General features: G+C 36.2%; 2 pseudogenes; one reads left to right on the plus strand and one right to left on the minus strand.

Annotated features, from left to right (window-relative positions):
- The first annotated feature begins 6656 nt into the window (after positions 1 to 6656).
- Positions 6657 to 8954, plus strand: LOC126668442 (cytochrome c biogenesis CcmF C-terminal-like mitochondrial protein; annotated as a pseudogene).
- A 22318-nt stretch (positions 8955 to 31272) lies between these two features.
- LOC126668443 (protein Ycf2-like) lies at positions 31273 to 51713 on the minus strand (annotated as a pseudogene).
- Positions 51714 to 72089: the final 20376 nt, after the last annotated feature.

A 72089-nucleotide genomic window follows, 5' to 3' on the forward strand; every position in this document is an offset into this window, starting at 1 on the left:
CTTTTGTTCGAATGGTGGTTTCAGCTTCCTTCCCCATACCATAGAAAAAGGGATTTCCGGCCCTCTAGGTCGAGGAGCAGATAAGGTCTTTCTCCATTTGATGCTGGAGGAGTGCGTGCGAGACTTTCGGATGCAGAAATCCCACGATAGCTGCTTCTTTCATTTCTTGTAAAGAGCATTTTTTTGTAGTAGGTGCGTGTCGGGCCAGAGTGTCGTTGATAAGTTCTAACGCTGGAGCGATGGCATGAGTCGGACTGTAGGTGCGGGTTGGACCATGGGCGTAGACTAGTTTGCAGGCATGGGCCGAACCGCGTGCATGGACTGGATCATGGACGTGAGTCAGGAATGCTCTTTTTTTTATCTGCCGCGACCACATACGAGGGCATATTGTTGCACTAAAATCTCCCATCTAATTTTTCTTGTTATTTTCCCGATCCTCGAATGCGAGATTGGAAGGAGTAGCAATTTGAATCACGCCGCATCGCAAAAGTTTGAGAGGAGACCCGGGTACGTAGTCGCTTTAGCGAAGCTTAAGGAGGCAGCGAGCGCAGTTTACGGAACGAGTGGAGAGATTAAAGCGAGTTAGTAGCGAGTGAACTTTGCCCCTCCCTTTCTTTAGACTTGCAATAAAGCTGAACAAGTTTACTCAGCCAAAAAACGGAAGAACCATTGATCATCTTCATCTTTGGGCTGCACTTGGTTTCGGTAATTTCAGCATATCATTGCCTATATCCTATATAAATCGAAAGGGCTCATTTGACTTTGAGCTCTTCTTGATGTCAAAGTGCAAACCCTTACGATGACCTTCTTTCTTCCCTTTGTCTTTGCTACCTTTAGGAGGTCTCCGACTTGTATATGCGACATTAGCATATGTGTGTCGTTCAATCAGGTTTGCCCTGCTTCAATTAGCACGTTGAGAGATTTCATCGAAAATAGTAGGGCCTCCAACAATAATCAAGCCCGAGCGCAATTCAATACGGATTCCCACAATACAAAATTTTCCCCATTTCTCTTCTGGGATAAATTCTGCTAACTAATTTTGTGGCAGAAAGGCTTGCTAATAAACGGAATCGTTCCATAGCTCAACTGACTACTCGGGTTCCTTTTTACTAGGCCGTAAATATTCCGACGTGATAGATTTCCTCAAAGAATGGGAGCATAATAACTCAAACAACTTGTCTTAGGACCTAATAGATCTCGCTTTCAGTCTGGAGAACCAGCAGAAAGCGTTCTTTGGAGCGCGCTAGGGAACTGCTTGATAAGCAGCTTTTTATGTTGAGCGATATCAACGCATTGTGTTTGAAATTTGGATAAATGCTCGAAATGAGCGATTTGTTCTTTTGGATCACCAGTCTCGTCAAATGCATCAAATATCGAAGGGACGTAGTATTGCGGGAACGCTTTCTTGGCCACGCTGTCATCATATGGCCTCTTATAGCTCCTATGATCCTCATTTATAGACTGCATTGTGGTGGCCCTTAACTGCATCTTTCCACTTTTGATCTACAACGGCCATCACGGACGAAGAAGAGATCGGCTTTCGATAGGGTAGTGGCATATCAATGATTGCCTTGGCCTTGCTGTTCTTCTTCTTGTAATGCACTAGTCACAGAGAGTCCTAGTTTGGAAAACCTAAGCAGATAGGAACAGTAATGGTATGATTCCACCATGCGAGAAGACCACCAAAACATATCTATACCCGTGTCGGTTATATTGAGTCCTTAGCCAAAGACGAATACCGGCTGTAGCCAGCCTCTTTAAACCTCAAAGAGACCTGAAGGGTAGAATATCCAATTGATTTTAACACAGACAGCCATGTTGAATTGAGTGGACCGAACCATTATTATTTTCAACAAGCGGGGCGATCAGTGGGATCCCGTTTTCTTTGCCCGTTAAGCCTCACAGCTATGCTTTTTATTCTTTTGTCGAATCCGAGTTCTTCATGCCATGAAGACCAGTTAAGCCAAACTAAAGCACAACCCTTCTCTTCTCGTCTTTACTTTGCTTTCAATGGACCCCATTTGTATCCTTCCCAGTGACCCTTCTTGTGTCGACCAGCCAAGCAAATGTGATTATGTCTCTTCCCTTCCTGTTATCATTGACATTAAGATTGACTCTCTCTCCTTGCTCGTTTCACTCCTTTCCGTGAAGAGCACACTAGGCACCAAGTTGCAGTGACAACGCCTTTCAGCGGTAGTCCTCTGGTAATCAAGCAAGAACAAACAAACAATCATTCATTGGAGGGAGCGTGAATTGTTTTCAAGTCAGGCAGATAGGTGCTCCTTTAAGACCTTTTTTTTCGAGCAGAGACGAACACACAATTCCAACGGCAATAGGAGAAAGAGAGACTTTCAAACCCGATACATCCATTACAAGATCCGATGTGCTGAACTACTGAACGAAAAAGTGAGACTATTCCTCACTCGACTTCCATCCGCCTGGCTAGTCGCATCCAAGGCATTCACTCCAGAGTTTGTAGAGAGGGAAGAAGGGCAAGCAGGTCCCCAGAACGGTCTCAGAGTACGCAAGTCTGACTTCGATTGGAGAAAGAGGTCGGATTAGGCAAGGAAGGCTAAAGCTGCTAATGAAATTTGTAAATGCGCTGAGGTTACCCCTAACCAGCTCTCTGACGGCGATAGGATGAGGCACCTCTTTATCTAGATGGAATTTACAATGCTGTTCAAGAGAAGATGGCTCTTCGCAAAGTCTCGGGACGCTTCCCCTTTTCTTTTAGATGCTTTACCCAGTTCTCGCCAAGACATATCAACACATTCTCGAAAGCTAGGCTCTATGAAGTCAAGGCGAGCCAGATTCTGAGGAGGAAGCATCCGTTGAAGAAGTCACATTAAAGATTCATATCTATATTCTAAGCTTCGTGATCGAGTCGACCTAAGTTTAGTGATCGATCTGAGATGTCGGTGGAGAGTCCAGCACGTGGACCTACTGGCTATTATTCCCACCCAACAAAGAATGTAACTATTCCCATCCTCCCGAAGCAGGTGCAAAAAGCTCCAACTCAAACTTATAATAGCTACTTCTTTTTCTCGCTCTTTCGGGAGTTTTTGTTCCCATGTTTCCACCATCGGGGAAACGATTCATTAAGTGCTACGCTCCTTCGGTCGTGTTTGGAGTTTTTTTATCACAGGTGGAGTGATTGCTCGATCCATTAGGGTGCTCGCATCAGTTCTCGGACGGGTCTAGCACTCAACATCTTAGTTTCCATAGCGGATTTGGGTTTGACGCCCGAACCCGAAGTTGCCAAATGAACGCATTATCCATTAGTTGCTCGTCACTAATCAGTTTCTAGTGATTCAACGTTTATAGTTCTTCCATTTTTCCGGTCTTGGGCGGGCGGTCGAAGGAAGAAAGGACAAAAATAGAAGCAAGGAACGAGAATAAAGGGAGGTGGGTCGGTGAAGGAAGCGAGCACTCATACTAAGACAAGAAAGCAAGCCAGATGTAGATCAGAGGAGGAGGGATACCCGGGTTAAAGGTAGCCCAAGTCAGTCGATCAGTTAGTGGCTGGCACTTGGCTTCGTGCAGGCCTTTGCCTTCTTGCCTCAGCATCTTGACTAATACTCTCATATGACCCAACTTAGCACTGTCGCTTACCTCGTCATCCCAGCCTGACGACTAGAAGCCATACTAGCATTTCCGAAGTCTCCCGCACCAACGTTCATGCTAGAAACCAAGTCTCTGCTCCAACTAGCCAACAGTCAGACGAAAAGGGGTGTGGCACGCCTCCCCCACTCAACTCCTCGACGCCTCGGTTAAGGTAGGAAAAGAAAGATCTTCAACTGGTTTACTACTGAGTTCGTTATTTTGATCTGTTGAAATCTGACCCCAGTAGTTTCCCATTTTGTTGGACCAGGCACCACTCTGAGACTTTGTTAGCGAAGCTGGCGAGCGAAGCTTGTTTGCCCTCCATAAGGCGCGGTTTTGGGGCAATCTAAGCCTGAGTTCTCCCCCTAGTTCCCAGGCTTAACCCCACCTACTTTTAGTTTTGTATCGATCACTTCCAAAAAAAAAAGAGCTTTACTCTTTCGAGAATAGTCTGTATATCTAGCTCTCATGCATCCTAGGGTAAGCTATGTACTAAGACACCTATTGTATTTGCTTAACACAGTCCCCCCCAATTTTCCAGCTATATATCAGGTTCGAACAGGTCGTCTTCAGGGCAAGTCCTGGCTCGGCCATAAGGTCAACCAAGACAGACAACCCGCCAAGCCGAGGAGGCAGTTAGATTAGAAAGCCTGAATACGGAAGGTGACTTAGTCTTAATCATCTTTTTTTGTTTGGTCAGAACAAGGAAAAAGCCTATTTGGTGGGTTCGACTCCCACAGATGCGCACATTAATTACCAATCAGCTGCTTTTTTTTCTTCATTCAATTCAAGGAAGGGCATGATTAAATAACTATGAGATTCTTTCGTGGTCCTGATTGAATGAATCAACTATGAAATTTCATTGTTATATCATTGGCTATATGGCATCTTTTTTTCAAGTGCGAGAGATTTCTGCGGCTTGTAACACATGGTTATCAAACCGTGAAGGCCCCTACTATAAATTTACTGATTTACAAACTTACCGTAGGCTCTATGGGGAAGTTAAATAGCAAAAGAAAATTGAAAATTTCTAAGATTGGAGGTCCTAAAACCGGAGGAGCGAGCGCTAACAACCTGTTCCGTTGATCTTAAAGAGCCAACCGAACCGAGGTCGGTGGAAAAAGATTAGGTAAGCATCCAAACCAACATCAGCCGAACTAACATATCCAGTTAATCTCGCAACATATCTAGTTTATCCTGAAGCAGAATTTCTCGAAATAGCATTCCCATAAGCAAGCAGAGAATGAAACCCTTGCTTGTTTATCCCGATGAAGGTTTATTAATCACTCAAACGAGCCTTTGTAGCCGCATCTGAATGGGAATCCCTATCCACATCTTTATGCGCAGGGGCACCCAGATTCGAATCTGTAGAATCAATTGGAGAATCCCCATCCGCACCCGAATTGGCTAAATCTAGTATAGTAAGCAGGTGTTGTTCCGATGCGGGAATCCATTTTTTTTAATTAATGAGATAAGGCTGCAAGAAGAACCTAGAGAGGAGGTTTAAACGAAAGAAGAAGAAAGAAAAAAAACTCGAGTTTCTGGAAATGTTTTAAGACGGAGGTTCGGGATGATTCAATCTTTTTCTTTTTTTTCTCTTTTTTTGAATTATCCCGAACCTGCCTCCGCAGCTGTCGCACGAAGTATTTATGATGGCCGCGTCTAGGTGGATTGTGGTGCTTCCATTCCTTTAGGATACCTTTCGGCTTTAGTAAAAACTCTTCCCTCTTCGTTTTTATAGATATTGAGTTTGTACGGTAACTCAACTTTGAGTATGGAATTTACTTTGTTGGTTGATTAGAGTTACGGTAGCTCAATCTATAAAGGAAGGACAATCGACCGCACTTGGCGCAGAACCACCTAAGGGTGGCTCTTTATTCCCTCAAGACTTGCTTCTTCTTTTTCTTTCACCCCTTATCCTATCCCCTTTTACATATATCAATAGGGAGCTACGAGCAAGGATGCTCTGCTCCATATAGAAGCCAGTAGGTCTTTTTCCGCCTTATCGCTAACTCATGGGCGAAGCCGTCTTTTGCCGCCCCTCATGCATGAGAAGATCTTCACTAAAACCGGCTCTATTGGCGGATGGATAACACCCCTCACTCTGTCATGAGAACAAAGAAAGCCACACTATCTCCTTGAAACTTTGCTCGCCGCCCTTCGGTAGTATATTAGGATAGATAGCAAAGCCGCCTTCGGCCCTTCACTTAATAAGTCCCTTTTCGAGCCTCTACTGAATTCCGCTCGCCCCGGTCCTTAGTAGCGTTAACAAAGTTAACGACACAAGCAAGAAGTTGACAAAGGAGAACAGCCCCCTGTTGTTGATAGAGAGCCTACTGCCCCGCCCTTTATAGTCGCGACTGTTGTCATGGAAAAATAGTTTGTTTTTTGTCAAAAAAGCATGCTTAACACAGCCTATAGCGTAAAGGCATTCGAGCTGCGTCTAAAAAATTAAGGGTAAGGGCCTGTACACTCTCTTCTGTAGATACGCTATCCCTTATTCTATGGTTTGGGGGTGAGATCTACCAATTGATTTGATATTATATGGGCGGCCGTACTATGGTCGTTCGGGAGACCGGCCCATTCAAATCAAAATAGAACGAGCACTTACGACTAAGGGGAATAGAATGTTGACCACAAGGTGAGATGATCTTCTAATACGAGGGTGAGTGACTGGTCCAGTCATGAAACTTAGTCATTTTGATCAACATGGCTGCAAGTGGACTGGGTTTATATGTTTGAACTGACTACGACAAAAGTCGGGGCTGCTTCAAACCAAAAAAGGGCAACCCCTATTCAAACCGAAAAAAGTACCTCACCTCACTAACGAAGAAGTAGTAGTTAGAGTTGGGCTCCGAACTATGCGAGTTTGCTTTTCTTTCATCTTTCTAAGAGTGGTCTGATCCCTTATTTGATTAGACAGACCGCTCCTGGTGTTTGAACTAGTCATTAATGGTTGGCTTCATTGGTATCCTTTCTGCATGCGTTGCGAACACTTTCATTTTTAGCATCTCACCTTCTCTAGAGAAGCAAAACTCGAATGGATAGAGCAGATGGTCCAACTAAATAACTTTTTCTTTTTCATTACTTTCATTGTCGTGCCTCGTGGCACGGCAACACCCGTACTATTGAAATGGTTTGTCAGTAGAGATGTTCCCATAGGCGCCCCTTCTTCCAATGGTACTCTAATTCCTATACCTATCTCTTCATTCCCTCTTTTGGTCTATCTAAATTTCAGAAAATTCATACGCTCCATGGACGGAGCAAAAATTGGAGTCTTGGTCAGAGCAAGCCGCCCTATTCTATTACCAGACATAATTTTGAGAATCTCACCCGAAACTGGAGCTAGAAGCGCCTTATTTATTTTCGTTCCCCTTCTTCATTTTCTTCTTCTTGAATCCAAGGGGGACTTCTCATATTTAGAATCTTTCTGCGGTGTGCTCTGTTTACTATTCTTTCGTACTTTCTTCTCTTTACCACGCGATAGGTCAGCGAAGCGTGAGCGGGCGCGGAGAAGGAAACGCCAAACACTTCGGCCTAACAGGATTGAACAACGACGAAATGACAAGATGAGGTTTTCTTCTTTCCTCCAATTAGAAAGAAGGGTCAAAGGTTTTGGGTCTGTAGCTTTCCCCTTCCCCCCTGCGTCGGGCGGTGTTTGTGTGTGGGGTGTGCCACCAGAAATCGGGCTTGAAGTTCTCGCCTTACCAACGATCCGACAGCTTATGGCTCTTGGTCACGACTACTACCAAAAAGCTCCAATGAAGACGAATATTTCACATGGAGGAGTGTGCATCTGTATGTTGGGTGTTCTTCTGTTGTGCGACCCGGCGGCTTATTGAGACCTGTGGCCCACGCCTCCTCTTTGTTCAGGGCGGGTGGTGTGAACTCTGATTCGATCCGTGTATTCAATCCCGCCGCTGAGATGCTCAGTTGACTCCTTAACCTTGATAGGAAGATGGCTTCTTCAATAATTCGTGCATAAGGGTAAGGAACTTTGGATGAACTAATGCGAATGGGTGTAAGCATCACTGCTCGGAAACACCCAATGCTGACAACACTGAGAGACACGAAAGCACATCTAACGTCAGTTGGCGAAGTGGTGTTAAGCATCCCTAGCATTACGAAAAGAGAGGTCGTGATGATATCATCTACGTCGGTACCGCTCCTTGTGGAGTAGATCCCACATCCAACCAAGTCTTTGACCAAGGAACGGGAGAATTCCCACTACCGCTTGCAGCCCAGCTGGGCCGAGAGCGCGGTGGGAATGGACTTCCCGAAAAGCCAGTCCCCGGCCGGGGTCAACATAGAATGAAGGGGACAGCCCTAACTAATCTAATATTGTGTTGGCTTTGCCAACTTCTTGGGCTACGGGAGGAGAAAGAGCGAAAGTGGGCGCTCGGGTCGGGGCGCAGTCTAACCAAGAGAGCCATTCCATTTAGGGTGAGACAGAATGGGCGGGCACGAGCGGTCTGGTGTCCGAGCCAATTGGTCAGACGATGACTACTTCACTTATTAGATTAGTATTAGCCGCCTATCCTGGAATGTAATGTGATGGAATAGAAAGAACGCGAAGCACTAGTGCTGTATATAGGATTGGTTTGGGGGCTTCTTCACAAGTTTATCCCCGCCCCGACCGGCAGCTGCTGGGTCTCCCCATCTCTCCTAAACTGCCCCCGGTCTTCGGCCCGAGCTGTATGAGGCAAAAACCCGTCTCACGTACGGTTTGGAGGCCGAGCCCCACCCCAGTAGTAATGGTGCAACTTAGGTCAAATAAAACAAAGAAGACACAGTTCACTCAACGATTGTCGTTACGTTCCGAACTCCATATGGGGAAGGAGCGTTGTTGTTTGCGAGGTTTCAATCATTTACATGGACCCACTTCTCATTCCATTTGTAGGAATTTGATGATCTATAAACCGTCCCTATTGGACGATCGGCTCATGTTTGAGCATGATGAATCACTTCATGCCTGCCTATTGCTAATAAACTTTCTGGCCTCATATGAGAATGGAAAACTGGAGCATTTTCTGCATCGGTGGATGAAGAATCGTGAACAATAATAATTTATGGTTAACTATGTTCCCAGAAAAAAGATACTTTCGAGAAACGACGAGCACGACTGAAGTGGCTATACATACAAATCTATTTACGGATCTATATGATTTGATTGGAACTAGAAGTTCCAGAACAGGCGGCTGGTATACCACCATAATGAAACTGCCTTTTATTTTTTTATTCGGATAGGATTTATGTTGGCTTTGTTAAGAGGCTCGCGTAGTTTGTTACGTCAGCTCCAAAAGGATAAGTTGCGTTGGCATCGAGAAAGTTCTGTGGCATGGAGTTTATAATTGCATAAAAGGAGTCAAAGTAGTGGCTGCGGCCCGTCTAGGCACTTCGGAGCGGGCCGGCAGGCGAGACAGAATGGGCGGGCACTACTGACCCAGCCAAGCCTAGTTCTCGCGGATAGGCGCTGGTAGCTTGCGTCCAAGCCTTGCCAACTATAATACTTATGGCCATGTCCCGAAGGAGCCTTAAGCACATGTACAATGTTCAAGTCAAGGCTCCATCCTACTGGTTGCCCAGAGCCTTGACTTATTATTATATATTAGTCAAGCGTGCCTAAATATGGACTTCAGGTTTAATTTTCTTAACCTTGCCCGATGGTAGAGGTCGATCTCTTATCACCTTCAGTGCCTCCTTGTGGTCCTTCTCTTTAGCTTTTCCTCGACCTTTAGAGCTAGTTGATAGGCCACTTTCCACATCCGATGCATCGAGATTTCATCTTGGATTTCTAACCTCAAGCCCTATCAAGCAAGGGATTTTTCGTTGGATTTGTTCAAGCCATTACGAATAAACAATTGGTAGAACTCCGCAACTGTTAGGAGTAGGGGCTTTCTTGTACGCTTTTCTCCCCTCTATCTATAATTTAAAGCGAAGTGAAATCTTTGGAACAAGCTTTGGGTCTAATCAGATGGTAGAAATTTATCCCGCAACCTGGATCGCATCTTGTCCCATGTATTTCCCTTTGCCTTTCCGCTCACTTGGACTTTATCTGATCCCACCAAATTAAGGCATGACCGGTGCTCATGAATTTCATCTTCGCACACCTCGGATAGTACTTTCCAATCAAAGAATTTCTCTATGCTACTTAGCCAATCAAGAAAGTCCTCAGGAGGAATTCGGCATGTATGAGGTAGTGTCTCTAAAATCGGAGGGCTTGAACAACGGCATAAAGCTCTAGATCATAAGTTGAGTACTTCTTCTTTGCTTCATTTAACTTTTCACTGAAAAAGTAATGGGTTTCTTCTCTTGAGATAACACTCCTCCAATTCCCACGTGAGATGCGTCACATTCAACTTGGAAAAGGCTTAGTGAAATCCGGAAGGGCTAGAATATAGGCTTCGGTGAGCTTCTTCTTCAATTCAACAATTTGAAACTATCATTTGCTTTGTCACAGCACTGGAAGGTCTTCGACTTAGAATGATGGTACTGTTTATCATGGATCCCATCATCAAACAATTGTTTAAATAAATGTGCTTGCTGTCACCTTTGAAAGTCTAGATCGATGAACTCATTTCCGTCTGTCTAAAATCAACATGTTCGTTTGAGAATCATGGTACCACTTCTCACGTATTCCATCAAAAATCTAGCATAACGTCGGACTTGTTTAGCATCCTTCCTAGTACAGGTTGGGTTGAATCTGCTTTGAGTGTGCCTACCGTGAATTTATATACCCCCTTCTTTTAAAATTATGTGAACATACCTTCATCGAGGGCTAGTCCTACTTGTTTTGTGAGATTTCCACCCCTAAAGGTTGTGCTGGTTATGACTATAAGGAATAAAGCAATGGTATATGAATCCGTTGAGCAAGAGAGACTCAGGAGAGGTATGAAGTAGAAGGAAAAGAGTGGGTCTGCAGGGTCCCAAATGAATCGGCTTATTCAAAAAAAGCCTTGTTCTTTGGAAGATCTATCTCGTATCTGGTACTGCATGGCTCCACTCTGCAAGAATTCCGAATCATTCTCTTGAATCTCTTCCTCTTCATTATAAATGATCCGCTTGCTATTTTTCCTTTTAATTCCAAGTTTGGGACTTTTCTTGATATTTTTCCTTTTAATTCCAATTCCTACCTTAGAATTGAAATATAATATTAAATTCCGCATAATTACTTTCCTCGAAACCGACCTACTTAGATTTATTTATAAAAATTCTCGGAAATTCTTCCGATATCGCCACCCCGGCTACTAAAATCTGGACACGTGGTCCAATTAAATGCTTAAATATTTTGGGGTATTAAAGTTCCAATGTACGAGATCTTGTAGCACTTACCAATGAGGCCCTATCAATTAGCATTACACAGAAGAAATCCATTATAGACACTAATATAATTTGATCTGCTCTTCATAGACAAACTTGGGATCTGCGATTCCAGGTAAGATCAGTTTAGGATCATGGGATCCTTTTCCATCAGATAGGACGGGCTGTTTCACAAAATGTATTTCTAAGTAATTGCCCCATAGATCCTATATCTATTTAAATGAAGAAGAAATCCTGTGACGAAGGGGATTTTACTTTTGCGTATTATTATTATAAAAGTTATTTTCATATATTATGAATATTATTAATACATCGCATTATATATGATTCGCTCGTATAAGACGTTGTGTTTGGTGAATTAGATCACATGAATGTTGTTATATTCATTGTTTTCAATATGAATATCTAGTGTGCGATCCGAAGAAACCAACTACCTATTGGGTGTCAATAGGCTGTGTGATCACCAGTATTTGAGTCAGTATAGCGTGTCTAGATTGTCTATGAGGTTATGAAATGCGCATACGATATGAATATGATACGAGTGAGAACTCGGTTACGGTGTAACATGAGCCCCGTATCTAGTGGGTTGGACCCACCAGTGAGTTGGACTCATACTTTGAGATTAAGAGATTGGTCGCGGGTGACGTGGTTGAGTGTGAACTGTCACGACCCAAAATATTGAGCCGCAACCGGCGCTAGGGAACGGGAGTGGTAGCTCCGGAACCCGTAGCAAGCCTCAAACCACAATTAATTTTTCGCACATAATAAACAAATAATAACAAGCAACAGAAGCAAATATACATATGTAACATGTAACCAAATATATACACTAACTGTTTCAAAACCTCGCGGGCTCTAGTTACCGTACCCTGTACGAACTGGCCTCGCGGTACTATATACATCAGTTAGTATCTCAAATATCTCACCGGTATCTGGGGCGGTAGATTATATACAACGTACGTAGCCTATCAAAAAACATATAAACAAAGACAGCAGTCGATATATACAATCAAAATAAACTGCTGACTAGGCTACTATTCTGTTGACACAGGACCACTACTGCAGCATTAACAGAAGTCATAAACTAACATATACAGATGACTTCTGCATTCCAAAATTGGCCTCTAGCTAAGTCCACAAGCTAAGCACCTGAAAGACATCAAAGGTGAGGGGTCAGTATTTGGGGAAATACTGAGTGAGTTGACATTTACTAACAGTATTAATATAAAAACATAGCATCGCATCTCAAGAAAATATTAATATAAAACATATAAACAGGTATTTGATCCGTACGAAACTAATATCCTAGCATGCGACACATCTCTCAAATAATCATATATCATTCAACCCAATCGTAAATATCAATTGCGAGTCCAACTCGCTGGTGGCCCAGCCACTAGATACGGGGACTTCCAGGCTACACCGTAGCCGAGTTCACTCTGCGTATCGAAATCATATACCCAATCGTAAGTTTCATATTCATCAACAGCTCCCAGCTGTGTCAAGTCATTTCTCAATGCAATCATACTAGACTGACTCGATACTGGTGATCACGCAGCCTATTGACACCCAATAGGTAGCTAGTTTCTTCGGATCGCATACTAGTTCTTATATACAGAAATTAAATAAACGTATAACATTCAATCAATTATATATAATGCGATGCGTGTAAACAGTATATATATATAAAATAGTTTTAATACATTAAAGTAAAAGTACAACTCACAGTGACCGCAATCCAAGAAATGATATGATCGATCTGATGGTATACCCTCGCTAGTCCGCTTCTACTGACTCCACTATTCGCTGACACGTCTGATAAATTGTTTATGATTAGACGTGCACTTTATACTTTAATACGCATAATACTTTCATAATTTAAATATTGGTTTCATTTCTGGTGTTATTCTCGTATTTAGAAACCCTTAGTCGTATCCACGACTTACCAAATATTACTCCTTGTATCCGAGAGTTATATAATTCTCTTAATACTTTACATTATCGTTACTTGCGTAAAACGTCGAGCTAAGTCTATTTTAGTCCCTCGGACAAAAGTCCGTTTTAGTCCCTCATGGAATACGCGTCTGCACAAGGTGGTGTGCGTTCGCACACCATGGGTGTGCGTTCGCACACTGTGGGTGTGCGTTCGCACACCTTCACTGGTGTGCGTTCGCACACAACTGGTGTGCGTTCGCACACCACGGGTGTGCGATCGCACACCACGTGCGATCTGCACGCAGTCCCCGGAAACATCGTTTCCGGGCTTTTCGTCGTGCTATCACTTGCCATACACACCAACCACTTCGTTTCCGATAAAACCCGTAACTTTGTTTCTCCAAAAACGTTAAAAATCGAGTTTAAATCAATCATTCCAATTCCTAAACTAAAACAGCCTATAACTTGCTTTTAGCACCAAAAATTCGAAACTTTACCTTGAAATGAAGCTCAAGATCAGTAGAGGATTGAATTCCGAAGAGATTGCCGCGAAAATCACGTGAATTGGACGTCGTACGGAGAAACGGCGGCGAAACGACGGAAATCGACGATAATCTCTCAATTCTCTGGATGGTTCTCTCTGCTTCCTTCATTTCATATTTCCTTTCTTATATTGTTTGGCTAAAAGCCCACTTGAGTCCTTGTTCTTTTTGTTTCTTATCATTTATCTTTTAAACTTTTCAATCGTACGATTTAGTCCATAGCTAAATCGTTAAACTCTTTTATTACGACTTATAGGTATTATTTATATCCTATAAATAATACAAAGCCCGATAATAACACTTTCCCGTCAAAATCCAATATTTCTATTTTCGTCACAAAGTGGCTAAATTACCACTTTGGTCCCTGTACTTCATTTTAGACTTTTCTTGACATTTTTCCTATTAATTCCAATTCTAACTTTAGAATTGAAATATAACCTTAATTTTCTCATAGTTAATTTCTCAAAACCGACCTACTTGAAACTTATTTATCGGAAAACTTTCCAATATCGCCACTTCCGCGACTCAAAACTGGACACGTGGTCCAATTAGCTAATTAATTATTTTGGGGTATTACATTCTTCCCCCCTTATAAAAATTCGTCCTCGAATTTTCATAAAATTTGTTGGGATCTTAGAATCGTCCTTAAACTTTCCTTGACGTCCATTACTACGTGTCAGACGTAGTTTCTTCTTTTACTTTAAATCTTAGCTCTTACTAATAGTTATGACTTTGCACTTAATGTTAATCGATTATCTATCTTGTTCATAGTAGCTTCTTGCTGTTGCATAGTTGAGAATCTTCTCATTGCTACTTTCGTTTCATTTGTTGTCTTCTTCGAAATAGAATAGCCTTGGACGTATCCTTGATGTCGTAGTCCTTGCGTCATTGCTATCTGATTGTTACTAATCATTGTCTAGCATTTTCTCGTCCCATCATTTCATTCCCAGTAGCCATGGGGTTGTTACTCATCTTCTTTATACATGAATGGTCACAACGTGTTGACTCCATCTTTAATAACGTACTTACTTTATTTATACTCCTATGAGTATTTTCCTTTCGTAATCACAATCTACGACTTTTAGTCTTACTATCATCTAACGATATCATCCTTCTTCCTTACTGATTATCGTCGTTGCTTACTTCTTTCTACCGTTATCTGACATCTCACTCCTGATTAACTAATTTCTTTCAACTTGTACCCTGTCTAGCACAGTTACTATCTCTTAACATAGCTAAACTTGATACATCCTTCATTATCTCCCACTTCTTATTCTTTCGCTTCCTTAAGCTATCGTAAACTTTACGTCGTTCTATTGGTCGTGATCCTTTGTTCTTTACCATTGTCTTAGATACGTAATTTACGTTACTTCTGATCGTATAGCTTGTATAGTCTCCCTTATGCACTAATATTACTTATATTCTTATCCCCTTCACTTTCACCTAATTGCTCTTTGAAAGTTTACCTTGAATCTCTTATTGACTTTTCATTCAATAATGTTTTTCCTTTACGTCATAGTTCCTTATTCAAGATGACCTCATAATAATCCTACATGCTTCTTTAGCATTTAACTATTTCGAGAACTTTTCTCGTTAATCAGCTTTCGCTTAACTTCTTTCTTATCTTTAACCATTAACTAACTTTATCTTTAACTTTCATCCTCAACAGATTCATTAGATCCTTAATAACTTATTTATTTTCTTAATCATCATTCTTTCTTATTGTATAATCAGCTTTCTTTCTATTTTACACTTCTACTTCTTACTGTCAATTCTTTATTTTCACTTTTTACAATACAATCTTAATACTGATTGTAATCGTTCCTTAACTTATTCTTATTCTATCTCTCGTCTTCTTTTGAAGGGTTTTCCGATTGTTCTTAACATTTATATTGTACTTACTTTGTAATTCCCAAAGTCAGGGAACAATTTCATTTCACTGTCGTCCTATTCACTTTATGCTTCCTTAGCACTTATATCTTGATTCTAATTGTCTTTAAATAACTTTATCTCTTTGTACTAGTATCGACTCTTGTCTTGTCTTTTACTTGTTATATTTGTTACATCTTTCCTTCGTTTATAGCAGTTCTATTGCTATTACTCTATTCTGACAATTCTTATGACGTATTTCTAGAACTTTCACTTCTCTAGTCATCTTACTAAATTTTGAGGGTATTTGAGTTTTACCCTTACACTTTTCTTCATATCATCCACCATTCTTACATTTACTGATACGTATGTCTATACGTGTACCTTTCTCCTTTCTGTTAACGCAACTTATAATTCTTAATGCTGATATTAGTAACTTTACTTAATATCAGTCATATAGCATCATCATCTCTTTCGATCCATCAAGTTTTCAGCTTCCATGTCTTACAAAATCGTCTCCTTCGTCATTTCATCCTTTATTCTGTTATAAGGATAAATACTATATCCTTAAAATATTCCTTAATGTTCATTGTTCATATTACCATCTTCTCGTCCTTCATACTTTTAATCTTATTCCTCCAATTATAACTTTCAATTGCTACTTCGTTTATCTTAATCATAAGAGTAATCACACATCATTCTTATGTATATGTTTACGTTTCTTTCGTCTTGCACGACTCCCTGTCGTTCCATCCTTTACTCTTGTATAAAGATAAATTCTGTATCCTTAAACATTGCCAGTGCATCGCAGCTTATCTGCGTATGCTTCCCGATGATCACTCCTTATCTTCCTTAGGCTAACTGCAATAATTGTTAACATGGCTTTATTCTTTTATTGGAGTTTCTTTTACAATTTTATTCTTATTTAATAAGAATCTTTTATTCTTTGTCGCAGGGCTTTATATCCGAGTTTACTTACTGAATAATACGATTTTAAAACTTCTTTTGGCTGCGCAGCTCTTTGTAAACCACTTTTCATAAATCATTTAAAATCGTTAGTACAATTGTTGCTCAGAGTGATGACATCTCTCATCACCAAGGAGTTGCTCAAAATTGCATTTTCTTTATCATTGTAAAGATATGATGCATGATCTACATTTTAAAAATCAATTTCTTATGCATTCCTGTCGTGATTATGCAATGTTATATGCGATGTCTGAGCACAACAGTACTTTGAAAAATCATAAAAACTTTCAAAATTTTCATAAAATCGTAAGTCTTACTCTAGATCATACGCTCTGCGACTATTAATGGCTTTCTTTATACTTATTGGGTACATTTCAATTTTTTTTTATATTGCTGTCAAATTTTTGTATTGCTGTCATTTACAGACTGTTCTTCTGTTATATTTCTTCTCTATCCATATCTCCGACAACTCAATTTAATTCAAAATTTTCTACTGATTTAATCACCACATCCACTTCTGCAACACTCTAAACTACGTCATATACAGACGCAGATACCGATATTTCACATCGATTTCCTGTAAGTAATCCATCTCTTTTTCTTCAATTCAAAAACGTAATATAGGAATTACGTTTGCGATAATTATATGGTGTGATGTTTGTCATGTTATTGTTTCTGTAAGTTATATTTATATATATTTTCTTAGGCACGTATTTAATAACAGCGCTTCCTATAGGTTCTCACTTTCTGAGGTATTATCCTAAAGGCAATACCTATTACTGATATTCTACTATGCAATGCAGCAATTATATAAACACAATAATGCAAACACATAAACACAATTACTTAAAGCACATAAATCACTAATACCTGGAGGTGCCTGGTGTGGAACGTTAGGTTCCCTAATAACTACGCCAGTATGTCGGCCCCTAACTGTTCTACCTGAGTTTCGTCCACCTCTTTGCACAAAAAAAGGGTTGGTTGTAGTTCTGGAGGACGTACTGACGTAATCCGGGTGGTACTCACGTCTAAAGTAATAAGGTCGTATTGGATCACCCGACCATTCATGCTCTATTTCAATCCTACGGGCCATTGTAGTAAGCGTGCTGAAATGTTCGTCCACATGCTCATACAGCTCATCAAACTGAGGTCCTAAACCCCTGACATATCTGCGATTAATGGTTCTATTGCTTTCGTTCAGATTAGGGACTCCCTCTGCCATCCGCAGAAAATCAGTAGAGTACGCTCCTACAGTTAACATCCCTCTAGAAAAAGAACGCATCTGCCTCCTAACCTGATTTAGGGCTATCTGCGCCTGACCGTTAGCTATGTCCGCATCTTCCCTCAAATTGCGATACCTCCGCACACTTGACCAGAAATAGTCACCTCTGTATTCCTCAACATCTAACTCATCTAACTCCTCTTCTTCATACTCTTCTTCCTGAGGATTTTCCTCTTCTGCTTCTTCCTCTAATTCTTCTTTTGGATCCTCCTCAGGATCCTCCTCAGGGTCTTCTTCAAGATCTTCTTCCGGATCTTCCTCCGGTTCCTCTTCCTCTCCTTCACTGTACTCTATCTCCGCTGAATGCATTCTAACTCGGTTTCTAGAAGAACTACCTATTTCCGATACAGACATATAGCCATTTTGATATATCTCTGGCGATGCTCCATGATTTGCGTGGAATCCATTCTGATGGACCCCAGATGGTTCGCCCACTTCATTATGAAACCCGTTTTGAAATATAGGAGGCGCTTCCTCCCGTTCTTCCGCAGCATGCGACTGAGCTCCGTTTTGCCCAGACATGCTGAAAAGAAACAATTTCGAGCGTATGCGACCATCTGAGCCCATTTCACACGCAATTCCAAAATCAGCTTATATAATGCTGTAAACATTTAGCATTTAATCCAACTGCACGTAATTCGCAAGCAGATAATCACTTAACAATTTCAGCGCGAGTAGCAAATACTTAACCCTCTCCATTATTCATAATTTGCAAACATGTAACCACCTTCTATATCTTAGCACAAGCAACACATACTTAATTGCCTTAATCGTCCGTATGAACAGATACTATTCACTTACTAACTTAATAGTCCTGGTTCGCGCGCGTAATGCCACGTACTACTAATGCACACATAACACAATTACAGACAACCACGGTCTGACTCTTGCTGCAGTAGTTCCTAGGTATACTTACTGACAAATACTCCCTGTCAAACAAACAATCAGACAACTCTAGCAGTGGTAACTGGACCAAACTGCTCTGATACCAACATTGTCACGACCCAAAATATTGAGCCGCAACCGGCGCTAGGGAACGGGAGTGGTAGCTCCGGAACCCGTAGCAAGCCTCAAACCACAATTAATTTTTCGCACATAATAAACAAATAATAACAAGCAACAGAAGCAAATATACATATGTAACATGTAACCAAATATATACACTAACTGTTTCAAAACCTCGCGGGCTCTAGTTACCGTACCCTGTACGAACTGGCCTCGCGGTACTATATACATCAGTTAGTATCTCAAATATCTCACCGGCATCTGGGGCCGTAGATTATATACAACGTACGTAGCCTATCAAAAAACATATAAACAAAGACAGCAGTCGATATATACAATCAAAATAAACTGCTGACTAGGCTACTATTCTGTTGACACAGGACCACTACTGCAGCATTAACAGAAGTCATAAACTAACATATACAGATGACTTCTGCATTCCAAAATTGGCCTCTAGCTAAGTCCACAAGCTAAGCGCCTGAAAGACATCAAAGGTGAGGGGTCAGTATTTGGGGAAATACTGAGTGAGTTGACATTTACTAACAGTATTAATATAAAAACATAGCATCGCATCTCAAGAAAATATTAATATAAAACATATAAACAGGTATTTGATCCGTACGAAACTAATATCCTAGCATGCGACACATCTCTCAAATAATCATATATCATTCAACCCAATCGTAAATATCAATTGCGAGTCCAACTCGCTGGTGGCCCAGCCACTAGATACGGGGACTTCCAGGCTACACCGTAGCCGAGTTCACTCTGCGTATCGAAACCATATACCCAATCGTAAGTTTCATATTCATCAACAGCTCCCAGCTGTGTCAAGTCATTTCTCAATGCAATCATACTAGACTGACTCGATACTGGTGATCACGCAGCCTATTGACACCCAATAGGTAGCTAGTTTCTTCGGATCGCATACTAGTTCTTATATACAGAAATTAAATAAACGTATAACATTCAATCAATTATATATAATGCGATGCGTGTAAACAGTATATATATATATAAAATAGTTTTAATACATTAAAGTAAAAGTACAACTCACAGTGACCGCAATCCAAGAAATGATATGATCGATCTGATGGTATACCCTCGCTAGTCCGCTTCTACTGACTCCACTATTCGCTGACACGTCTGATAAATTGTTTATGATTAGACGTGCACTTTATACTTTAATACGCATAATACTTTCATAATTTAAATATTGGTTTCATTTCTGGTGTTATTCTCGTATTTAGAAACCCTTAGTCGTATCCACGACTTACCAAATATTACTCCTTGTATCCGAGAGTTATATAATTCTCTTAATACTTTACATTATCGTTACTTGCGTAAAACGTCGAGCTAAGTCTATTTTAGTCCCTCGGACAAAAGTCCGTTTTAGTCCCTCATGGAATACGCGTCTGCACAAGGTGGTGTGCGTTCGCACACCATGGGTGTGCGTTCGCACACTGTGGGTGTGCGTTCGCACACCTTCACTGGTGTGCGTTCGCACACCATCACAGGTGTGCGTTCGCACACCACGGGTGTGCGATCGCACACCACGTGCGATATGCACGCAGTCCCCGGAAACATCGTTTCCAGGCTTTCCGTCGTGCTATCACTTGCCATACACACCAACCACTTCGTTTCCGATAAAACCCGTAACTTTGTTTCTCCAAAAACGTTAAAAATCGAGTTTAAATCAATCATTCCAATTCCTAAACCAAAACAGCCTATAACTTGCTTTTAGCACCAAAAATTCGAAACTTTACCTTGAAATGAAGCTCAAGATCAGTAGAGGATTGAATTCCGAAGAGATTGCCGCGAAAATCACGTGAATCGGACGTCGTACGGAGAAACGGCGGCGAAACGACGGAAATCGACGATAATCTCTCAATTCTCTGGATGGTTCTCTCTGCTTCCTTCATTTCATATTTCCTTTCTTATATTGTTTGGCTAAGAGCCCACTTGAGTCCTTGTTCTTTTTGTTTCTTATCATTTATCTTTTAAACTTTTCAATCGTACGATTTAGTCCATAGCTAAATCGTTAAACTCTTTTATTACGACTTATAGGTATTATTTATATCCTATAAATAATACAAAGCCCGATAATAACACTTTCCCGTCAAAATCCAATATTTCTATTTTCGTCACAAAGTGGCTAAATTACCACTTTGGTCCCTGTACTTCATTTTAGACTTTTCTTGACATTTTTCCTATTAATTCCAATTCTAACTTTAGAATTGAAATATAACCTTAATTTTCTCATAGTTAATTTCTCAAAACCGACCTACTTGAAACTTATTTATCGGAAAACTTTCCAATATCGCCACTTCCGCGACTCAAAACTGGACACGTGGTCCAATTAGCTAATTAATTATTTTGGGGTATTACTTCCGGGTCGGAACATTTGGATCAGTTTGATTCGAATATTCAGAATAAGATAAGTTAACAGTTTAAGATTAGGGTTTCAGTCGGATCTGCTATTTGTGAATATTATGTTATTTTCATATTATATTGAGACAAATTTATATATGTTGAGTATGCGATGTGTATTTTGATAATACCGATAATAAGTTGCATACTCACTCAGTATTTTCCCAAATACTGACCCCTCACTCTGATGTTTGCAGGTATTAGAAGTCGGATCAGACAAACCATCTCCATTGTGCCAGAAGTCATTGGACTTGCACAAGTATGAGTTCCTAGAGTTGCAGTAATCAGTAGGTGTCAGGCTAAGATTGGTGATTTGATTTCCAATAGTTGTTTTTGAATGTAAACTCTCACATAATATTTCAATATCGATAAGTATATTATTCAAAAGGGTTTTTCCGAAAATGTTTTATAAATTATATTATGTTTTAATTGCGAAAAATTATTAGTGGTTTTAGACTTGCTACGGGTTTTGGAGCTACCACTCCCATTCCCTAGCGCCAGTCTCGGCTCAATAATTTGGGTCGTGACAATTGTGGTATCCGAGCAGTTGGTCCAGTTACTTCTGCTAAGATGCGTTTGTCGGTCAAGTAACATAGGAACTACTGCAGCTATGGAGTTGAGGTTTGTTTGATCCAAGTCGTTAGTGTGATTTGCTTTGAGATAAGTATGATAAGATGATTTGTGAAATACTTATTTGTTTCTTGTTACACGTATATACGAGATATATACGTATATGTTGTTTCTATGAGACATGCATACATAATATGCTTTTTTTTGAGATAAAGCTTCTAGGAGAGGTATTGCCTCCTATGAATAGAATATAATTGATATGATTTTGATTTGATGTCATATATATGTGTGCTTAGCATCAGATAACGTGATAGATGCTATAGAATTCGATCGATCGAAATTTCAAAAAGAGTGTGAAGGAGGAATGCAAAGTTATAGAAGTGGGAGAAACTTGCCGGAGACAGAGTTTTAAGGTCTAGAGAACTTACAAAACGTAAAGTTTATAACTTGTTAAAGTTATTTGTTCAACGATTCTAAAAGCATAATTGTGCCTAGACCCGATACAAAAATACATGATTACCACGACATTGATAGAAATGCATCACTACATACATCAATACATGCATTAATAGGACATGCATCGTATGCATTATGTTCAGACGGAGAGGTGAGATATGGCAACTCTTTGGGGATGAGAGACGTCATCACCCTAGTGTACAATTTTGCTAAGATTTAAATGAAATTTTCAAATGAGTCGTTTTATTTCAAGAAGTTTTGTTTTTATGTAAGTATACCTAGACCAGAACTCTGTGACGGAAGTAAAGTGCTCGCGAGCAAGCTGTGATCAATGATATGAGGTGAATGAATATGTATAATTGCAAGAATATAGAAGTTATACTTCTAGAATATGAATTTAGCATTGATTAAGTAGACTAGAATACGATTAGATAGTAGATATATTAGGATAGTAGAGCATATTCGATTAATAATGTATAGAACATGTATGATATGTTTTGATGTTCATGATGTTTGATTAAGTCCATGTAAGCGGAGTGCTCGCAAGACTTAAGATGCTTATTGCTACGATAGTAATATGCGTTTAACATATACGACGCAAGTATATGTTTTGATAATTTGGTAAGTCTACAATGAGTCAGAGCACTCAGAAGACTTGCAATAAGAGACATCATTCTAGAAAGCCTAAGGGAAGAAGACGTTCCTAAAGTCCAATTTACGTGGACAGCGGTTAGTTGCGATGACTAGTAGGTGTTATATTTTAAGGAATTCATTAGGATTCCTTTATATATCCGCTATACTATGAATAAAGAACTGCGTGAACGCGCACTGTCGCGTAGCAAGTGTGCGAGGCACGAGAAGAAGATCGTGGTGACAAAAGGGAATGCAACCCAGTCCAATTGGCCAACAAAGGCCAGAAACGAGATGAAGGTCAATGGGAACCTAGTAAGACAAAGTGAGAATGTACAGGCATCGGGAGTGCCACAGTAACCCAACGTCGTTATGAATCAGTTAGCCGTAAAAGCAACTGATATAAGGAATTGAGTATCAATAATAGGACGGTGGATACAAAGACAGTATTAACGTGAAGAAAGGAGCACCTATAGAGGGTTGATAGTGGTATACATAAGTTAAGACTAAAAGAGTTTAACGGATTAAGCGATATGCTAGATCCTCTAGGATAAATAAAGTAAGATGTTCGTATACATCGAGCGAAAGAAGGACAAATAGTATTGTTGAATAAGATGTGATGAAAGTTTTAAACCCATGATTAGTTTGAAAAGCAATTAGAGCAGTGATAGATCAAATAATATGAACTAAGTTTGTGACCCAATTTGGGAAATTCTTTTGACTATTCGCTCCGATTAAGGATAGTCGGAAAGATCAAAGTAATTACATCAGAAGATACGATGAGAATGAATAATTGAAGTATACGATAAGAAAGATCGAGAGATAAACAACAAGAACTGTAATCGATGGATTAAGAGTTGACATTTCCACCTCAAAGTTCTGATTATGAAGCGGAATGGTAGGCTGTGAAAGATATAAATGTAATGGACGCTTGTGAAGTTCTAAACCTTAAACTTCGAATTAGATCAAATAAGAAGTAATGTGATTAATATAGAAGATTGATTATGATCCTTAAAGGATTAAAATGTGTTAGATACGATCAAACTTGTTTGATATAGTCCCAGAAGAAGATCCTCAGGGAAAGAACTTTGGGGAAAAGAGTTATCGGACGAGTCCGATATCGAAGAGTACCAGAGTAACCATTGCTAATCTAGTGTACGGAAATATCGCAATCTGAGGGAGGATGCAGAGATAGCCAGCGGTCAGGCACAAGTGGCTCTGGATTAGGTTGGGAGGCAAATGCGCTCCTTTTCACGAGGAATGCTACCAGTGGAACTGTATTCCACTGACTTTCTGCGTATGGTCAAGAGAGTGCCAAAGGTACATGACGTGTATGATAAAGTATAAGGATGCAAAAGTAAATTATGGATAATAAGAAATTGGTTAAAGTAATCAGAGTTAAGGAAAGTATGGATAACCTGCGTATGACGCAAGGAATTCGATAAGAATGATCGAGGAAAAGAAAAAGAGAAAAGTCACGTGAAGAGTTGATAAAGAGATTAGAGAAATGAAAATCTATGTAGTCACGAACACATAGAAACAAAGAAAGATAAAAATAACAGATATATAGGATCGGATTCACTGACAGTTAAGATGTCAGTAAAAGTATAATAGTACTATATGCAAGCAATCGAGAGCGCACTACGTCGATGATTCAGGCAAAAGGAAATGCGACCCAAAATTTAAGTAGTGATCGCCGTTCAGGATGCTGAAACAAGAAATATCAGAAATGCGAGAGGTAATAGAGGTGATATCAGCATATGATCGGCCTTATGGATGGCCATGATGATAGTACAATTACGATAAGACGATGCGTATACAATTAAGAACGCACTACATCGAGAAATTCAGATAAAGAAGGCCACAACTCTCTATTAATGATCGATGTTGTGGATATTAAGAGCATGTAGTGCACGACGTACAAGATGCACTGAGGAGGAAAGAAAAGAATGCAATGGAAGATAATTACGAAACCCGATAAAAGCGTGAATAAAGAACGCAAGAAGAATACCATAGGATCATAGCATTTAGACTATTGATCCTATTGGATAACTAAGGACAAGAAGTCAAAGAAAAATTACGAAGAAGTACATTTACGATATGGATAAAGGTGGAAATAACAAGTGGAATAGCAAGATTACGGATAGCAATGAGAAGTAAGCTTAACGCTACGTGATAGTAAAGAGAAATGATTTGGAAGCTAAGAGTCAAACTAAGTTTGAGAATTGGAAAGACGAATAATGTCAAGAAGACATCAGAGAAAAAGAAAAGCGTAAATGAAATGAGAAAGGATGATGAATAAAAAGATTAAACATAAGGCAAGTAACGACAATATCAGAGGACATTCTGATATAAGTATATAGTTTGAAGAAGATTAAGATCCTCATGTAAGGTTTATAAGCAAAGAAAGTTTACCTAAGTATTGGTCACGCACTGTCTTATTAAAATAAGAAGTCAGTGACCAACATGAGAATCCTATCTGATTGAAAACAAGATTGATAAAACAAATTGATGTAAAGTAAGAAGGAACAAGAAGTTTCAAGAATAGCGCGTTACGCTAAAGGAAAGGAAGTATTGATACAAGAAGAAAAATAAATAAGCTTTACAAGGAAAGTAAATAAAGACCTCATAAGGATATGTCATGAGGATTCACCTCATGAATAACCAAGATAAGCGACAATAAGAAAAGTAGCAGTAATACAAAAGAGGATAACGGTTAAAGGGATAAGTTCCTAGCACTACGATGAATAACAATGGGATGACAGCAACAACAATATAAACGAAACTACGTAAGTAAAGAAGCATGAGCTAATTGAGTATTCGTATTACTCAACAAGGAATAATGATAAGATCAGACGTAGTGAACAAAAGTAAAGAATCAAGAACAAAGAATCGTAAGTACAGATGAATACGGCTAATGTCGTCAAAAAAAGGGAGATGTCGAGTGACAAGGATTATTGTCCTTAGTGATAAAGAATCGTTAGAACGAATTATCATGGGACATCGGTATTAAACTAAGAATTCATAGTATTGAATGTCAGATAAAGGACAAACGCAAAGATTGTGTTATAGAATAAAGAGAAGAGATCCAAGGTAAAGTTGTCAGTGATAACTGACATCAAAATATAAGAAGTGCAGAAAATGGAATGACGATTCCATGCGCCGACAAGTGTTGTAAAAGAGACACGATATTCCTACGATGAAGAAAGTTCAAAATGTTAAGGGGATTAAAGTAAGAAAAGAATATGAAAATTCGAGGACGAATTTTTATAAAGGGGGAAGAATGCAATACCCCAAGATATTTAAGCATTTAATTGGACCACGTGTCCAGATTTTAGTAGCCGGGGTGGCGATATCGGAAGAATTTCGGACAATTTTTATAAATCAATCCAAGTAGGTCGGTTTCGAGGAAAGTCAAGAAGACATCAGAGAAAAAGAAAAGCGTAAATGAAATGAGAAAGGATGATGAATAAAAAGATTAAACATAAGGCAAGTAACGACAATATCAGAGGACATTCTGATATAAGTATATAGTTTGAAGAGGATTAAGATCCTCATGTAAGGTTTATAAGCAAAGAAAGTTTACCTAAGTATTGGTCACGCACTGTCTTATTAAAATAAGAAGTCAGTGACCAACATGAGAATCCTATCTGATTGAAAACAAGATTGATAAAACAAATTGATGTAAAGTAATCCAAGTAAGACGAATAATGTCAAGAAGACATCAGAGAAAAAGAAAAGCGTAAATGAAATGAGAAAGGATGATGAATAAAAAGATTAAACATAAGGCAAGTAACGACAATATCAGAGGACATTCTGATATAAGTATATAGTTTGAAGAGGATTAAGATCCTCATGTAAGGTTTATAAGCAAAGAAAGTTTACCTAACTATTGGTCACGCACTGTCTTATTAAAATAAGAAGTCAGTGACCAACATGAGAATCCTATCTGATTGAAAACAAGATTGATAAAACAAATTGATGTAAAGTAAGAAGCAACAAGAAGTTTCAAGAATAGCGCGTTACGCTAAAGGAAAGGAAGTATTGATACAAGAAGAAAAATAATTAAGCTTTACAAGGAAAGTAAATAAAGACCTTATAAGGATATGTCATGAGGATTCACCTCATGAATAACCAAGATAAGCGACAATAAGAAAAGTAACAATAATACAAAAGAGGATAACGGTTAAAGGGATAAGTTCCTAGCACTACGATGAATAACAATGGGATGACAGCAACAACAATATAAACGAAACTACGTAAGTAAAGAAGCATGAGCTAATTGAGTATTCGTATTACTCAACAAGGAATAATGATAAGATCAGACGTAGTGAACAAAAGTAAAGAATCAAGAACAAAAAATCGTAAGTACAGATGAATACGGCTAATGTCGTCAAAAAAGGGAGATGTCGAGTGACAAGGATTATTGTCCTTAGTGATAAAGAATCGTTAGAACGAATAATCATGGGACATCGGTATTAAACTAAGAACTCATAGTATTGAATGTCAGATAAAGGACAAACGCAAAGATTGTGTTATAGAATAAAGAGAAGAGATCCAAGGTAAAGTTGTCAGTGATAACTGACATCAAAATATAAGAAGTGCAGAAAATGGAATGACGATTCCATGCGCCGACAAGTGTTGTAAAAGAGACACGATATTCCTACGATGAAGAAAGTTCAAAATGTTAAGGGGATTAAAGTAAGAAAAGAATATGAAAATTCGAGGACGAATTTTTATAAAGGGGGAAGAATGCAATACCCCAAAATATTTAAGCATTTAATTGGACCACGTGTCCAGATTTTAGTAGCCGGGGTGGCGATATCGGAAGAATTTCGGACAATTTTTATAAATAAATCCAAGTAGGTCGGTTTCGAGGAAAGTCAAGAAGACATCAGAGAAAAAGAAAAGCGTAAATGAAATGAGAAAGGATGATGAATAAAAAGATTAAACATAAGGCAAGTAACGACAATATCAGAGGACATTCTGATATAAGTATATAGTTTGAAGAGGATTAAGATCCTCATGTAAGGTTTATAAGCAAAGAAAAATTACCTAAGTATTGGTCACGCACTGTCTTATTAAAATAAGAAGTCAGTGACCAACATGAGAATCCTATCTGATTGAAAACAAGATTGATAAAACAAATTGATGTAAAGTAATCCAAGTAAGACGAATAATGTCAAGAAGACATGAGAGAAAAAGAAAAGCGTAAATGAAATGAGAAAGGATGATGAATAAAAAGATTAAACATAAGGCAAGTAACGACAATATCAGAGGACATTCTGATATAAGTATATAGTTTGAAGAGGATTAAGATCCTCATGTAAGGTTTATAAGCAAAGAAAGTTTACCTAAGTATTGGTCACGCACTGTCTTATTAAAATAAGAAGTCAGTGACCAACATGAGAATCCTATCTGATTGAAAACAAGATTGATAAAACAAATTGATGTAAAGTAAGAAGGAACAAGAAGTTTCAAGAATAGCGCGTTACGCTAAAGGAAAGGAAGTATTGATACAAGAAGAAAAATAAATAAGCTTTACAAGGAAAGTAAATAAAGACCTTATAAGGATATGTCATGAGGATTCACCTCATGAATAACCAAGATAAGCGACAATAAGAAAAGTAACAATAATACAAAAGAGGATAACGGTTAAAGGGATAAGTTCCTAGCACTACGATGAATAACAATGGGATGACAGCAACAACAATATAAACGAAACTACGTAAGTAAAGAAGCATGAGCTAATTGAGTATTCGTATTACTCAACAAGGAATAATGATAAGATCAGACGTAGTGAACAAAAGTAAAGAATCAAGAACAAAGAATCGTAAGTACAGATGAATACGGCTAATGTCGTCAAAAAAAGGGAGATGTCGAGTGACAAGGATTATTGTCCTTAGTGATAAAGAATCGTTAGAACGAATAATCATGGGACATCGGTATTAAACTAAGAACTCATAGTATTGAATGTCAGATAAAGGACAAACGCAAAGATTGTGTTATAGAATAAAGAGAAGAGATCCAAGGTAAAGTTGTCAGTGATAACTGACATCAAAATATAAGAAGTGCAGAAAATGGAATGACGATTCCATGCGCCGACAAGTGTTGTAAAAGAGACACGATATTCCTACGATGAAGAAAGTTCAAAATGTTAAGGGGATTAAAGTAAGAAAAGAATATGAAAATTCGAGGACGATTTTTTATAAAGGGGGAAGAATGCAATACCCCAAAATATTTAAGCATTTAATTGGACCACGTGTCCAGATTTTAGTAGCCGGGGTGGCGATATCGGAAGAATTTCGGACAATTTTTATAAATAAATCCAAGTAGGTCGGTTTCGAGGAAAGTAATTATGCGGAATTTAATATTATATTTCAATTCTAAGGTAGGAATTGGAATTAAAAGGAAAAATATCAAGAAAAGTCCCAAACTAGAGTTCAGGGACTAAAGTGATAATTTAACCATATAAAATCTCGAAATGAAAATTATTTCGCCAAGGTCCGCAAAATGTTTTATAGTATTTGTGGTAAAAGTTTCAGGTCAATCGGAGACCTTTTAAAAATTTGGGCGCGGATGCGTTTTGGACAAAAATGCAACTTTTGAGAAGTTTAAGGGCTAAAGTGTAAATTAGCCAATTAAACTTCGAGAATAGTAATTTGAAGATTAATGATGGAAAATAAAAATATTGGATTAGTATTATTTATTGGATATAAATAATACATAAGTAATTGAGTTAAAGAAAACAATTAACCGTTTGGTTAAATTAGAAAGTTTAAAAGAGAAACGGTTTAAGTTAAAAAAATGAAGGATTAAAAGAGTACATTGACCAATTATATATATAAGGATTGAATGAAATGAAGGATCGAGAAAGAGGAAGAAGGTATCAGAGAAGGAAATGAGAAAAGTAACGAACAATTACGATCCGCCGCCGTTTCTTCGTCCGACGTCCGATTCAAGCGATTCAAGCGGCGATCTCTTCGGATTTGGAAGCTCTATCATCTCCGAGCATTGAACTGAGGTAAGAGGTTGATTATTGGTGAGGAAATGATGAAATAGGTGGCTATTATAAGGGATTAGGGAATTAAGCTTAAATTTGATGTTTTTGAAGTTACTATAGCGTTTTTATGAAAACCGAGGAACGGATTTTGAGCGGGGATGTCTTAAGCAAGTCGGAATGGGTTTTTGATCGATTTTGTGAAGGTTTAAGCTTGCTGTCGATGGCCGCACGACTGCCGCACGACGCGCTAAAAATTGGCACGACGTGCAGCTTGGCACGACGCGCCAATGGTTGGCACGACGCGCCAATGGTTGGCACAACGTGCCAACGCCAAGGCAAGGCTGCCTTGGTCGTTTTCGGCCCATTGGGTGCATGGGAGTTTGACGTATTATATCTTGAGTCCATAAGAGCTTACGGACTCTGAAAATATGCAATTCGGACATAGAACATGGAAAATACGATTAGGGTTTTGTAATAAATATAACGCATAATTGGAAATCGATAAGAATGAATTGGGAAAACCTAAATCTATAACCTAGGACGTTAGGTTTATGAGGTTCACGTTTATAATCTAAACGTGTATTTGGTTTGTATATGTACCAGACATACCGACAAGCTACGAGATAGACGTTTTGGGATTAGCAGTGTTTGACCAGCATATAGTGTGCATTATAGATTGGATAGCGGTCACAGTGAGTGGCAATTTACTTTTGCGTATTATTATTATAAAAGTTATTTTCATATATTATGAATATAATTAATACATCGCATTATATATGATTCGCTCGTATAAGACGTTGTGTTTGGTGAATTAGATCACATGAATGCTGTTATATTCATTGTTTTCAATATGAATATCTAGTGTGCGATCCGAAGAAACCAACTACCTATTGGGTGTCAATAGGCTGTGTGATCACCAGTATTTGAGTCATTCTAGCGTGTCTAGATTGTCTATGAGGTTATGAAATGCGCATATGAATATGATACGAGTGAGAACTCGGTTACGGTATAACCTGAGCCCCGTATCTAGTGGGTTGGACCCACCAGTGAGTTGGACTCACACTTTGAGATTAAGAGATTGGTCGCGGCTGACGTGGTTGAGTGTGAACACTCTCGGGTCGGACCATTTGGATCAGTTTGATTCGAATATTCGGAATAAGATAAATTAAGAGTTTAAGATTAGGGTTTCGGTCGGATCTACTATATGTGAATACTATGTTATTTTCATATTATATTGAGACAAATTTATATATGTTGAGTATGCGATGTGTATTTTGATAATACCAATAATAAGTTGCATATTCACTCAGTATTTTCCCAAATACTGACCCCTCACTCTGATGTTTGCAGGTATTAGAAGTCGGATCAGACAAACCATCTCCATTGTGCCAGAAGTCATTGGACTTGCATAAGTATGAGTTCCTAGAGCTGCCGTAGTCAGTAGGTGTTAGGCTAAGATTGGTGATTTGATTTCCAATAGTTGTTTTTGAATGTAAACTCTAACATAATATTTCAATATCTATAAGTATATTATTCAAAAGGGTTTTTCCGAAAATGTTTTATATATTATATTATGTTTTAATTGCGAAAAATTATTAGTGGTTTTAGGCTTGCTACGGGTTTTGGAGCTACCACTCCCATTCCCTAGCGCCGGTTTCGGCTCAATAATTTGGGTCGTGACAGGAACCCATGGTTATGGACCCGAATCCATTAGTATGGAACATTTTCTTTTCCAAGTAAAATCCCCTAGTATATGAAAGAGTCAAAAAGTGCTTTCGTTGTTGTGGAATAAGAAGCCTTCGTATCTTCATGTATGTATTTAATTTATTCGAAGCTATTAGAACGGGATACACTTTTTGGGGAATATGAGTCGAAGCAATAACAAGAATATTTCTAGTGGAACATCTTTCACAATCCCTGGAGAGATAGTTCACTAATTGACCGAGGGATAAGTAATTCGACTCATTCACATCCAGATCATGAATGTTTGTAATCCATATTATGCAAAGAGACATTGCTTTTGCTAATTCGAATTGAAAGGTGATATATAATCGATTTATTTCTGGTATCATATCCATAGTTCGCGTATTCATCCTAGTTAGAAACTCCAGCTCCGTATCAAAGTCGCGGTCGATATCGTCACTCACATCAATATCGTCACTATCATCAATATCGTCACTTTCATCAATATCGTCACTATCATCAATATCGTCACTATCATCAATAAGAAAACTCTTAGGCTTATTATCCAGGAACTTGTTCAGAAATACTGTAATGTAGGGAAGATAGGAGTTTGTCGCTAGGTATTTGACCAAATAGGATCGTCCAGTTCCTATAGAACCTATCACTAAAATACCCCTAGAGGGGGGTAAGGCTAAGCGGAGCGAAAATGGTTTTCCATGAGATGGAAAATGAAAACTATTCACCCCACGCGAGGTTTGTGAATAAGTGGTTGTCTGATAATAAGTAAGGAATATCCGTCTTTCTGCTAAACTGTGTGTATTGAACTCATAATTCATTAGATACTTTTTATTAATGTCAACTAAGTATCATAAATAAATTTCTCCCAGCTCTTCAATCACTTGATAACTAGAGTCATTCTTTGATATATGATCACTATGAGCCAGACTCAATAGAATTTTATCAATCCTTTTCTGTCGATAAGGTGGAGAACTGAACTAAGAATTCTCTTTCTTTATCATAAATTGAATCACTGTTCGCGACCAAGGATTCTATTTTATCATCAATTTAATCACCGTTCGCGTTTTTTCTTTTTCTTATCAATGAATAAATATGTTTACTTGTATGATTTAGATGTCTCGTATTTCTCGACAAAGTGATTCACTTGATGGGATTTGGTATGATACTTATGAGATCGATGAGATTGATATTCAAAAATGGCTTCTTAGAACATATTGATTTAACCCCATAAGCGGAACCACCACCCCATAGCATGTTGCTGCCAGAAGGAGAACCACGAATTTCTTATAGAAAATCTCTTAATTGTTTCAGAGCAATTAGAAAGAGATTGTTTAACCATAAAGAATTCAGTTCAGACGTAGGATACTTATCTAGAAGTTTTCGCAACTCCATCATGTAGGATGTAATCATCAAAGATTTGACCTTTTCTGTAATAACCCGGAATTTTAAAGAATAAAATATTGCCACGTGTCTAATATTTTATTAGACGGGAATTGGTAAATTAAATTTAAAGGTAAATTTAGTTTACAAATGTCCCTAAAAGTATATTGTGACAATAGGATTTCAAATTTGAATTTTAGAAATTTAAATTTGGTTATTTATATAGTTAACGGGGATAATATAGACTTATGAATTCGGTGCAGAATAATCCATAATTTCCGTGCGAATATTTTTGGTGTCAATATTCGCAGAATATTTTAAAAAGGTTATCGTGAAAATTTGATAAAATTTGGGAGTAGAAATTTTATCAAGCGCGGCCAATATAGGCGTAATAAATCGAAAATGATTTATCAAAAAATAAAATATAAGTCGGATGAGAATAAAAATTATATTTTTATTCTTTTTATATTTTATTTGATTTTTGGTAAAAGTTTCACGAAATTTGTAAGTCGTTTCTGTTTGAGCTACGGACGACTAATTAAGAATTTGAGTTAAAGTGGTATATTAACCAATTAGTCTATATATATGGTGCCATATGAAAGGAAATGGACACAGAATTCATTTCTTTCAATTTAAGAAAGAAGATGGAGCTGCTTTGCTCCCAGAGAGTTGGCGAGCTAGGGTTTCAATTTTTTGATCGTCCGTTTCTCGATTCTAACTCCGTTTCTTCGACGATTACTCGAGTAATCGAGGTATTAATCCCGTATTAAACATTTATTTCAATATATTTCGATATAATTCGAATATATATTTGTTTATAAACGGTTACCGTATCGAACGATCGATTTAAACGTCTGATTTATAATTGGGTTGTGTATATGTGTTATAGGATGTTAAATTTGCATTTTTGGACGTTTCAAATTAAAAGAAGCACGTCGGAACGGCCCGTGAATAGATTTTCCCGGGGCGGCGTGCGGCGTGCGCCCGCACAACTGTGCGACGCGCCCGCACAGTGCGTGCGGCGTGCGCCCGCACAACTGTGCGACGCGCCCGCACAGTGCGTGCGGCGTGCGCCCGCACAACTGTGCGACGCGCCCGCACAGTTTGTGCGGCGTGCGCCCGCACAAGCGGCGACGCGCCCGCACAGTTTGTGCGACGCGCCCGCACAACTGTGCGATGCGCCCGCACAGTTTGTGCGACGCGCCCGCACAGGCTGGCGGCTCGCCCGCATTGATAGTTCCTCGAACGCATACGTGGGGACTTTGTCGGACTTTGACGGGGGGCTATTCCGAGGGGTTTTCGCCTAATAACCCGAGATGTTTTCCGACCTAATCTAAAACGTTTTAAAGAAATGTTTTTAAACCTAAGATAAAGACTTTTAAAATGACATTTTAAAAGTAAAGTTAAACGTTTAAAAGGACTTTGAAAAAGTTAAAGTCGACGTTTAACCAGTTTAAAAGATTTAGCAATCGGCTTTGCTAAATAATTAGTATACGACTGTGAATTGTTTTGACAATCAAGTATATACTATTAAATGATTTTAATTATACCTAAAATGACTTCTAGAGAGAAGTCTAAACGTTTTCTCGAGGTGAAAACGGTTTATATGGTTTTTAAGAAATAAAAGACCATAAGTGTTATGTGTTATATGTTTATATGATTTGTCTGGACCTAGGTTTCAGGACTTAGATGTTTAAAGCAGAACAAATATTGATGTGTTGTCTTGTGTGTTTTGTATGTTTGATCCGACTAGCTATCCAGCAGTCAGACAAGGACTCCAAGGAGTCTGTCACACTTACGGCGGTGCTAAATAGTAACTTAGCAGTACTGTGAGTTTACGTGTTTACTTTTGAATATCAGTATTCAATTATTTTAAATCCATAAATCGCAGTAGTATAAACTAGCCAAGAGAGGTCCATTGGAACGAGCTACCTATTGGGCGGCAATAGGGTTGCGTGATCACCAATACCGATTTTTAGATGTACTTCTGTCGAGGTATAGAGGTATGCATGTCGTGTAAGTCATTGGGAAAGTAGATGCCCTGACTTCACGGGTAAACCCTGAGACGGCAGTAATACAGTTACGGTCGCGGAATAAGCCGCGAAGGTAGTTTCTGATTACGGTCCACGTACCAGAGATACAGAATTGGACGGCAGTGATTCAGTTCACGGTCTTTATTCTGTTGTCCATAAGCTCGTAAGATGAGTGTGTCTGTTGGGACATTTGTGAACTAGGGTTTCATATGGATCGACGTAATTGGTCTTATTTTATATATCACTGTTTTATATATATAATGCGATTTTGGTATTTATCTGTAAACTGTTTACTCACTCAGAAATATTTATATTTCTGATCCCGTTGTTGTTTCCTAATTTTCAGGCAATGAGCTTTGAGGTCAGTCGAGCTTCCACATCCCTTCTTCAGGAAAGCTCTTCTTTGGTAATATACATAGAATTTTGTACTCTTAGTATGCTGCAATAGTATAAGTGTAATATGTCAGCAGCCGTTCCACTAGTCCTCTGTTTGTAGATACTCGGATAGGATCTAGTGCACGTGTGTACCTTTAGGGTGGCTGCTTAGTGACATATTGTGTCTAGTTACCGAGTCGGCCTCGTGTGTTTTTGTGAGGGTCAAAAAAAGTATGTTTTATATACGCCGGCTACGTGTAACCGGTCCGCTGTGTATTTTAATATGTTTAATACCACCGTTGCGAGACGCAGAGGTGTCCGCATTATTTTATTAAACATATTACAAGTGGCGTGTGGTTGGGAACGGGGCTGCCTATGTGTTAAGGCAAGCGAAAGATAAGTCCCTGGTTTTCCAATGTTTATACGCCAGGGTTTTCAGAAGGAAGCAAGGGTTGAGATAACGAGGTTATCCAACCAGTACTTCTGAAAACCATATTTCGCTTATATATATATATATATATATATTTTCAGAAAATGTGTTTTCGTTAAATGAGAAAAGTTTTAACGTTCTTTTCTGAAAACGGATTGTAAAAGAGGTACGATCCAGTAATAATATTTGCGAAAAATTTCTAGAGGTTCTAGGCTTGCTACGGGTTTCGGAACAACCATTCCCATTCCCTAGCGCCGGTCGTGACTTGGATTAGGGTGGAATTCGGGTCGTGACAAAGTCGGTATCAGAGCAACGTTTTAAGTACTCGACCATCCGAAATACTGTTGCTGATACTGATAAGTAAGTTGTGTTAGGAATTGTAAGTATTCTAGTAGACTATTGCAGCAACATAGGATTTGAGTCATGTCTTGATCAGTTTTCAGTTGTTGAAATCATTCAGCTATAAGTAGCAACCAGTACACTTGTGTAGTCTATATATGTGATGTTTGATCAGGAACATATGAAATGTTCTTGTGTTTGTAACGCAACGCTAACGAGGGAGAATGTGTATGCTAATGAGGAGCAAGAGGAACAAAGTTTGAATAGATTGAGATGCTATGTGAGAATGTTCATGAGGAAGGTAAAGGAAAACTTATACGTAGATGCAGACGAGGAAAAAAGGTCCGATGATTTGAGAGGCACTACCGCCTCGACAATCATCCTCAGGTAACATTTAGATATGTGTCTTACGTTTAAGTAAGTACGTTTATGTGTTTTAGTATGAGATACTAAAACTAGAAAACATAAAGTACAGATAGAGAATATCCTTAAACAAGAATACAAATACAAATGAACAATATATGTTAATAAACATCCTGACGATGAATAATAGCATAAAAGGTAAATGATAAATAAAGAACAATAAAGCCTAATGTGAGGATTAGGAAAACCTTGAAATGACACAGATAAGTAGTTTGAAAAGAAACTTGTTAAAGTTTTGTTTTACAGTTGAACGTATAATTGTGCTCAGATGCATTAAAGGTGCATGTTGCAAAAATCACTATAGAAGAAGCACACCTGAATTTTATATATATGATATATATACATAAAATGATTTTGATTAGGGCATGCATCATATATATATTGATATATCAGTATATCAATGAAAAGTGAATTGAAATAGCAACTCCTTGGGGATGAGAGATGTCATCACCCTGAAGCACAATTGTATGAAAAAGGTTTTGAATCGTGAATTTGAGAATTCACAATTTGTTTTAAAAGTGAAATTTAAAGAAAGGCTTGCAAGCAAAACAAATTGATTTGTATTGTTAAGCGTCAATGTACGCGAGACAAAAACTGTATTTGCTCAAACGAAAACTCTATGACAGTGACAAGGTAGAAAAAAAAGGATAAAGAATAATGGTTTTAACTATAAGAATAAATAATAAAGATCTAAATTATAATGTTTCGTTCCGAGACATTAGAGATTAATGAAAGTACAGGAAGAGTAGAGTGAGTGAGAATCTATATTCTTACTCAGGAATAGACTGATATAAGTCTAGTGATGAACTTTTATGGTAAATAAAAGTTCGAGGGTAGACAATAGAAGATTGTCATGATTAAGATAAGAGAGTAGGATCTAATTAAACACAACTCGGTTAGTTTAACTTCAAGTAACTATATGTGAACAAAGTCATACACAGGTGTTTAATTAATCGGATTGGAGATTAGTCTTACAGACAGAGCAGATGTCAGTAATGGACATATCTCTTAAATCCACACGAGTGGTTAGATAAACCAAAATTCATAAGTCTGAGAGGAGTAAACCTCAGCACTTAAATAATAAACAACAACGAAACATCTACAAGAAAGATGGTAAAAGAAAGTGCGAGTATTCTCAGAACCGAGTAGGTACGCTACTAGTTCTGAAATGAATAAAGACGATCAATGAATATGTTAACGACTAATGGAGTTGTTAAGTTGTGTTAACAGATATTCATTAATGAAAATGATTATTAAATCATAAAATGAATAAATAATATACTTAAAAAGTATATCAAACCTTGAACCAACATAAAATAAAGATGTTATCAAGGTGTAAATGAGATGGAGATAGTGAATGGAAGGAGTAAGTTTCAGAAGTTGTCTGGAAACTAACAGGGTAAATTAAAACCCTAATAACTTGCGATCGAACCGTTAGATCGGTTTTTGATATTGGGATATGATAGTCCCAAGACAGTTGTCTATGTTTTAGCCGTTGCGATCGACGAACGGAGAGTTAGACGATGTTCGACGATGAAGGCATTGTTGTAAAACTTGTGTGAAATTTTGGCAGTAAGCCAAAACTGCAAGTAACAACGATAAGAAGTATAAATTTTAATTAACTTGGAATTATCAATATGAGCTCCATATATGTATGTAATGAGTTTGAAAACTGTGTTGAGACAGAAATTTCAAAAGATGAAAATTCCGAGAACCGAGCCTTATGACTGTGAGGTCTTGGCTGGCTGATAACGGAATATACATGTAGTAAACATGTATTTTAAATGTCGAGTCAGAAAAAGTATAAAGTATGGCCGACTAAAAGTAGAAAAATGTTAATAAACATTTTGTTTTCAAAGTGAAATGTTTGAAAACTGAGCTAAAGTTGATAGTTAGTTAATTAAATGCGATAGTAACAGCTATAGTACAGTTATAATAACTGTTAGCTGTGAACAAGGAGAATATGTATGTGGAAAGAGGCTAAGAAGTCTAATTAACCTTGGAAATACCGAAAACTAGTGGCGGAAGTATAGTTTTGCGGTGACTGTGAACGAGTTAGGAAGGTGTTTCATGGCAGATGATTAGGTTATAACCTACACTTATACCCATATAACCACATCATTAGTGTGAGAGGAACCCAGTAATTCAATCTGTAGCATGAAGTTATTATAGATTGATAAGGAGTAACAGACATTCTGTACAAGATATAGAATTCATAAGGAAGTGTAAATGATGTTATGGATGAGTAGTCTGTTTATGGAACGGGAGTTCCAACAGATGAAGAGGGTAAGGTTAGAGATTGAAAGTATTTATCCAACATTACCCTAAAGTGATTAAAAGATACGAAAAATTTCATAATAAGATTAAAAATCTTAGTTATAATAAGGTACAATAAAATGTACAACCAATAATAAACAGCAAACTAGAAAGTTCAAGGAATAAAAAGGAAAGTGAATTTAAAGGAGATATCATAAGACTTAATAATAAGTTGATATCCCATAAGTGAATTCAAAGCTTGTACTGTCTATAAAGAAGTACAACGAAAAGAGAAAGTAATAAGATGTATTAAGGGTATAAAGCTATAAGAATACAAGTTTGGCTAGTAGTCAACTTCAAGGACGATTTCGGAAACCGAAAAGAGGTCGGATTAAGTTTGACTCTTCACGAAAGTTGTAGATTATATGTCAAAATATAGGAATATTTTATTAAACGGGAATTGGTAAATTAAATTTAAAGTTAAATTTAGTTTACAAATGTCCCTAAAAGTATATTGTGACAATAGGATTTCAAATTTGAATTTTAGAAATTTAAATTTGGTTATTTATATAGTGAACGGGGATAATATAGACTTATGAATTCGGTGCAGAATAATCCATAATTTCCGTGCGAATATTTTTGGTGTCAATATTCGCAGAATATTTTAAAAAGGTTATCGTGAAAATTTGATAAAATTTGGGAGTAGAAATTTTATCAAGCGCGACCAATATAGGCGTAATAAATCGAAAATGATTTATTAAAAAATAAAATATAAGTCGGATGAGAATAAAAATTATATTTTTATTCTTTTTATATTTTATTTGATTTTTGGTAAAATTTTCACGAAATTTGTAAGTCGTTTCCGTTTGAGCTACGGACGACTAATTAAGAATTTGAGTTAAAGTGGTATATTAACCAATTAGTCTATATATATGGTGCCATATGAAAGGAAATGGACACAGAATTCATTTCTTTCAATTTAAGAAAGAAGATGGAGCTGCTTTGCTCCCAGAGAGTTGGCGAGCTAGGGTTTCAATTTTTTGATCGTCCGTTTCTCGATTCTAACTCCGTTTCTTCGACGATTACTCGAGTAATCGAGGTATTAATCCCGTATTAAATATTTATTTTACTATATTTCGATATAATTCGAATATATATTCGTTTATAAACGGTTACCGTATCGAATGATCGATTTAAACGTCTGATTTATAATTGGGTTGTGTATATGTGTTATAGGATGTTAAATTTGCATTTTTGGACGTTTCGAATTAAAAGAAGCAACGTCAGAACGGCCCGGGAATTGATTTTCCCGGGGCGGCATGCGGCGTGCGCCCGCACAACTGTGCGACGCGCCCACACAGTTTGTGCGGTGTGCGCCCGCACAACTGTGCGATGCGCCCGCACAAGCGGGCGACGCGCCCGCACAACTGTGCGATGCGCCCGCACAGATTGTGCGACGCGCCCGCACAACTGTGGGATGCGCCCGCACAGATTGTGCGACGCGCCCGCAAAGAATGTGCGACGCGCCCGCACAACTGTGCGATGCGCCCGCACAGAATGTGCGACGCGCCCGCACAGATTGTGCGACGTGCCCGCACAACTGTGCGATGCGCCCGCACAGTTTGGGCAACGCGCCTGCACAGGCCGGCGGCTCGCCCGCATTGATAGTTCCTTGAGCGCATACGTGGGGACTTTGTCGGACTTTGACAGGGGGCTATTCCGAGGGGTTTTCGCCTAATAACCCGAGATGTTTTCCGACCTAATCTAAAACGTTTTAAAGAAATGTTTTTAAACCTAAGATAAAGACTTTTAAAATGACATTTTAAAAGTAAAGTTAAACGTTTAAAAAGGACTTTCAAAGAGTTAAAGTCGACGTTTAACCAGTTTAAAAGATTTAGCAATCGGCTTTGCTAAATAATTAGTATACGACTGTGAATTGTTTTGACAATCAAGTATATACTATTAAATGATTTTAATTATACCTAAAATGACTTCTAGAGAGAAGTCTAAACGTTTTCTCGAGGTGAAAACGGTTTATATGGTTTTTAAGAAATAAAAGACCATAAGTGTTATGTGTTATATGTTTATATGATTTGTCTGGACCTAGGTTTCAGGACCTAGATGTTTATAGCAGAACAAATATTGATGTGTTGTCTTGTGTGTTTTGTATGTTTGATCTGACTAGCTATCCAGCAGTCAGACAAGGACTCCAGGGAGTCTATCACACATACGGCGGTGCTAAGTAGCAACTTAGAAGTACTGTGAGTTTACGTGTTTACTTTTGAATATCAGTATTCAATTATTTTAAATCCATAAATCGCAGTAGTATAACTAGCCAAGAGAGGTCCATTGGAACGAGCTACCTATTGGGCGGCAATAGGGTTGCGTGATCACCAACACCGATTTTTAGATGTACTTCTGTCGAGGTATAGAGGTATGCATGTCGTGTAAGTCATTGGGAAAGTAGATGCCCTGACTTCACGGGTAAACCCTGAGACGGCAGTAATACAGTTACGGTCGCGGAATAAGCCGCGAAGGTAGTTTCTGATTACGGTCCAGGTACAGAGATACAGAATTGGACGGCAGTGATTCAGTTCACGGTCTTTATTCTATTGTCCATAAGCTCGTAAGATGAGTGTGTCTGTTGGGACATTTGTGAACTAGGGTTTCATATGGATCGACGTAATTGGTGTTATTTTATATATAACTGTTTTATATATATACTGCGATTTTGGTATTTATCTGTAAACTGTTTACTCACTCAGAAATATTTATATTTCTGATCCCGTTTTTGTTTCCTAATTTTCAGGCAATGAGCTTTGAGGTCAGTCGAGCTTCCACATCCCTTCTTTAGGAAAGCTCTTCTTTTGTAATATAAATAGAATTTTGTACTCTTAGTATGCTGCAATAGTATAAGTGTAATATGTCAGCAGCCGTTCCACTAGTCCTCTGTTTGTAGATACTCTGATAGGATCTAGTGCACGTGTGTACCTTTAGGGTGGCTGCTTAGTGACATATTGTGTCTAGTTACCGAGTCGGCCTCGTGTGTTTTTGTGAGGGTAAAAAACAGTATGTTTTATATACGCCGGCTACGTGTAACCGTTCCGCTGTGTATTTTAATATGTTTAATACAACCGTTGCGAGACGCAGAGGTGTCCGCATTATTTTATTAAACATATTAACAAGTGGCGTGTGGTTAGGAACGGGGATGCCTATGTGTTAAGGCAAGCGAAAGATAAGTCCCTGGTTTTCCAATGCTTATACGCCAGGTTTTCAGAAGGAAGCAAGGGTTGAGATAACGAGGTTATCCAACTAGTACTTCTGAAAACCATATTTCGCTTATATGTATATTTTCAGAAAATGTGTTTTCGTTAAATGAGAAAAGTTTTAACGTTATTTTCTGAAAACGGATTGCAAAAGAGGTACGATCCAGTAATAATATTTGCGAAAAATTTCTAGAGGTTCTAGGCTTGCTACGGGTTTCGGAACAACCATTCCCATTCCCTAGCGCCGGTCGTAACTTGGATTAGGGTGGAATTCGGGTCGTGACATTTTCGAACTCTGTCTGTAACTCAATATAGGCTGGGGAATCAAAGAGAAGACGTGTACGTACGACATATCCAACAACAAGAAGAAGGAAAAGGACTGCATAGAGGAACTCCCGAACATTTGGCGATCTCAGATGAGTCGATATCAATGGTGGCTCATTATTTCGATGAATCATTTCTTTGGATAGAAGAAGATTATGTAAACACTTACTCGAAATCTCACTTATCAGATTCCATTGTGTAAGACACAATTTTTTCTGAAGAATTCACCATGATATATTTGATCCATGCATAATATCATAAAAAATGGATACAAATTTTTGACTACTACTTAATATCAGTAATAGGTCTGAAAAAATATCTAAAAATAGCAAATTTTAGAAATTTGTATCCTGTCAAAATAAGGAACCATGGCATATATGTTTGGAATAGATTCCATTTTGAGAGAGTAAAAAAAACACTATCCCGTCGAAAGGTTCTATAAATCTGCCCTTTTTCAACACATTTCTTTAGACAAAGACTCCGTTTTTTCCTCTTTTTGGATGGTAAATATTTCTTAGAACATGGAGTGTGAATCAAACCCATATTTGAATTGAAATTGAGATACTGATGCAAGTTCTTCCCTTTTGAATCAGATAGATTCATATCCAAAAGAGATTGATAATAAGTTCTTTCAAAATAGATTATTTGTCCCTCTGTTAGAGGTGTTCCAGAAATGTCTGCGATCGAATAAATAGCTCTATGAACGAATGGAAGGGTGATATTGCTTATAAGTCGAGTAGCTTTTTAGTTTTAGATTAGGTCAAATTGCCCGTAAGCTCATTCATTCTCTTTTCCAGTGGAGTGCTACTCTCCTTTGTACGACTACCTAACTTTTGAGTCGGTCCATTCTTTGTAGATAGAGGGGCACCTAATGCCTCCTTTTCGCCTTTTATTGGAAGGAAAGTCCGTCCCCCTGCCTTTACTCTTAAACCATAATGGATTACCTAGCCCACCCGAACCAAGATGAGCCCCTGAGGATGGATTTCTTTTCCACGTGAAGATTATTGGAATCCGCGGGGGACAAATAAGAACTTATATCTCCCGGACAGTCGGACCGTTAAGCAACTCAAGAGCAAGGAGTGCCGAACTTTTTACGACTTCTAGATTAGCAAATCCAGTAAGCACACCTAACCTAGACAGATCCACTATTCCTGTACCGGTTTAGTCTGTTGCTCTTAGGCGTATGGGTTCTAGAGTAGAGAGAATTCCTATTGACTGTCTTTCCTTCGGGGGAACTCCCTTAAGCCCAGATCTTTGCTAACCTTCTATCCTTTCCTCTTTCCCCTAAAAAATCCCCCTTAGTCGAGCATATTAAACTAATCTTGTTAAGCTGGAATATAGGGATGATTTTAGGCGGGTTCAGTCTTCAGTTAACCCCAACATAAGCCTGAAAGTATCACATCAGGCCACCGCTACTATTACTTTTCTGTCACTCCGGGAATAAACTCCCAGCAAAGAAGTGAAGAGTGAGACTCATTTTCTTTCCCTTTCTAATCTAAGAGTTTCTTCCCTCTCTTTAAGTTCCTAACCCACATGAGAAAGCTTCTATTCTTTTCGTGTTGTGACTCAATTGAAGCCCTTCTTTCTTTTTAGTTATTCAAAGGGTATTAAATCAGGAGGTTCAGAAGCGGATATGAATCAAATCCTTTCCTAGGGGTGAGTGGTTATGTAAATGTAAGTAGAAAGCTGCCATCTAAAAGATGTTACTAGTCAGTATGCAAAGCCTTCTAGTCCCATCCCCTTCTGTAGTAGGAACTCCCTGCCTTCACACCTGAAGGGACGATTAGAGGGTTTTGCAGAATACATACCTTCCATGTAAATGATCATAGGATAGTAGTCTGAGGCGGTACGAGGGATGTTTCCAACCACAGTTTATGGTAAAATATCTTTCAACTTCTACTTTACTAAGGCTGTTTAGCTTAAATAGCTAAAAAGTTGAAACGTTTGGATTTATTTCGTATCGTTTGTAAACGTTTGGTTTCAATCGCTAAAAATATGAAACGTTTGGATTTGTTTCGTAACGTTTTAAATGTTTGAATTTGTTTCGTAATGTTTTAAACATTTGGCTTAAATCGCTAAAAAGGTGAAACGTATGGATTTCTTTGGTAACGTTTGTAAACGTTTCGCTGAAATTGATAATAATGTGAAGCGATTGGATTTATTTTATAACGTTTTAAATGTTTTGTTTTGTTTCGTAACATTTGTAAACATTTGGCTTAAATCCAAACATTTCACCTTATTAGCAATTTCAGCCAAACGTTTACAAACGTTACCAAAAAAATCCATACGTTTAATCTCTTTAGCGATTTAAGCCAAACGTTTAAAACGTTACGAAACAAATCCAAACGTTTAAAACGTTACGAAACAAATCCAAAAGTTTCACATTTTTAGCGATTGAAACAAAATGTTTACGAACGTTGCGAAACACATCCAAAGGTTTCACCTTTTTAGCGATTTAAGCCAAACATTTACAAACGTTACAAAACAAATCTAAACGCTTAACCTTTTTAGCAATTTAAGCCAAGCGTTTACAAACGTTGCGAAACAAATCCAAACGTTTCACCTTTTTAGCGATTTATGCCGAACGTTTACAAACGTTAGGAAACAAAACCAAACGTTTCCCCTCTTTTGTGATTTAAGCAAAACGTTTACAAACGTTACGAAACAAATCCAAACATTTCTCCTTTTTAGCGATCGAATCCAAACGTTTACAAACGTTACGAAACAAATCCAAACGTTTCCCCATTTTAGCGTCTTAAGAAAAACGTTTAGAAACCTTACGAAACAAAACCAAACGTTTACAAATGTTACACCTTTTTAGCGATTTAAGACAAACGTTTACAAACATTTTGTAACAAATCCAAACGTATCAACTTCTTAGCGATATAAGCCAAATATTTACAAACGTCACGAAACAAAACCAAACATTTACAAACGTTACGAAACAAATACAAATGTTTCACCTTTTTAGCAATTTAAACCAAACATTTACAAACGTTACGAAAGAAAACCAAATGTTTCACCTTTTTAGCGATTGAAGCCGAACGTTTACAAACGTTACGAAATATAACCAACTGTTTCACCTTTTTAGCAATTTAAGCCAAACGTTTACAAACGTTACGAAACAAATCTAAACGTTTCACCTTTTTAGCGACTGAAGCCAAATGTTTACGAACGTTACCAAACAAATCCAAATGTTTCACCTTTTTAGCGATTTAAGCTAAACGTTTACAAACATTACAAATCAAATCCAAACGTTTCACCTTTTTAGCGATTTAAGTCAAATATTCGCAAACGTTACGAAACAAATCCAAACGTTTCACCTTTTTAGCGATTTGCGCAAAACCTTTACAAAGGTTACAAAACAAATCCAAACGTGTCACCTTTTTAGCGATTTAAGCCAAACATTTACAAACGTTACAAACAAATCCAATAGTTTCACCTTTTTAGCGATTTAAGCCAAATGTTTGCAAACGTTACGGAACAAAACAAAACGTTTAAAAGGTTACGAAACAAATCAAAACATTTCCCATTTTTAGCGATTTAAGCCAAATATTCAAAAACGATACGGACTAAAACAAAACGTTTCACATTTTTAGCGATATAGGCCAAACGTTTACAATCTTTACGAAACAAATCCAAACGTTTCCCCTTTTTAGCGATTTAAGCCAAACGTTTATAAACATTACGAAACAAAACCAAATGTTTCACCTTTTTTTGTGAATAAAGCCAAACGTTTACAAACGTTACAAAATAAAGCCAAACGTTTCTCCTTTTTAGCGATTTAAGCAAAACCTTTACAAACGTTAAAAAGCAAATCCAAACGTTTCCTTTTTACGAAACAAATACAAGCGTTTCACCATTTTAGCAATTTAAGCCAAACGTTTACAAACGTTACGAAATGTTTGCTTTTGTAAACGTTAGGCTTAAATCAGTAAAAAGGTGAAACGTTTGGCTTAAATCGCTAAAAGGGTGAAACTTTGGTTTTGTTTCGTAACGTTTATAAACATTTGGCTTAAATCGCTAAAAAGGTGAAACGTTTAGATTTGTTTCGTAATATCTGTAAACGTTTGGCTTATATCGCTAAAATGGGGAAACCTTTGGATCTGTTTCATAACGCTTGTAAACATTTGGCTTAAATCGCTAAAAAGGTAAAACATTTGGATTTGTTTCGTAACGATTGTAAACGTTTTGCTGAAATCGCTAAAAAGGTGAAACATTTGGATTTGTTTTGTAATGTTTGTAAACGTTTGGCTTAAATCGATAAAAATGGAAACGTTTGATTTTGTTTCGTAATGTTTGTAAACGTTTGGCTTAAATCGCTAAAAATGTGAAACGTTTGGATTTGTTTCGTAACGTTTGTAAACGTTTGGCCTAAATCGCCAAAATGGGGAAACGTTTGGATTTGTTTTGTAATGTTTGTAAACGCTTGGCTTAAATCGCTAAAAAGGTGACACGTAAGGATTTGTTTCGTAACGTTTGTAAGTGTTTAGCCTAAATCGCTAAAAAGGTGAAATGTTTGAATTTGTTGCGTAACGTTTGTAAACGTTTGGTTTTGTTTCGTAATATTTGTAAACGTTTTGCTTAAATCGCTAAAAAGGCGAAAAGTTTGATTTTGTTTCACTAAGAAACAAAAGCAAACAAAATGTTTACAAACGTTACGAAACAAAATAAATACGTTTCACATTTTTAACGATTTAAGTCAAACGTTTAGAAAAGTTACGAAACAAATCCAAGTGTTTCACCTTTTCAGAGATTTAAGCGAAACGTTTACAAACATTGCGAAACAAATCCAAGTGTTTCACCTTTTTAGAAATTGAAGCCAAACATTTACAAACGTTACGAAACCAAACTAAACATTTCACCTTTTTAGCGATTTAAGCCAAATGTTTACAAACGTTATATACGTTACAAAACAACACCAAACGTATCACCTTTTTTAGCAATTTAAGCCAAACGTTTATAAACGTTACGAAACAAATCCAAACGTTTCACCTTTCCCTATTTTAGCGATTTAAGCCAAACGTTTACAAACGTTACGACGCAAATCTAAACGTAACGTTTGTAAACGTTTGGCTTAAATTGCTAAAAAGGTGAAACGTTTGGTTTTGTTTTGAAACGTTTGTAAACGTTTGGTTTAAATCGCTATATTGGGGAAAGGTGAAACGTTTGGATTTGTTTCGTAACGTTTGTAAAAGTCTTTTTCAAAAACTAGCATTAAGGGCATTACAACGATATACGAAAGGAATGAAGAAAAACTCGTGATTGGTGACATTTGGCTTAAATTGTTAAAAAGGTAACACGTTTGGTTTTTTTTCGAAACGTTTGTAAACGTTTGACTTAAATTGCTAAAAAGGTGAAATGCTTGGATTTGATTCGTATCGTTTATAAACATTTGGTTTAAATCGCTAAAAAGGGGAAATGTTTGGATTTGTTTCGTAGGTTTGGTAAACGTTTGGCTTAAATCGCTAAAAAGGTGAAACATTTTGATTGGTTTTGTACCGTTTATAAACGTTTGGCTTAAACCTCAAAAAATGTGAAATGTTTCGCAATGTTTGTAAACGTTTTGATTTGTTTCCAAACGTTGAAAAACTTTTGGATTTGTTTCGTAACCTTTGTAAACGTTTGGCTTAAATCACTGAAAAGGTGAAATGTTTGTATTTGTTTCGTAACGTTTGTAAACGTTTGGCTTAAATCGCTAAAAAGGTGAAACATTTGGTTTTCTTTCTTAACCTTTGTAAACATTTGGCTTAAGTCGCTAAAAAGATGAAACGTTTGGATTTGTTTTGTAACATTTGTAAACGTTTAGCTTAAATCGCTAATAAGGTAAAACGTTTAGATTTGTTTCATAACATTTGCAAACGTTTGGCTTAAATTGATAAAAAGGTGAAACTTTTGGATTTGTTTCGTAACGTTTGTAAACGTTTGGTTTTGTTGATAAAAAGGTGAAACGCTTGGATGTGTTTCGTATTGTTTGTAAACATTTGGCTTTAATCGCTAAAAAGGTGAAATGTTTGGATTTTTTTCGTAGCTTTTTTAAACGTTTTGCTTAAATCGCTAGAAAGGTGAAACATTTGGATTGGTTTCGTACCGTTTGTAAACGTTTGGCTTAAATTGCTAAAAATGTGAAATGTTTTGTAACATTTGTAAACGTTTAGATTTGATTCCACACGTTTACGAACGTTTGGATTTGTTTCGTAACCTTTGTAGGAGTTTGGCTTAAATAGCTAAAAATGGGGAATTTGTTTCGTAACGTTTATAAACGATTGGCTAAATTGATAAAAAGGTGAAACATTTGTATTTGTTTCGTAACGTTTGTAAACGTGTGGCTTAAATTGCTAAAAAGGTGAAACATTTGGTTTTATTTCTTAACCTTTGTAAACGTTTGGCTTAAATCGCTAAAAAGGTAAAACGTTTGGATTTGTTTCGTAACGTTTGTAAACGTTTGGCTTAAATCGCTAAAATGGTGAAATGGTTGGATTTGTTTAGTATCGTTTGTAAACGTTTGGTTTTGTTTCATAACGTTTGCAAACGTTAGAGATTTAAACCAAACATTTAGAATTGTTACGAAACAAAACCAAAGGTTTAACCTATTTATTAATTTAAGCCGAACGTTTAAAATGTTACGAAACAAATTCAAACGTTTCTCTTTTTAGCAATTTAAGCCAAACGTTTACAAACGTTACGAAACAAATCAATGCATTTCATATTTTTAGCAATTCAAGCCAAACGTTTACAAACGTTACGAAACAAATCCAAACGTTTCTCCTTTTTAGCGATTTAAGCCAAACGTTTACAAAGGTTACGAAACAAATCGAAATGTGTCACCTTTTTAGCAATTTAAGCCAAACGTTTACAAACGTTACGAAAAAATCCAAACGTGTCATATTTTTAACGATTTAAGCCAAACGTTTATACTTTTTAGCAATTTAAGCCGAACATTTAAAAACGTTACGAAACAATACCAATCGTTTCTCCTTTTCAGCGATTTAAGTCAAACATTTACAAATGTTACGAAACAAATCCATGCGTTTCACCTTTTTAGCAATTTAAGACAAACGTTTCGAAACAAAACCAAACGTTTAAAACGTTAAGAAACAAATCCAAACGTTTATAAACATTTGGCTTAAATTTTAATTATCGGCAAAAATATCTAAAATAATTTATTAAACAATTTGAAACAAAAATATAAATTTATATCCTATTGGCCCACTAAGTCAAAGATCATAAAATATCAATTTATTAATAATTAATCAAATTAATAATTTAATTTTTAATAATTCAAATATTCTTTTTAGATTTTAAAGAAAATAATATTACTAATTTGTCAATTTTCAAATTAAAATGAAATCCCCTATTTAACAATCAAAATTAATTAATCAATTTACAAAATCAATATAAACTACTTCACAATAACTTATGGAACCTATTTAATTAACTCAACACAATTCAATGATCAAATAATCTTTTAACCATAAAACCAACCAAGCCTTGACAAATAATCGTCTCCTACATTTGATCATAACCCAAGTTTACATACACAGTAGCAAACCAAAAATCTTAAGCTTCCAATACCCCAACAATTTCTTAGCAACACTCATCAATCATGATCAACTCCTAAACACAATATTAAAATAGTTATGCCAACCCAAAAGATAGAAGGCGAGATTCGAGAAACGATTTGCAGAAATTATGAAACCGAGAAACCAAAAGGAAAAACATAAAATTAATTAAGGAACACTAGTTAAGAGTTCAATGATTCTAACACCCAAAACTCTCAATCAAAAGATAGCATAAACATAACCCAAAAAAGATTCAATATCATAGCTAATAGACTAAATGAATTCGGCAGTAGCAATCCAACACATTCACAGTTTTAAAACAAAATAATACGGCGAGACAGCGGCGATTAAAACAGAATAATCCACGTACCGTTTGGCGAATGAAAAGTGTAGAAACGTAGAGGAACGAGTCTACTATCACGGGGAATAAAAGGAACTGATTTCGATCTCCGAACAGATGCGAAACAGATTGAAAAACAAAAGTATCGTTTAAGGGCCAAAACAGAAAATAACTTAAAAATGGTAAAACGGCGTCTATAACAAAAAATAAAACGTACCATTTTATGAAAACTAAGCTCGGACTTGTAGAGCGCTGAGTCTACAATCTCAGGAATCAAACGAAACAAAATTTGGTTCTGAAACGGAGGAGAATGAATCAGAATACGTAGGTGTCGTTTTCAGCTAGAAACATAATTTTACAACTTGAAGCTTACTGATTTACACATCGATTTGGCGATGAAAATACGAATAATCTTAGAGGGAAGAGCGGCTAGGGTTTGATGAGAGTTTGAGGAATAAACGAGTTGGAGAATAAACGTGATATATATGGAGACGTGAAGAATAACAAGGCAGCGAGATTCTCGCAAAACCACTGCTAACAAAGACGTACACGAACGTGTACTGATCATCAGCCAAAAGGAAGGGTCTCGTTCGAGACCCTGATGGTCTCGAATGAGACCATCAAATAAGTTGTACGTTCGTGCTTGAGAGCACGAACGGGAAGCAACAAAAACTCAGGGTCTCGAACCAGACCGAACCTGTTTCAGCACAGGTCTCGTTCGAGACCTGTCTTGGGCGGGTAGAACTCTTCTTCTTTTTTTTGAATTTAGCCCATGGGCCAAATCAAACCTAACTTAGACTAGAACCTATCAATATGCTCTAACCACAAAACGAATTATTAACCAAACCACCAAACGAATTTTAGTTACGTAAACGACTCAAAATATTTCCAAAACTCGCAAATTAAATTTCAAATTTTTTACGGGGTATTATATTCGCCCCAACTAATTAAAAATTCGTCCTCGAATTTAATACAATAAATACATAGCACCACGAATAACACAAAACAGAAGTAAAACTCATAAAAATCAAATAACAATCAAATTTTGTACCTTAAGGAAATAGAAAAGGATAGCGACTCCGCATATCCAACTTGGTCTCCTAATTACACTCTTCAACAGAATGGTTCCGCCATAAAACTTTGACCATCAGAATCTCCTTGTTCCATAACTTACGAACTTGCTTATCGACAATCTCAACTGGCTGCTCCTCGTAAGATAACTCATTGTCAACCTCAACACTCTGCGGTACTATCACGTGAGAAGGATCAGAAATACACTTCCGCAACATGGAAATGTGAAACACTGGATGAACTAACGACATATCTGGTGGCAACGCTAACTTGTACGCCACTGCTCCAATACGCTCAATGACCTCATATGGACCAACATACCTCGGTGCTAACTTCCCCTTAACACCAAAACGCACAACGCCCTTCATAGGCGAAACCCGAAGAAACACAAAATCTTCAACCCGAAACTCGATGTGTTTTCTCTTCGAATCAGCATAACTCTTATGCCGACTAAAAGTTATCTCTAACCTCCGTTTGATTAATGGTACCTTATCTGAGGTAATCTGAATAATCTCTACTCCCGAGAGCTTACGCTCGCCAACCTCCTCCCAAAAGATAGGAGATCGACAGTTGCGCCCGTACAGAGCCTCATTTGGTGCCATCTCGATACTAGCGTGGTAGTTGTTGTTATAGGAGAACTCAATCAAAGGCAAATGAGTATCCGAGCTACCCTGAAAATCCAGAACACACATCCTGAGCATGTCCTCCAAAGTCTGAATAGTCCTCTCAGACAAACCATCAGTCTGAGAAAAGCAGTAATGAAATCCAACCTCGAACCTAAAGATTCCTGCATCGCCTTCCAAAATCGAGAGGTGAAAACTGATCCTCTGTCCGAAACTATCGACACTGGTACACCATGGAGACTCATAATCCGACCGATGTACAACTGTGCCAACTTCGAAGCCTGATAAGTACCTTGATCGGTAAGAAGTGAGCTAACTTCGTCAAAACGGTCAACTATCACCCAAATCAAATCATACCCCTGTCGGGTACGTGGAAAACCAACCACAAAATCCATAGCGATCCGCTCCCATTTCCACTTTGGAATAGGCAGCGGTTGCAGATATCCAAACGGTCTCTGATGCTCTAACTTTACCTCCTGGCAAGTCAAACACTTAGACACAAACTCTGCAACATCCTTTTTCTTTCTGCTCCACCAGTACGTACCCTTGAGATCATGATACATCTTTGGTGGAACCCGGAAGAACACTGTAAGCTGACTTGTGCGCTTCCTCCAGAATCTGGTCTCTCAAACCATCTGAATCCGGAACACACAGTCGAGAACCGTTCCTGAGAACTACATCCGCCAGAACAAACTCAGAATTCCCATCCAGATGGATCTCATCCATAATCCGTTTAAATTGTGGATCCTCAGCTTGTGAAGCTTTGATCCTATCAATCAAAACCGGTTGCACCTGCAACTGTGCCAACAAACAACCTCTCTGCAAAACCTGAAATCAGTATCCCGAAGCTAACAATCTATGCCACTCACAAACCATGAGTCTCCGCCCAACCTCAGAAATATGGGCCAAACTGCCCGAAGACTTGTAACTCAACGCATCGGCTACCACATTCGCCTTACCCGGGTGGTACTAAATACAACAATCGTAGTCTTTCAGAAACTCCAACCATCTCCGCTGCCTCAGATTCAACTCACGCTGATCAAATATATACTTCAGACTCATATGATCAGTGAAGATCTCGCAAGTCGCACCGTACAAATAGTGGCTCCAAATCTTAAGAGCAAAAACCACAACTAGTAATTCCAGATCATGAGTGGGATAATTCACCTCATTCTTCTTCAGCTGGAGAGAAGCATAGGCAATCACCTTACCATGTTGCATCAACACACAACCCAAACCGATACGAGAAGGGTCACAATACAAAGTGAACCACTCAATGCCAGATGGCAAAGCTAACACATGAGCTGCAGTCAAAATCTCTGTGAGCTTTTCAAAGCTCGCCTCGCACTTGTCAGTCCACTCAAACTTAACACCCTTTTGTGTCAGTTTAGTCATCGGTGCATATATTTTGTAGAAATCCTGCACGAACCGACAATAGTTGCCAGCTAACCTCAGAAAACTTCTGATCTCGGTAACTGACCCCGGCCTCTGCCAATCCATAACAGCCTCAATCTTCGTCGGATCAACCTTGATCCCATCCTTTGACACCACGTAACCTAAGAAAGTAACTTGATCCAACCAGAATTTGCACTTTGAGAACTTAGCATACAGCTGATGCTCACGCAAAGTTTGCAGTATCGTCCTCATGTGGAAAGCATGCTCCTCCTCACTCCGAGAGTAGATCAATATGTCATCAATAAACACAATAACGAAATGATCCAGAAACGGCTTGAATACCTGGTTCATCATATCCATAAACGCTGCTAGTGCGTTAGTTAACACAAAAGACCTTTTAAGCAATTTAAGCCAAAAGCTTACAATATAACAAATCCAACAATTTCACCTTTTTAGCGATTTAAGCCAAACGTTTAGAAACGTTACAAAATAAATCCAAACGTTTCACCATTTTAGCGATATAAGCCAAACGTTTACAAAAGTTACGAAACAAATCCAAACGTTTCACCTTTTAGCGATTTAAGCCAAACGTTTACCAACGTTACGAAACAAATCCAAACGTTTCACCTTTTTAGCGATTTAAGCCAAACATTTACAAACGTTACGAAACAAATCCAAACGTTTCGCCTTTTTAGCAATTTAAGCCAAACGTTTACAAAATGTTACAAAACAAATTCAAACTTTTCGTCTTTTTAGCAATTTAAGCCAAAAGTTTACAAACGTTATAAAACAAATCCAAACGTTTCCCCTTTTTAGCGATTTAAGCCAAATGTTTACAAACGTTACGAAACAAAACCAAACATTTAAAACGTTACGAAACAAATCCAAACATTTCTCCAGGGTAATTGATTTTATGGGTCACTGTACTTTTCAAAAATTGCAAAATGGTGACCGAACTTCAAAACGTCACAAAATGGTTACTAAACTTTTATATATGTGATTTTTGGAGGGTTTTAAGTGTTTTATGGTCAAATTATACATATGTAGTAATCAAAATTTGATTATTTATGACAAATAATGTCTTATATTTTATATATAGACCTGATCAACAAAAAATCGACTCGAAATATTCTTCTTCAGTGACCAAAAATCCTTCTATCTTAGCATAACCAATTAGTATAGTAACTAAAATGTTACGTTTTGAAGTTCGGTCACCATTTTGTAATTTTTTAAAAGTACAGTGACCCCCAAAATCAATTACCCCATTTCTCCATTTTAGCAATTTATGCCAAACGTTTACAAATGTTACGAAACAAATCGAAACATTTAATATGTTACGAAACAAATCCAAATGTTTCACATTTTTAGCGATTTAAGCCAAATCTTTATAAACGATATGAAACAAAACCAAGCATGTCACCGTTTTAGCAATTTAAGCCAAACGTTTACAAACATTACGAAACAAATCCAATCGTTTCACCTTTTTAGCAATTTTAGCCAAAAGTTTACAAACGTTACGAAACAAATCCAAACGTTTCACCTTTTTAGCGATTTATGTCAAACGTTTAAAAACGTTACAAAACAAATCCAAACGTTTCGTCTTTTTAGTGATTTATGCCAAACGTATACAAAGGTTATGAAACAAATCCAAATGTTTTACCATTTTATCAATTTAAGCAAAACGTATACAAAGGTTACGAAACAAATCCAAACGTGTCGACTTTTTAGCAATTTAAGCCAAACGTTTACAAACGTTGCGAAACAAATCCAAGTATTTCACCTTTTTTGCAATTTAATAAAAACGTTTACAAACGTTACGAATCAAATCCAAACGTTTCACTTTTTTAGAGATTTAAGCCAAACGTTTACAAACGTTTCACCTTTTTAGCGATATAAGCCAAACATTTACAAACGTTACAAAACAAATCCAAACGTTTCACCTTTTTAGTGATTTAAGCCAAATGTTTACAAACGTTACTAAACAAATCCAAACGCTTCACCTTTTTAGCGATTTAAGCAAAACCTTTACAAATGTTACGAAACAAATCCAAACGTTTCGCCTTTTTAGAAATTTTAGCCAAACATTTACAAACGGTACGAAACAAATCCAAATTTTTCCCCTTTTTAGCGATTTAAGCCAAACGTTTACAAACTTCATGAAATAAAACTAAACATTTAAAACGATGCGAAATAAATCCAAATGTTTCGCATTTTTAGCGATTTAAACCAAACGTTCCCAAACGTTATGAAAAAAAACAAATGTTTAAAACGTTACGAAACGAATCCAAACGTTTCACATTTTCAGCGATTTAAGCCAAACATTTACCAACGTTACGAAACAAAACCAAGCGTTTCCCCTTTTTAGCAATTAAAGCCACACGTTTACAAACGTTCCGAAACAAATCCAAGCGTTTCACCTTTTAAGCAATGTAAGCTAAACGTTTACAAACGTTCCGAAACAAATCCAAGAGTTTCACCTTTTTAGCAATTTAAACCATACGTTTACAAACGTTACAAAACAAATCCAAACGTTTCCCCTTTTTAGCTATTTAAGTCGAACGTTTACAAACGCTACGAAATAAAACCAAACGTTTCACCTTTTTAGCAATTTAAGCCAAACATGTACAAACGTTACAAAACAAATCTAAATGTTTCCCTATTTTAGCGATTTAAGCCAAACATTTAAAAAGTTACAAAACAAATCCAAACGTTTCACCTTTTTAGTGATTTATACCAAACGTTACGAAACAAATCCAAACGTTTCACCTTTTTCGCGATTAAAGCCAAAAGTTTACAAACATTACGAAACAAATCCAAATGTTTCCCATTTTTAGCAATTGAAGCCAAACGTTTACAAACGTTACGAAACAAAAACCATGTGTTTCACCTTTTTATCAGTTTAAGCCAAACGTTTACAAACGTAACGAAGCAAATCCAAGCGTTTCACCTATTTAGAAATATAAGCCAAACGTTTACAAAACATTACGATACAAATCCAAGCATTTGCAAACGGTACGAAATAAATCCAAACGTTTTGCCTTTTTAGCGATATAAGCCAAACGTTTACAAACGCTACGAAACAAATCCAAAAGTTTCACCATTTTAACAATGTAAGCCAAACGTTTACAAACATTATGAAACAAATCCAAACCTTTTCCCGTTCTAGCGATTTAAGCCAAACGTTTACAAACATTACGAAACAAAACCAAACATTTAAAACGCTACGAAACAAATCCAAACGTTTCACATTTTTAGCGAATTAAGCCAAACCTTTACAAACGTTTCGAAACAAAACAAACGTTTAAAACGTTACGAAACAAATCCAAACGTTTCACATTTTTAGCGATTTAAGCAAAACCTATACAAACGTTAGGAAACAAAACCAAGACTTTCACCTTTTTTGCAATTTAAGCCAAACGTTTACAAACGTTCCGTAACAAATCCAAGAGTTTCACCTCTTTAGTAATTTAAGACAAACGTTTACAAATGTTCCGAAACAAATCCAAGCGTTTTCCCTTTTTAGCAATTTAAGCCAAACGTTTACAAACATTACGAAACAAATCCAACCGTTTCACCTTTTTAGCGATTTAAGCCGAACGTTTACAAACGTTAGGAAACAAATCTAACCGATTCCCAATTTTAGAAATTTAAGCCAAACGTTTAAAACGTTACGAAATAAATCCAAACGTTTTCACATCATTAGGGATTTATGCCAAACGTTTACAAACGTTATGAAACAAATCCAAACATTTAACCTTTTTAGCGACTGAAGCCAAACTTTTACAAACGTTACGAAACAAATCCAAATGTTTCACATTTTAGCAATTTAAGCCAAACGTTTACAAACGTTACGAAACAAAAACCAAGCATTTCACCTTTTTAGCAATTTAAACCAAATGTTTACAAACGTAATGAAGCAAATCGATGCGTTTCACCTTTTTAGCAATTTAAGTCAAACATTTACAAACGTTACGATACAAATCCAAGCGTTTTAACTTTTTAGCAATTTAAGCCAAAAGTTTACAAACGTTACGAAACAAATCCAAACGGTTCACCTTTTTAGCGATTAAAACCAAACGTTTATAAACGTTACAAAACAAATCCAAACATTTCCCCTTTTTAATGATTTAAGCCAAATATTTATAAAGGTTATGAAATAAATCCAAATATTTCTCTAATTTAGCAATTTAAGCCAAACGTTTACAAATGTTACGAAACAAATCCAAGAGTTTCACCTTTTTAGAAATTTAAGTCAAACGTTTACAAACTTTACGAAATAAATCCAAGCGTTTCACTTTTTTATCGATTTGAGCCAAACGTTTACAAACGTTACGAAACAAATCCAAACGTTTTACATTTTTAGCAATTTAAGCCAAACATTACAAAACATATTGAAACGTTTCACGTTTCTAGCTATTTAAGCCAAACGTTCACAAACGTTACGGAACAAATTCCAACGTTTCACCTTATTAGCGATTTAAGCCAAATGTTTACAAACGTTACGAAATTAATCCAAATGTTTCGCCTTTTTAGTAGTTTAAGCCAAACGTTTACAAACGTTATGAAACAAATCGAAATGTTTCCCCTTTTTAGCGATTTAAGCGAAACGTTTACAAATGTTACGAAAAAAAACTAAAAATTTAAAATGTTACGAAACAAATCCAAACGTTTCACATTTTTAGCAATTTAAGCCAAACGTTTTGAAACGTTACAAAACCAAACGTTTAAACGATTCCAAACAAATCCAAACGTTTCACATTTTTAGCGATTTAAGCCAAACGTTTACAAACGTTACGAAACAAAACTAAGTGTTTCCCCTTTTGAGCAATTTAAGCCAAACGTTTACAAACGTTTACAAACGTTCCGAAACAAATCCAAGCGTTTCACTTTTTTAGCAATTTAAACCAAGCGTTTACAGACGTTCTGAAACAAATCCAAGAGTTTCATCTTTTCTAGTAATTTAAGCCAAACGTTTACAAACGTTACAAAACAAATCCAAGCGTTTCACCTTTTTAGCAATTTAAGCCAAACGTTTACAAAACGTTACAAAACAAATCCAAGTGTTTCACCTTTTTAGCATTTTAAGCCAAATGTTTACAAACAATACGAAAAAAATCCAAATGTTTCACCTTTTCAGCTATTTAAGCCGAACGTTTACAAAATTTACGAAACAAAACCAAACTTATCACCTATTTAGCAATTTTAGCCAAACGTTTACAAACTTTCTGAAACAAAACCAAAATTTTCCCCTTTTTCGTAATTTAGGCCAAACGTTTACAAACATAACAAAACAAATCCAAGCGTTTCCCCTTTTTAGCAATTTAAGCCAAACGTTTACAAATGTTACGAAACAAATCCAAGCGTTTAACCTTTTTAGCAATTTAAGCCAAATGTTTACAAACGTTACGAAACAAATCCAAATGTTTTTACCTTTTTAGCAATTTAAGGCAAACGTTTACAAACGGTACGAAACAAATCCAAATGTTTCACCTTTTTAGCGATTTAAGCCAAATGTTTATAAACACTACGAAACAAATCCAAAAATTTCACCTTTTTAGCAATTTAAGCCAAACGGTTACAAACATTACGAAACAAATCAAAGCGTTTCACATTTTTAGCAATTTAAGCCAAATGTTACGAAACAAATCCAAATGTTTCACCCTGTAAGAGATTTAAGCCGAACGTTTACAAACGTTTTGAAACAAATCCAAACGTTTCACCTTTTTAGAGATTTAAGCCGAATGTTTACAAACGTTACAAATCAAAACCAAATGTTTCATCTTTTTAGCAATTTAATCGAAACGTTTACAAGCGTTGCAAAACAAATCTAAATGTTTCCCAATTTTAGCGATTTAAGCCAACATTTAAAACGTTACGAAACAAATCCAAACGTTTCACCTTTTAAGAGATTTATACCAAACGTTTACAAACGTTAGGAAACAAATCCAAACGTTTCACCTTTCTCGCTATTGAATCCAAACGTTTTCAAACGTTACAAACAATTCCAAACGTTTGACATTATTAGCAATTTAAGCCTAACGTTTACAAACGTTACGAAACAAAAACCATGCGTTTCATATTTTTAGCAATTTAAGCCAAACGTTTACAAACGTAACAAAGCAAATGCAAGCTTTTCACCTTTTTGAAATTTAAGCCAAACGTTTACAAACATTAAAATAAAAATCCATGCGTATTACCTTTTTAGCAATATAAGCCAAACGTTTAAAAACGTTATGAAACAAATCAAAACATTTCACCTTTTTAGCGATTTAACCCAAACGTTTGCAAACGGTACGAAACAAATCCAATCGTTTTACCTTTTTAGCGATTTAAGCAAAACGTTTACAAACGCTATGAAACAAATCAAAAAGTTTCACCTTTTTTAGCAATCTAAGCCAAATGTTTACAAACATTATGAAACAAATCCGAACGTTTCCCGTTTTTAGCGATTTAAGCCAAACATTTACAAACATTACGAAACAAAACCAAGCATTTCACCTTTTTAGCAATTTAAGCCAAATATTTACAAATGTTACTAAACAAATCCAAATGTTTCACCATTTTAAGGATATAAGCCAAACGTTTACAAACGTTACGAAACAAATCCAAACTTTTCACCTTTTTAGCGATTTAAGCCAAACGTTTACCAACGTTACGAAACAAATCCAAACGTTTCACCTTTTTAGCGATTTAAGCCAAATCTTTACAAACGTTACGAAACAAATCCAAACGTTTCACCTTTTTAGCGATTTAAGCCAAACGTTTACCAACGTTACAAAACAAATCCAAACGTTTTACCTTTTTAGCGATTTAAGCCAAACATTTACAAATGTTACGAAACAAATCCAAACGTTTTGCCTTTTTAGCAATTTAAGCCAAACGTTTACAAAATGTTACAAAACAAATTCAAACTTTTCGTCTTTTTAGCAATTTAAGCCAAATGTTTACAAACGTTATAAAACAAATCCAAACGTTTCCCCTTTTTAGCGATTTAAGCTAAATGTTTACAAACGTTACGAAAAAAAACCAAACATTTAAAACGTTAGGAAACAAATCCAAACATTTCCCCATTTTAGCAATTTATGCCAAACGTTTACAAATGTTACGAAACAAATCGAAACATTTAATATGTTACGAAACAAATCCAAATGTTTCACATTTTTAGCGATTTAAGCCAAACCTTTATAAACGATATGAAACAAAACCAAGCATGTCACCTTTTTAGCAATTTAAGCCAAACGTTTACAAACATTACGAAACAAATCCAAGCGTTTCACCTTTTTAGCAATTTTAGCCAAAAGTTTACAAACGTTACGAAACAAATCCAAACGTTTCACCTTTTTAGCGATTTATGTCAAACGTTTAAAAACGTTACAAAACAAATCCAAACGTTTCGTCTTTTTAGTGATTTAAGCCAAACGTATACAAAGGTTATGAAACAAATCCAAATGTTTTACCATTTTATCAATTTAAGCAAAACGTATACAAAGGTTACGAAACAAATCCAAACGTGTCGACTTTTTAGCAATTTAAGCCAAACGTTTACAAACGTTGCGAAACAAATCCAAGTATTTCACCTTTTTTGCAATTTAATCAAAACGTTTACAAACGTTACGAATCAAATCCAAACGTTTCACTTTTTTAGAGATTTAAGCCAAACGTTTATAAACGTTTCGAAACAAAATCCAAACGTTTCACCTTTTTAGCGATATAAGCCAAACATTTACAAACGTTACAAAACAAATCCAAATGTTTCACCTTTTTAGTGATTTAAGCCAAATGTTTACAAACGTTACTAAACAAATCCAAACGCTTCACCTTTTTAGCGATTTAAGCAAAACGTTTACAAATATTACGAAACAAATCCAAACGTTTCGCCTTTTTAGAAATTTTAGCCAAACGTTTACAAACGGTACGAAACGAATCCAAATTTTTCCCCTTTTTAGCGATTTAAGCCAAACGTTTACAAACTTCATGAAATAAAACTAAACATTTAAAACGATGCGAAATAAATCCAAATGTTTCGCATTTTTAGCGATTTAAACCAAACGTTCACAAACGTTATGAAAAAAACCAAACGTTTAAAACGTTACGAAACAAATCCAAACGTTTCACATTTTCAGCGATTTAAGCCAAACATTTACAAACGTTACGAAACAAAACCAAGCATTTCCCCTTTTTAGCAATTTAAGCCACACGTTTACAAACGTTCCGAAACAAATCCAAGCGTTTCACCTTTTAAGCAATGTAAGCCAAACGTTTACAAACGTTCCGAAACAAATCCAAGAGTTTCACCTTTTTAGCAATTTAAACCATACGTTTACAAACGTTACAAAACAAATCCAAACGTTTCTCCTTTTTAGCTATTTAAGCCGAACGTTTACAAACGCTACGAAATAAAACCAAACGTTTCACCTTTTTAGCAATTTAAGCCAAACATGTACAAACGTTACAAAACAAATCTAAATGTTTCCCTATTTTAGCGATTTAAGCCAAACATTTAAAAAGTTACGAAACAAATCCAAACGTTTCACCTTTTTAGAGATTTATACCAAACGTTACGAAACAAATCCAAACGTTTCACCTTTTCCGCGATTGAAGCCAAAAGTTTACAAACATTACGAAACAAATCCAAATGTTTCCCATTTTTAGCAATTGAAGCCAAATGTTTACAAACGTTACGAAACAAAAACCATGTGTTTCACATTTTTATCAGTTTAAGCCAAACGTTTACAAACGTAACGAAGCAAATCCAAGCGTTTCACCTTTTTAGAAATATAAGCCAAACGTTTACAAACATTACGATACAAATCCAAGCATTTGCAAACGGTACGAAATAAATCCAAACGTTTTGCCTTTTTAGCGATATAAGCCAAACGTTTACAAACGCTACGAAACAAATCCAAAAGTTTCACCATTTTAGCAATGTAAGCAAAACGTTTACAAACATTATGAAACAAATCCAAACCTTTTCCCGTTCTAGCGATTTAAGCCAAACGTTTACAAACATTACGAAACAAAACCAAACATTTAAAACGCTACGAAACAAATCCAAACGTTTCACATTTTTAGCGAATTAAGCCAAACCTTTACAAACGTTTCGAAACAAAACAAACGTTTAAAACGTTAAGAAACAAATCCAAACGTTTCACATTTTTAGCGATTTAAGCAAAACCTATACAAACGCTAGGAAACAAAACCAAGACTTTCACCTTTTTTTGCAATTTAAGCCAAACGTTTACAAACGTTCCGTAACAAATCCAAGAGTTTCACCTTTTTAGTAATTTAAGACAAACGTTTACAAATGTTCCGAAACAAATCCAAGCGTTTCCCCTTTTTAGCAATTTAAGCCAAACGTTTACAAACATTACGAAACAAATCCAACCATTTCACCTTTTTAGCGATTTAAGCCGAACGTTTACAAACGTTAGGAAACAAATCTAACCGATTCCCAATTTTAGAAATTTAAGCCAAACGTTTAAAACGTTACGAAATAAATCCAAACGTTTCACATCTTTAGGGATTTATGCCAAACATTTACAAACATTATGAAACAAATCCAAACATTTAACCTTTTTAGCGACTGAAGCCAAACTTTTACAAACGTTACGAAACAAATCCAAACGTTTCACATTTTAGCAATTTAAGCCAAACGTTTACAAACGTTACAAAACAAAAACCAAGCATTTCACCTTTTTAGCAATTTAAACCAAACGTTTACAAACGTAATGAAGCAAATCGATGTGTTTCACCTTTTTAGCAATTTAAGTCAAACATTTACAAACGTTACGATACAAATCCAAGCGTTTTAACTTTTTAGCAATTTAAGCCAAAAGTTTACAAACGTTACGAAACAAATCCAAACGGTTCACCTTTTTAGCGATTAAAACCAAACGTTTATAAACGTTACAAAAAGAATCAAAACATTTCCCCTTTTTAATGATTTAAGCCAAATATTTATAAAGGTTATAAAATAAATCCAAATGTTTCTCTAATTTAGCAATTTAAGCCAAACGTTTACAAATGTTACGAAACAAATCCAAGAGTTTCACCTTTTTAGAAATTTAAGTCAAATGTTTACAAACTTTACGAAATAAATCCAAGCGTTTCACTTTTTTATCGATTTAAGCCAAACGTTTACAAACGTTACAACGTTTTACATTTTTAGCGATTTAAGCCAAACATTACAAAACAAATTGAAACGTTTCACTTTTCTAGCTATTTAAGCCAAACGTTCACAAACGTTACGAAACAAATTCCAACGTTTCACCTTTTTAGCGATTTAAGCCAAATGTTTACAAACGTTACGAAACTAATCCAAATGTTTCGCCTTTTTAGTAGTTTAAGCCAAACGTTTACAAACGTTATGAAACAAATCCAAATGTTTCCCCTTTTTAGCGATTTAAGCGAAACGTTTACAAATGTTACGAAAAAAAACTAAAAATTTAAAACGTTACGAAACAAATCCAAACGTTTCACATTTTTAGCAATTTAAGCCAAACGTTTAGAAACGTTACAAAACCAAACGTTTAAACGATTCCAAACAAATCCAAACGTTTCACATTTTTAGCGATTTAAGCCAAACGTTTACAAACGTTACGAAACAAAACCAAGTGTTTCCCCTTTTGAGCAATTTAAGCCAAACGTTTACAAACGTTTACAAACGTTCCGAAACAAATCCAAGCGTTTCACCTTTTTAGCAATTTAAACCAAGCGTTTACAGACGTTCTGAAACAAATCCAAGAGTTTCATCTTTTTTAGTAATTTAAGCCAAACGTTTACAAACGTTACAAAACAAATCCAAGCGTTTCACCTTTTTAGCAATTTAAGCCAAACGTTTACAAAACGTTACAAAACAACTCCAAGTGTTTCACCTTTTTAGCATTTTAAGCCAAATGTTTACAAACAATACGAAAAAAATCCAAATGTTTCACCTTTTCAGCTATTTAAGCCGAACGTTTACAAAATTTACGAAACAAAACCAAACGTATCACCTTTTTAGCAATTTTAGCCAAACGTTTACAAACTTTCTGAAACAAAACCAAAATTTTCCCCTTTTTCGTAATTTAGGCCAAACGTTTACAAACATAACAAAACAATTCCAAGCGTTTCACCTTTTTAGCAATTTAAGCCAAACGTTTACAAATGTTACGAAACAAATCCAAGCGTTTAACCTTTTTAGCAATTTAAGCCAAATGTTTACAAACGTTACGAAACAAATCCAAATGTTTTTACCTTTTTAGCAATTTAAGGCAAACGTTTACAAACGGTACGAAACAAATCCAAATGTTTCACCTTTTTAGCGATTTAAGCCAAATGTTTATAAACACTACGAAACAAATCCAAAAATTTCACCTTTTTAGCAATTTAAGCCAAACGGTTACAAACGTTACGAAAAAAATCCAAACATTTCTTCTTTTAAGCAATTTAAGCCAAACGTTTACAAACGTTACGAAACAAATCAAAGCGTTTCACATTTTTAGCAATTTAAGCCAAATTTTACGAAACAAATCCAAATGTTTCACCCTGTAAGAGATTTAAGCCGAATGTTTACAAACGTTATGAAACAAATCCAAACGTTTCACCTTTTTAGAGATTTAAGCCGAATGTTTACAAACGTTACGAATCAAAACCAAATGTTTCATCTTTTTAGCAATTTAATCGAAACGTTTACAAGCGTTGCAAAACAAATCTAAATGTTTCCCAATTTTAGCGATTTAAGCCAACATTTAAAACGTTACGAAAAAAATCCAAACGTTTCACCTTTTAAGAGATTTATACCAAACGTTTACAAACGTTAGGAAACAAATCCAAACGTTTCACCTTTTTAGCTATTGAATCCAAACGTTTTCAAACGTTACAAACAATTCCAAACGTTTGACATTTTTAGCAATTTAAGCCTAACGTTTACAAACATTACGGAACAAAAACCATGCGTTTCATATTTTTAGCAATTTAAGCCAAACGTTTACAAACGTAACAAAGCAAATCCAAGCTTTTCACCTTTTTTGAAATTTAAGCCAATCGTTTACAAACATTAAAATACAAATCCATGCGTATCACCTTTTTAGCAATTTAAGCCAAACGTTTAAAAACGTTATGAAACAAATCAAAATATTTCACCTTTTTAGCGATTTAAGCCAAACGTTTGCAAAGGGTACGAAACAAATCCAAACGTTTTACCTTTTTAGCGATTTAAGCCAAACGTTTACAAACGCTATGAAACAAATCAAAAAGTTTCACCTTTTTAGCAATCTAAGCCAAATGTTTACAAACATTGTGAAACAAATCCGAACGTTTCCCGTTTTTAGCGATTTAAGCCAAACATTTACAAACGTTACGAAACAAAACCAAGCATTTCACCTTTTTAGCAATTTAAGCCAAATGTTTACAAATGTTACTAAACAAATCCAAATGTTTCACCATTTTAAGGATTTAAGCCAAACGTTTACAAACGTTACGAAACAAATCCAAACTTTTCACCTTTTTAGCGATTAAAACCAAACGTTTAAAAACGTTACAAAACAAATCCAAACGTTTCACCTTTTTAGCGATTTAAGCCAAACGTTTACAAAGGTTATGAAATAAATCCAAATGTTTCTCTAATTTAGCAATTTAAGCCAAAAGTTTACAAACGTTACGTAACAAATCCAATGGTTTCACCTTTTTAGCGATTTAAGCCAAACGTTTACAAACGTTATGAAACAAATCCAAGCGTTTCCCCTTTTTAGCAATTTAAGCCAAACCTTTACAAACGCTACGAAACAAATCCAAATGTTACACCTTTTTAGCGATTTATGCTAAACGTTTACAAACGTTGCGAAACAAATCTAAACATTTCACCTTTTTAGCGATTTATGCAAAACAGTTACAAACATTACGAAAAAAATCCAAACATTTCGCCTTTTTAGCAATTAAAGCCAAACGTTTACAAATGTTACGAAATAAATCCAAAAGTTTCACATTTTAAACAATTTAAGCCAAACGTTTACAAATGTTACTCAACAAAAACCAAGCATTTCACCTTTCTAGCAATTTAAGCCAAACGTTTACAAACGTAATGAAATAAATCCAAGCGTTTCACCTTTTTTGCAATTTAAGCCAAACCTTTACAAACGTTACGAAACAAATCTAAAAGTTTCACCTTTTTAGCGATTTAAGCTAAACGTTTACAAACGTTGCGAAACAAATCTAAACGTTTCACCTTTTTAGCGATTTATGCAAAACGTTTACAAACATTACGAAAAAAATCCAAACGTTTCACCTTTTTAGCAATTGAAGCCAAACTTTTACAAATGTTACGAAATAAATCCAGACGTTTCACATTTTTAATAATTGAAGCCAAACGTTTATAAACGTTACGAAACAAAAACCAAGCATTTCACCTTTTTAGCAATTTAAGCCAAACGTTTACAAACGTAATGAAGCAAATCGATGCGTTTCACCTTTTTAGCAATTTATGCCAAACGTTTACAAACGTTACGATACAAATCCAAGCGTTTCACCTTTTTAGCAATTTAAGCCAAACATTTACAAACGTTACGAAACAAATCCAAATGTTTCACCTTTTTAGGGATTTAAGTCAAACATTTACAAATGTTACGAAACAAATCCAAACTCTTCACCTTTTTAGCGATTTAAACCAAAGGTTTACAATAGTTACAAAACAAATCCAAATGTTTCACCTTTTTAACGATTTAGGCCAAACGTTTACAAAGGTTATGAAACAAATCCAAATGTTTCTCTAATTTAGCAATTTAAGCCAAACATTTACAAACGTTACGAAACAAATCCAAGCGTTTCACCTTTTTAGCAATTTAAGCCAAACCTTTACAAACACTACGAAACAAATCCAAATGTTTCACCTTTTTAGCGATTTAAGTCAAACGTTTACCAATGTTACGAAACAAAATCCAAACGTTTCACCTTTTTAGAGATATAATCCAAATGTTACAAAAAAAATTGAAACGTTTCCCCTTTTTAGCGATTTAAGCCTAACGTTTACAAACGTTACGAAACAAATCCCAACAATTACCCTTTTTAGCGATTTAAGCCAAACGTTTACAAACGTTACGAAACTAATCCAAACGTTTCGCCTTTTTAGAAATTTAAGGCAAACGTTTACAAACGTTACGAAACAAATCCAAACGTTTCCACTTTTTACCAATGTAAGCCAAACATTTACAAACGTTACGAAACAAAACTAAACATTTAAAACGTTACAAAACAAATCTAAACGTTTCACATTTTGCGCGATTTAAGCCAAACGTTTCGAAACAAAACCAAACGTTTAAAACGTTACGAAACAAATCCAAACGTTTCACATTTTAGCGATTTAAGCTAAACGTTTACAAACGTTACGAAACAAAACCTAGGGTTTCCCCTTTTTAGCAATTTAAGCCAAACGTTTACAAACGTTCCGAAACAAATCCAAGCGTTTCACCTTTTTAGCATTAAGCCAAACGTTTACAAACATTACAAAACAAATCTAAATGTTTCCCAATTTTAGCAATATAAGCCAAATGTTTAAAACGTTACGTAACAAATCCAAATGTTTCACCTTTTAAGCGATTTATACCAAACGTTTACAAACGTTACGAAACAAATCTAAACGTTTCACCTTTGTAGCGATTGAAGCCAAACGTTTACAATTGTTACAAAACAAATCCAATCGTTTCCAATTTTTAGCATTTTAAGCCAAACGTTTACAAACGTTACGAAACAAAAACCAAGCATTTCACCTTTTTAGCAATTTAAGCCAAACGTTTCAAACGTAACAAAGCAAATCCAAGCGTTTCACCTTTTTAGAAATTTAAGCCAAACATTTACAAACGTTACGATACAAATCCAAGCGTATCACCTTTTTAGCAATTTAAGCCAAACGTTTACAAATGTTACGAAACAAATCCAAACATTTCCCCTTTTTAGCAATTTAAGCCAAACGTTTGCAAACAGTACGAAACAAATCCAAACATTTCACCTTTTTAGCGATTTAAGCCAAACGTTTACAAACGCTACGAAACAAATCCAAATGTTTCACCTTTATATCAATGTAAGCCAAATGTCTACAAACATTACGATACAAATCCAAGCGTTTCCACTTTTTAGAAATTTATGCCAAACGTTTACAAACGTTACGAAAAAAATTAAAGCGTTCCCCCTATTTAGCAATTTAAGCCAAACATTTACAAACGCTACGAAAAAAATCCAAACGTTTTACCTTTTTAGTAATTTAAGCCAAACGTTTACAAAGTTTATGAAACAAATCCAAATGTTTCACCATTTTAGCGATTTTAGCCAAACGTTTAAAAACGTTACGAAACAAATCCATAGGTTTCGCCTTTTTAGCAATTTAAGCCAAACGTTTACAAATTTTATGAAACAAGTCCAAACAATTCCCCCTTTTAGCGATTTAAGCCAAACATTTACAATCGTTGAGAAACAAAACAAAACATTTAAAACGGTACGAAACAAATCCAAACGTTTCACATTTTTAGCGATTTAAGCCAAACCTTTACAAACGTTTCGAAACAAAACAAACGTTTAAAACGTTACGAAACAATTTCAAACGTTTTATATTTTTAGCGATTTAAGCAAAACTCATACAAACGTTAGGAAACAAAACCAAGAATTTCACCTTTTTAGCAATTTAAGCCAAACGTTTACAAACGTTACGAAACAAATACAAAAGTTTCACCTTTTTAGCGATTTAAGCCGAACGTTTACAAACGTTACGAAACAAACGAAACGTTTCACCTTTTTCGCAATTTAAGCCGAACGTTTACAAACGTTACAAACAAATCTAACCCAATTTAAACAATTTAAGCCAAACGTTGAAAACGTTACGAAACAAATCCAAACGTTTCACCTTTTTAGCAATTTAAGCCAAACTTTTACAAACGTTATAAAATAAATCCAAACGTTTCCCATTTTTAGCAATTTAAGCCAAACGTTTACAAACATTACGAAACAAAAACCAAGCATTTCACTTTTTTAACAATTTTAGCCAAACGTTTACAAACGTAATAAAGCAAATCGATGCGTTTCACATTTTTAGCAATTTAAGCCAAACATTTGCAAATGTTACGATAAAAATCCAATCGTTTAACCTTTTGAGCAATTTAAGCCAAACGTTTACAAACATTACGAAACAAATCCAAAAGTTTCACCTTTTTAGGGATTTAAGCAAAACGTTTAGAAACGTTACGAAACAAATCCAATTTTTTCACCTTTTTAGCTATTTAAACCAAACGTTTACAAACGTTACAAAACAAATCCAAACGTTTCACCTTTTTAGCAATTTAAGCCAAACGTTTACAACGGATATGAAACAAATCCAAATATTTCTCTAATTTAGCAATTTAAGCCAAACATTTAAAAACGTTACGAAACAAATCCAAGCGTTTCACCTTTTTAGCAATTTAAGACAAACGTTTACAAAAGTTACGAAACATATCCAAGCGTTTCACCTTTTTAGCAATTTAAGCCAACGTTTACAAACGATACGAAACAAATCCAAGCGTTTCACCTTTCTAGCAATTTAAGTCAAACGTTTACAAACGTTACAAAACAAATCCGAACGTTTCCCCTTTTTAATGATAGAAGCCAAACGTTACAAAACAAATTGAAACATTTTACCTTTTTAGCAATTTAAGCCAAACATTTACAAACGATACAAAATAAATCCCAACATTTCACCTTTTTAGCGATTTACGCCAAACGTTTACAAATGTTACGAAACTAATCCAAATGTTTCGCCTTTTTAGCAATTTAAGCCAAATGTTTACAAACGTTACAAAAAAAATCCAAATGTTTCCCCTTGATAGAGATTTAAGCCAAACATTTACAAACGTTACGAAACAAAACTAAACATTTAAAACTTTACGAAACAAATCCAAACGTTTCACATTTTTATCGATTTAAGCCAAACGTTTCGAAACAAAACCAAACGTTTAAAACATTACGAAACAAATCCAAACGTTTCACATTTTTAGCGATTTAAGCCAAACGTTTACAAATGTTACGAAACAAAACCAATTGTTTCCCCTTTTCAGCAATTTAAGCCAAACGTTTACAAACGTTCCGAAACAAATCCAAGTGTTTCAACTTTTTAGCAATTTAAGCCAAATGTTTCCAAACGTTCTGAAACAAATCCAAGAGTTTCACCTTTTTAGTAATTTAACCCAAACGTTTACAAAAGTTACAGAACAAATCAAAGCGTTTCACCTTTTTAGCAATTTAAGCCAAACGTTTACAAATGTTACGAAACAAATCCAAACGTTTCACCTTTTTAGCAATTTAAGAAGAACCTTTACAAACGTTACGAAACAAAACCAAACGTTTCCCCTTATTAGAAATTTAAGACAAACGTTTAAAAATGTTACTAAACAAATCTAAATATTTCCCAATTTTAGCGATTTATGCCAAAAGTTTAAAACGTTACGTAACAAATCCACACGTTTCACCTTTTTAGCGATTTACACCAAACGTTTACAAACGTTACGAAACAAATCCAAACGTTTCACCTTTTTAGCCATTGAAGTCAAACGTTTACAAACGTTACGAAACAAATCCAAACGTTTCACATTTTTAGCAATTTAAGCCAAACGTATACAAACGTTACGAAACAAAAACCAAGCGTTTCACCTTTTTAGCAATTTAAGCCAAAAGTTTACAAACGTAACGAAGCAAATCAAAGCGTTTCACATTTTTAAAAATTTAAGCCAAACGTTTACAAACGTTACGATACAAATCCAAGCGTATCACCTTTTTAGCAATTTAAGCCAAACGTTTACAAATGTTAGAAAACAAATCCAAACATTTCACCTTTTTAGCGATTTAAGCCAAACGTTTGGAAACGGTACGAAACAAATCCAAAAGTTTCACCTTTTTTGCGATTTAAGCCAAACGTTTACAAACGCTACGAAACAAATCCAAACGTTTCCCCTTTTTAGCAATGTAAGCCAAACGTTTACAAACATTACGATACAAATCCAAGCGTTTCTCCTTTTTAGAAATTTATGACAAACGTTTACAAACGTTACGAAACAAGTCAAAGCGTTTTACCTATTTAGAAATTTAAACCAGACAATTACACACGTTACGAAAAAAAATCATAACGTTTCACCTTTTTAGCGATTTATGCCAAACGTTTACAAAGTTTATGTAACAAATCCAAATGGTTCACCATTTTAGCGATTTAAGCCAAACGTTTACAAACGTTAGAAAACAAATCCAAACATTTCGCCTTTTTAGCAATTTAAGCCAAACGTTTACAAACGTTACGAAACAAATCCAAACGTATCCCCTTTTTAGCGATTTAAGCGAAAGGTTTACAAACTTTAAGCAACAAAACCAAACATTTAATACGGTACGAAACAAATCCAAACGTTTCACATTTTTAGCGATTTTAGCCAAACCTTTACAAACGTTTCGAAACAAAACAAACGTTTAAAACGTTACGAAACAAATCCAAATGTTTCACATTTTTAGCGATTTAAGCGAAACCTATACAAACGTTAGGAAACAAAAACAAGAGTTTCACCTTTTTAGCAATATAAGCCAAACGTTTATAAACATTCCGAAACAAATCTAACAGTTTTACCTTTTTAGTAATTTAAGCCAAACGTTCCGATACAAATCCAAGCGTTTAACTTTTATAGGAATTTAAGCCAAACATTTACAAACGTTACAAAACAAATGTAAGCGTTTCACCTTTTTAACAATTTAAGCCAAACGTTTACAAATGTTACTAAACAAATCTAAACGTTTCAACTTTTTAGCGATTTAAGCCAAACCTTTACAAACGTTACGAAACAAAACCAAGCTTTTCACCTTTTTAGCAATTTAAGACAAACGTTTACAAACGTTGCGAAACAAATCCAAGAGTTTCGCCTTTTTAGCAATTTAAGCCAAATGTTTACAAACATTTCGAAACAAATCCAAGAGTTTCCCCTTTTT

Source organism: Mercurialis annua, linkage group LG2 (assembly GCF_937616625.2).
Source record: "Mercurialis annua linkage group LG2, ddMerAnnu1.2, whole genome shotgun sequence".
In the NCBI taxonomy this organism is placed as follows: domain Eukaryota; kingdom Viridiplantae; phylum Streptophyta; class Magnoliopsida; order Malpighiales; family Euphorbiaceae; genus Mercurialis; species Mercurialis annua.